We start from the raw sequence: 72,089 nt of genomic DNA on the forward strand, positions 1-72,089 counted from the left end.
CGACAGGTGCAGGAAAATTGTGTTATTGTAACTATTTACCGCTATCTCTCTTTCACGGCTCTCCATCAGTTGTGAACATCTATTGGTTTATCCCAAGTCACTAAGCATATGTTTATTAGGTACACCTGTTTTTCCTTATACAGCTGTTTCTGGAGTCTAGGGTCGCATGCTCATAAACCCAGTGTAACTCAGAAACGCATCTAATAGTCCAATAAACCCATCATAACGTTGAAAAATCATAAATCAAACCATCAAAAGTCACGGTTTGTCCATGGATATGGGCGTCATCAATTCCATTGTATTCAGTCATGCTGTACACCATTAACCACGGCGGACTGACTGGGAGTGGATATTGATACCATTATAAAAGTCAGTTATTAGAGGGATACTTCTTTAACCTGACTGAAGAACTGATCTAATGGCTTTAGTCGAGTGCATGATTATGTGAGATGTTTTGAGACAGAGTAGTACATTTGTGAATGAAATTTTATGGCTTTTTTTCACTTAGTAGGAACCATTGTGTGTGGAAAAGTGAGAAAATTGCTTTCTGCTGTAGAGTCTGGCATTCATTGTAGATTTAAGCTTATTTTTCTGGGAGCAAATCTTATTCAATAAAATACTACTCTTTATACTAAGAAACAAAAACAGTGGTGATGTGTGGTCATTATCCTCAGCAAACTAATCCAGGGAAAGAAAACCAAACGCCACATTCTCACTTATAATGGGAGCTGAAGAAGGAGATCACATGGACACAGGAAGGGGAACAACACACACTGGGGCCTTTCGGGGGGCAGAGCGTTAAGAAGAACAGCTACTGCATGCTGGGCTTAATGCCTAGGTGATGGGTTGACAGGTGCAGCAAACCACCATGGCACACGTTTACCTTAGTAACAAATCTGCACATCCTGCACATATACCCCAGAACTTAGAAACGAAACGAAACAAAAGAAAACGAAAAAGCAATAGCAAAACGCTAAAGGCAAACTAAAGTTTCAAACTCAGAACGTGACAGACCAATGTTTGGTTCAAATCATGGTTCTCAACCCAGGTGCCATAAGGTCAGGATAAAGAATTTGATTACATATTGTAAATAAGACATGCAGCAAATGACCAGAAAGATTATTCTCAACATATGTGTGTCTTCTAATTCAATGGTGACGCTACCTACCGGGACATAGCATTCGATTCCAAAGGGCCGGGTCCCGCCACACAGGCCTCCCACACTAATAACAATGGGAAGCCCTACGTGGTTTTACCTGTGCTTCTCAGCAACTGGCTATAAATCAGGTTGCCACCACTCCCAGATTTAGTTGCATTCATTTGCTGGAAGAGCTCACAGCACGCAGGGAAGCACTTACATTTGCCGTTGTATTTTAGCGGACATTGCAAAAAGTTCAGAAATTAATGTGGGGCCCGGCATGTGGGGAGGGGCGCACTACCTTCCAGGAAGTGTTATCCAGAAGCTCTCTGATCCCAGTCCTTTTGGGTTTTTATGGAGACCTCATTCTATAGGCATGATGGGTTAAACCATAGGCTATTGGTGATCAACTCCACCTGAGGCTCTCAACCCTCCCTGGAAATTGGGGTTGAGGCTTTGCCATTCTCAGTCTGACTAAAAGAATTTACCCAAACGGAATTTTGAAACAGATGAGCATAACTGGAATCTTAATTAGATGATTGGATTATCTGGAGCCACACCTTGATATTCCTAACCCGAGCACCCTCATCCAACGAATGCTCCACCCAACTGGCTCCCAAGTCTCTACGTGGTTCCAGAGCAAAAGAATGTTTATACAACGCATATCTCCACCTTTTCTTCAAAGTCTTTTCGCTTACACGGAAAGACTTCTTAAACTGCCATGCATCAGGGTCAGGGGGAGGTCTTGTTACAACGCAGATCTGTGGATCTCCGGGTTTTGATTGTGGCAAGGATGCTGCTGGTGTCAAAACCACAACGTGGGAACCACAGAACCACTAGTTGGTTTTCAGTGTTTCAGTGCATACAATTCCTAACATATCTGGCCAAGAAAACTTGTAAGTTCTTAGATTGTCCCAAAGGTGGCGCATGAAATCAAAGCAGGAGAACAGTTTCCCACGAGGTGTAGCCTGGGAAAGTTGGGGGTGACTGATGGAAAGGAGGAGTGAAGCTCCGCCCTTTCCGCTGCTAGGCTGCGCCCGAGGCTATTTAAACCCACCCTGGCTGGCCTGTACTCAGATCTTCGCGGAGCGGATCAGCGGCCGGAGCGTTTGGCGGACTCTGCGTGGACTTGGAGCTCACAGCGTCTTGCGACTTGGAAGCGGATTCAGAGGACAGGACAGAACACTTGGGCAAGTGAATCTCTGTCTGTCTGTCTGTCTGTCTGTCTGTCTGTCTCATTGGTTGGTTGATTTCCATTTTCTTAAGGGGCACATACCTCACACCGCACACACACACACACACACACACACACACGCACACACACGCACACACACTGCTTCTTTCTGCGAGTTAGAAAATTAGTAGGGGCCCCTGGGAGCTGCAGGTTTCCTAATCATGTCTGCACCTAAGAACAGTAGGGTCTTGTCTGGCTCTTCTTATGAACGGTCCCCCAGCCCGGACTCCCCAAGGTCCATGCGAGCTTCACCCAGCTTCTCCCTCTCCCCTATCAGAAACTCAGGCTTAAGGGGAAGCTCCTCACCAGGGATCCGGAGCTACCATTCACCATCCCCTAGGGCTTCACCACACTCACCTCTGTCATCACCAGAATCCCACAAGCTCCCATTTCCCTGTCCTCACCGTGATGGGCAATCAATGAAGCCATTGGGCTCTCCCGTGTCCTCCTCTGAGGATTCCTCAGAGTCCCCACGTTCATCAATAATATACCACATGTTCTTACTGCCATCACCCAGCAGCTCACCCCCAGCTCTCGGGGGGTCTCCTGTGTCTCCCAGCTACTCTCCAAACAACCCCAGATTTCAGCTGGAGTCAGCCCCCCACACCCAGGAATCACCTACAAACTCACGAGCCTCACGGTGCTCCACCCCTGTGTCTTTCATCTCTTCACCCCCAGGCCTCAGGGACTCTCCTGTGGCTCCCAGTTACTCTCCAGCCATCCCCAGGTTCCTGCGGGAGTCAGCCCCATGCACCCAGGAGTCCCCCAGAGACTTACACGTCTCGGGAGAATATGAGCCGTCCCCCAGCCCTGACTCCTCAAGATTCATGCCTGCCTCACCCAGCTTCTCCCTCTCCCCTCCCAGAAACTCAGACCCAAGGGGCAGCTCCTCACCAGGGATGTGGAAGTACTCTACATCACCCCGCAGGGCTTCACCACTCTCACATCCATCATCAACAGAACTCCACAACTTTACGTTTCCCTTTCCTAACCAAGCAGGACAGTCACTCATGTCATTGTGTTCTCCCGTGTCCTCCTCTGGAGATTCTCCACAGTCACCTCATTCATCAATAATATACCATATGTTCTTACTGCCATCATCCAGCAGCTCACCCCCAGCCACCCATGACTCGCCTGTCTGTCCCAGCTACTCTCCAACTACGCCCAGATTTCAGCGGCAGTCTCTACCCCACACCCCAGAAACACCTACAAACTCACAGACCTCAGTGGGATCCTCGCCAGTCTCTCTCACGTCTTCACCCCCAGCCCTTACGGACCCTCCAGTCTGTCCCAGCTACTCTCCAACCACGCCCACATTTCAGCGCGGGTCAGTTCCAGGAACCCAGGGATCACCACCAAGCCCACCACTTTCACTGAGTTACTCCCCAGTCTCCAGCACGTCTTTATCTCCAACCCTCAGGGACTCGCCTGTCTGTCCCAGCTACTCTCCAAACACGCCCACACTTCAGCGGGAGTTCGTTGCAGGCACCCAGAAATCACCACCAAACTCACCAATTTCACTGCGTTACTCCCCAGTCTCTCTCATGTCTTCACCATCCCTCAGGGACTCTCCCGTCTGTCCCAGCTACTCTCCAACCACGCCCACATTTCAGCTGGAGTCAGTTCCAGGCACCCCGGACTCACCACCAAACTCACCAGTTTCACTCAGTTACTCCTCAGTCTCTAGCACGTCTTTATCTCCAACCCTCAGGGACTCTCCTGTGTGTCCCAGCTACTCTCCAACCACGCCCACACTTCAGCGGGAGTCAGTTCCAGGCACCCAGGAATCACCATCAAACTCACCAATTTCACTGCGTTACTCCCCAGTCTCTCTCATGTCTTCACCATCCCTCAGGGACTCTCCCGTCTGTCCCAGCTACTCTCCAACCACGCCCACATTTCAGCTGGGGTCAGTTCCAGGCACCCCGGAGTCACCACCAAACTCACCAGTTTCACTGAGGTACTCCCCGGTCTCTCTCATGTCTTCACCCCCAGCCCTCAGGGACTCTCCTGTGTGTCCCAGCTACTCTCCATCCATGCCCAGATTTCAGCGGGAGTCCGTTCCAGGCACCCAGGTATCACCACCAAACTCAGCAGTTTCGCTGAGTTACTCCCCAGTCTCTCTCATGTCTTCACCCCCAGCCCCCTGGGACTCTCCTGTCTGTCCCAGCTACTCTCCCACCACGCCCAGATTTCAGCGGGAGTCAGCCTCCCACACTCCGGAATCACCTACAGACTCACAGACTTCACTGAGGTCCTCCCTGGTCTCTCTCAGGTCTTTGCCCTCAGCCCACAGGGACTCTTGTGTCTCTTTCAGCTACTCTCAAAACTTCTCTAGATTCCAGCTGGAGTCAGTTCCAGGCACCCACGATACACCACCGAACTCACGAATTTCACTGACTTACTCCCCAGTCTCCCTCATGTTCTCACCCCCAGCCCTCAGGGACTCTTCTGTCTCTCTCAGCTACTCTCCAACCATCTCCAGATTGCACCTGGAGTCAGCTTCCCGCACCCAGGAATCATCTACAAACTCACGGACCTTACTGCCACCCTCCCCCATTTCTTTCACCTCTTCACCCCCTGCCTTAAGGGACTCTCCTGGGCCTCCCAGCTTCTCTCCAGCCTTCCCCAGATTTCTGCCACAGTCAGCCCCAGGCACCCAGGGCAACCATAGACACTCACAGGCCTCACGAGACTATCTCCCTATGACCTGTACCTACACAGGGATGGCTCTCACGCATCCCTCAGTGACCCCAAACCCATCTCCACTTACACTCCGACACTCCCAGGGCCTGACAGCTACTCCCCGTTATTGTCCTTCAGTTCGAAGCCCTGGCCAATCTACTAGCCCACATGACGCAGTTACCTGGCCATTTCTCCACGGTTCCCGTGAGGGCCCCACGCCCAGCCGCACAAGAGCCCCTCCTGCATTCCGTCCTCACACGCAGGCCTGTCCATCTACTTGCTACTGTCACACTCTTGCCAGCAGAAGAGGCCCCTGTAATGGCCGATATCACCACCCAGTCTATCCTCACCCCACAGCTGTGCAGCGGGTCCCTCCTGCTGGCCCACGTGGCTGCCAGAGCCCATGCTGGCACGACGCTCCAGCAGGTCGGCGTCCCTGCGGGCCACACTACCGGTGACATGGCTAGCATGACACTCCTTCCTGGCAGTGACACTGTTGATGTGAACCCCAGTTTCACATCTCTCATTTCTAAATAGGACCATTTTCCCTTTTCGCTCTCCCTTCCTTTCACAGGGCTTTTCGTTCTCTCTGTTTCTGCCTCCGTTTCAGATATTTACTCACCTTTTTCTCTCTCACTATGTCTGCCGTGGTCTCCATGAGAGTGCGCCACTTAAGATTCCCCCATTAAAAGTCATGAATTGAGTGGCTTTTAGTATACCTGTGGTTGTGCACATTCAATTATAATTCGCAATCCATTGTAGAACGTCTTATCACCCCCGACCAGAGAAAAACCCTGTAGACATTAGTCACTCCTCATTCTGTCTCAAACCCTCTCCCTGACCCTCAGCCCTAGGTAGCAACTACCTAGTGCCATCAATCCCATGTGCATAGATTTCCATATTGTAGACATTTCCTATAAACGGAATTGCACAATAGGTGAGCTGTTATGACTGACATAACACGTAGCACAATATTTTCAAGATTCATCCACATTGTAGGCTTACCCACAGGGGAAAACATTTTTTTGGGGGGTTTTAGTAACACCGGGTGTTTTCTCCTTCCTTTCGTCCTTCTTTCCTTCCTTCCTTCCTTCCTTCTTTCCTTCCTTCCTTCCTTCCTTCCTTCCTTCCTCCTACTTCTCTCTTACTCCTTCTGCCCTCTCTCTTTCATATGCCTTAGGTGCATCCCACATTCTGCATTTTTTTGGGGAAATCCACGACAGGTGCAGGAAAATTGTGTTATTGTAACTATTTACCGCTATCTCTCTTTCACGGCTCTCCATCAGTTGTGAACATCTATTGGTTTATCCCAAGTCACTAAGCATATGTTTATTAGGTACACCTGTTTTTCCTTATACAGCTGTTTCTGGAGTCTAGGGTCGCATGCTCATAAACCCAGTGTAACTCAGAAACGCATCTAATAGTCCAATAAACCCATCATAACGTTGAAAAATCATAAATCAAACCATCAAAAGTCACGGTTTGTCCATGGATATGGGCGTCATCAATTCCATTGTATTCAGTCATGCTGTACACCATTAACCACGGCGGACTGACTGGGAGTGGATATTGATACCATTATAAAAGTCAGTTATTAGAGGGATACTTCTTTAACCTGACTGAAGAACTGATCTAATGGCTTTAGTCGAGTGCATGATTATGTGAGATGTTTTGAGACAGAGTAGTACATTTGTGAATGAAATTTTATGGCTTTTTTTCACTTAGTAGGAACCATTGTGTGTGGAAAAGTGAGAAAATTGCTTTCTGCTGTAGAGTCTGGCATTCATTGTAGATTTAAGCTTATTTTTCTGGGAGCAAATCTTATTCAATAAAATACTACTCTTTATACTAAGAAACAAAAACAGTGGTGATGTGTGGTCATTATCCTCAGCAAACTAATCCAGGGAAAGAAAACCAAACGCCACATTCTCACTTATAATGGGAGCTGAAGAAGGAGATCACATGGACACAGGAAGGGGAACAACACACACTGGGGCCTTTCGGGGGGCAGAGCGTTAAGAAGAACAGCTACTGCATGCTGGGCTTAATGCCTAGGTGATGGGTTGACAGGTGCAGCAAACCACCATGGCACACGTTTACCTTAGTAACAAATCTGCACATCCTGCACATATACCCCAGAACTTAGAAACGAAACGAAACAAAAGAAAACGAAAAAGCAATAGCAAAACGCTAAAGGCAAACTAAAGTTTCAAACTCAGAACGTGACAGACCAATGTTTGGTTCAAATCATGGTTCTCAACCCAGGTGCCATAAGGTCAGGATAAAGAATTTGATTACATATTGTAAATAAGACATGCAGCAAATGACCAGAAAGATTATTCTCAACATATGTGTGTCTTCTAATTCAATGGTGACGCTACCTACCGGGACATAGCATTCGATTCCAAAGGGCCGGGTCCCGCCACACAGGCCTCCCACACTAATAACAATGGGAAGCCCTACGTGGTTTTACCTGTGCTTCTCAGCAACTGGCTATAAATCAGGTTGCCACCACTCCCAGATTTAGTTGCATTCATTTGCTGGAAGAGCTCACAGCACGCAGGGAAGCACTTACATTTGCCGTTGTATTTTAGCGGACATTGCAAAAAGTTCAGAAATTAATGTGGGGCCCGGCATGTGGGGAGGGGCGCACTACCTTCCAGGAAGTGTTATCCAGAAGCTCTCTGATCCCAGTCCTTTTGGGTTTTTATGGAGACCTCATTCTATAGGCATGATGGGTTAAACCATAGGCTATTGGTGATCAACTCCACCTGAGACTCTCAACCCTCCCTGGAAATTGGGGTTGAGGCTTTGCCATTCTCAGTCTGACTAAAAGAATTTACCCAAACGGAATTTTGAAGCAGATGAGCATAACTGGAATCTTAATTAGATGATTGGATTATCTGGAGCCACACCTTGATATTCCTAACCCGAGCACCCTCATCCAACGAATGCTCCACCCAACTGGCTCCCAAGTCTCTACGTGGTTCCAGAGCAAAAGAATGTTTCTACAACGCATATCTCCACCTTTTCTTCAAAGTCTTTTCGCTTACACGGAAAGACTTCTTAAACTGCCATGCATCAGGGTCAGGGGGAGGTCTTGTTACAACGCAGATCTGTGGATCTCCGGGTTTTGATTGTGGCAAGGATGCTGCTGGTGTCAAAACCACAACGTGGGAACCACAGAACCACTAGTTGGTTTTCAGTGTTTCAGTGCATACAATTCCTAACATATCTGGCCAAGAAAACTTGTAAGTTCTTAGATTGTCCCAAAGGTGGCGCATGAAATCAAAGCAGGAGAACAGTTTCCCACGAGGTGTAGCCTGGGAAAGTTGGGGGTGACTGATGGAAAGGAGGAGTGAAGCTCCGCCCTTTCCGCTGCTAGGCTGCGCCCGAGGCTATTTAAACCCACCCTGGCTGGCCTGTACTCAGATCTTCGCGGAGCGGATCAGCGGCCGGAGCGTTTGGCGGACTCTGCGTGGACTTGGAGCTCACAGCGTCTTGCGACTTGGAAGCGGATTCAGAGGACAGGACAGAACACTTGGGCAAGTGAATCTCTGTCTGTCTGTCTGTCTGTCTGTCTGTCTGTCTCATTGGTTGGTTGATTTCCATTTTCTTAAGGGGCACATACCTCACACCGCACACACACACACACACACACACACACACGCACACACACGCACACACACTGCTTCTTTCTGCGAGTTAGAAAATTAGTAGGGGCCCCTGGGAGCTGCAGGTTTCCTAATCATGTCTGCACCTAAGAACAGTAGGGTCTTGTCTGGCTCTTCTTATGAACGGTCCCCCAGCCCGGACTCCCCAAGGTCCATGCGAGCTTCACCCAGCTTCTCCCTCTCCCCTATCAGAAACTCAGGCTTAAGGGGAAGCTCCTCACCAGGGATCCGGAGCTACCATTCACCATCCCCTAGGGCTTCACCACACTCACCTCTGTCATCACCAGAATCCCACAAGCTCCCATTTCCCTGTCCTCACCGTGATGGGCAATCAATGAAGCCATTGGGCTCTCCCGTGTCCTCCTCTGAGGATTCCTCAGAGTCCCCACGTTCATCAATAATATACCACATGTTCTTACTGCCATCACCCAGCAGCTCACCCCCAGCTCTCGGGGGGTCTCCTGTGTCTCCCAGCTACTCTCCAAACAACCCCAGATTTCAGCTGGAGTCAGCCCCCCACACCCAGGAATCACCTACAAACTCACGAGCCTCACGGTGCTCCACCCCTGTGTCTTTCATCTCTTCACCCCCAGGCCTCAGGGACTCTCCTGTGGCTCCCAGTTACTCTCCAGCCATCCCCAGGTTCCTGCGGGAGTCAGCCCCATGCACCCAGGAGTCCCCCAGAGACTCACACGTCTCGGGAGAATATGAGCGGTCCCCCAGCCCTGACTCCTCAAGATTCATGCCTGCCTCACCCAGCTTCTCCCTCTCCCCTCCCAGAAACTCAGACCCAAGGGGCAGCTCCTCACCAGGGATGTGGAAGTACACTACATCACCCCGCAGGGCTTCACCACTCTCACATCCATCATCAACAGAACTCCACAACTTTACGTTTCCCTTTCCTAACCAAGCAGGACAGTCACTCATGTCATTGTGTTCTCCCGTGTCCTCCTCTGGAGATTCTCCACAGTCACCTCATTCATCAATAATATACCATATGTTCTTACTGCCATCATCCAGCAGCTCACCCCCAGCCACCCATGACTCGCCTGTCTGTCCCAGCTACTCTCCAACTACGCCCAGATTTCAGCGGCAGTCTCTACCCCACACCCCAGAAACACCTACAAACTCACAGACCTCAGTGGGATCCTCGCCAGTCTCTCTCACGTCTTCACCCCCAGCCCTTACGGACCCTCCAGTCTGTCCCAGCTACTCTCCAACCACGCCCACATTTCAGTGCGAGTCAGTTCCAGGAACCCAGGGATCACCACCAAGCCCACCACTTTCACTGAGTTACTCCCCAGTCTCCAGCACGTCTTTATCTCCAACCCTCAGGGACTCGCCTGTCTGTCCCAGCTACTCTCCAAACACGCCCACACTTCAGCGGGAGTTCGTTGCAGGCACCCAGAAATCACCACCAAACTCACCAATTTCACTGCGTTACTCCCCAGTCTCTCTCATGTCTTCACCATCCCTCAGGGACTCTCCCGTCTGTCCCAGCTACTCTCCAACCACGCCCACATTTCAGCTGGAGTCAGTTCCAGGCACCCCGGACTCACCACCAAACTCACCAGTTTCACTCAGTTACTCCTCAGTCTCTAGCACGTCTTTATCTCCAACCCTCAGGGACTCTCCTGTGTGTCCCAGCTACTCTCCAACCACGCCCACACTTCAGCGGGAGTCAGTTCCAGGCACCCAGGAATCACCATCAAACTCACCAATTTCACTGCGTTACTCCCCAGTCTCTCTCATGTCTTCACCATCCCTCAGGGACTCTCCCGTCTGTCCCAGCTACTCTCCAACCACGCCCACATTTCAGCTGGGGTCAGTTCCAGGCACCCCGGAGTCACCACCAAACTCACCAGTTTCACTGAGGTACTCCCCGGTCTCTCTCATGTCTTCACCCCCAGCCCTCAGGGACTCTCCTGTGTGTCCCAGCTACTCTCCATCCATGCCCAGATTTCAGCGGGAGTCCGTTCCAGGCACCCAGGTATCACCACCAAACTCAGCAGTTTCGCTGAGTTACTCCCCAGTCTCTCTCATGTCTTCACCCCCAGCCCCCTGGGACTCTCCTGTCTGTCCCAGCTACTCTCCCACCACGCCCAGATTTCAGCGGGAGTCAGCCTCCCACACTCCGGAATCACCTACAGACTCACAGACTTCACTGAGGTCCTCCCTGGTCTCTCTCAGGTCTTTGCCCTCAGCCCACAGGGACTCTTGTGTCTCTTTCAGCTACTCTCAAAACTTCTCTAGATTCCAGCTGGAGTCAGTTCCAGGCACCCACGATACACCACCGAACTCACGAATTTCACTGACTTACTCCCCAGTCTCCCTCATGTTCTCACCCCCAGCCCTCAGGGACTCTTCTGTCTCTCTCAGCTACTCTCCAACCATCTCCAGATTGCACCTGGAGTCAGCTTCCCGCACCCAGGAATCATCTACAAACTCACGGACCTTACTGCCACCCTCCCCCATTTCTTTCACCTCTTCACCCCCTGCCTTAAGGGACTCTCCTGGGCCTCCCAGCTTCTCTCCAGCCTTCCCCAGATTTCTGCCACAGTCAGCCCCAGGCACCCAGGGCAACCATAGACACTCACAGGCCTCACGAGACTATCTCCCTATGACCTGTACCTACACAGGGATGGCTCTCACGCATCCCTCAGTGACCCCAAACCCATCTCCACTTACACTCCGACACTCCCAGGGCCTGACAGCTACTCCCCGTTATTGTCCTTCAGTTCGAAGCCCTGGCCAATCTACTAGCCCACATGACGCAGTTACCTGGCCATTTCTCCACGGTTCCCGTGAGGGCCCCACGCCCAGCCGCACAAGAGCCCCTCCTGCATTCCGTCCTCACACGCAGGCCTGTCCATCTACTTGCTACTGTCACACTCTTGCCAGCAGAAGAGGCCCCTGTAATGGCCGATATCACCACCCAGTCTATCCTCACCCCACAGCTGTGCAGCGGGTCCCTCCTGCTGGCCCACGTGGCTGCCAGAGCCCATGCTGGCACGACGCTCCAGCAGGTCGGCGTCCCTGCGGGCCACACTACCGGTGACATGGCTAGCATGACCCTCCTTCCTGGCAGTGACACTGTTGATGTGAACCCCAGTTTCACATCTGTCATTTCTAAATAGGACCATTTTCCCTTTTCGCTCTCCCTTCCTTTCACAGGGCTTTTCGTTCTCTCTGTTTCTGCCTCCGTTTCAGATATTTACTCACCTTTTTCTCTCTCACTATGTCTGCCGTGGTCTCCATGAGAGTGCGCCACTTAAGATTCCCCCATTAAAAGTCATGAATTGAGTGGCTTTTAGTATACCTGTGGTTGTGCACATTCAATTATAATTCGCAATCCATTGTAGAACGTCTTATCACCCCCGACCAGAGAAAAACCCTGTAGACATTAGTCACTCCTCATTCTGTCTCAAACCCTCTCCCTGACCCTCAGCCCTAGGTAGCAACTACCTAGTGCCATCAATCCCATATGCATAGATTTCCATATTGTAGACATTTCCTATAAACGGAATTGCACAATAGGTGAGCTGTTATGACTGACATAACACGTAGCACAATATTTTCAAGATTCATCCACATTGTAGGCTTACCCACAGGGGAAAACATTTTTTTGGGGGGTTTTAGTAACACCGGGTGTTTTCTCCTTCCTTTCGTCCTTCTTTCCTTCCTTCCTTCCTTCCTTCTTTCCTTCCTTCCTTCCTTCCTTCCTTCCTTCCTTCCTTCCTTCCTTCCTTCCTCCTACTTCTCTCTTACTCCTTCTGCCCTCTCTCTTTCATATGCCTTAGGTGCATCCCACATTCTGCATTTTTTTGGGGAAATCCACGACAGGTGCAGGAAAATTGTGTTATTGTTACTATTTACCGCTATCTCTCTTTCACGGCTCTCCATCAGTTGTGAACATCTATTGGTTTATCCCAAGTCACTAAGCATATGTTTATTAGGTACACCTGTTTTTCCTTATACAGCTGTTTCTGGAGTCTAGGGTCGCATGCTCATAAACCCAGTGTAACTCAGAAACGCATCTAATAGTCCAATAAACCCATCATAACGTTGAAAAATCATAAATCAAACCATCAAAAGTCACGGTTTGTCCATGGATATGGGCGTCATCAATTCCATTGTATTCAGTCATGCTGTACACCATTAACCACGGCGGAGTGACTGGGAGTGGATATTGATACCATTATAAAAGTCAGTTATTAGAGGGATACTTCTTTAACCTGACTGAAGAACTGATCTAATGGCTTTAGTCGAGTGCATGATTATGTGAGATGTTTTGAGACAGAGTAGTACATTTGTGAATGAAATTTTATGGCTTTTTTTCACTTAGTAGGAACCATTGTGTGTGGAAAAGTGAGAAAATTGCTTTCTGCTGTAGAGTCTGGCATTCATTGTAGATTGAAGCTTATTTTTCTGGGAGCAAATCTTATTCAATAAAATACTACTCTTTATACTAAGAAACAAAAACATTGGTGATGTGTGGTCATTATCCTCAGCAAACTAATCCAGGGAAAGAAAACCAAACGCCACATTCTCACTTATAATGGGAGCTGAAGAAGGAGATCACATGGACACAGGAAGGGGAACAACACACACTGGGGCCTTTCGGGGGGCAGAGCGTTAAGAAGAACAGCTACTGCATGCTGGGCTTAATGCCTAGGTGATGGGTTGACAGGTGCAGCAAACCACCATGGCACACGTTTACCTTAGTAACAAATCTGCACATCCTGCACATATACCCCAGAACTTAGAAACGAAAGGAAACAAAAGAAAACGAAAAAGCAATAGCAAAACGCTAAAGGCAAACTAAAGTTTCAAACTCAGAACGTGACAGACCAATGTTTGGTTCAAATCATGGTTCTCAACCCAGGTGCCATAAGGTCAGGATAAAGAATTTGATTACATATTGTAAATAAGACATGCAGCAAATGACCAGAAAGATTATTCTCAACATATGTGTGTCTTCTAATTCAATGGTGACGCTACCTACCGGGACATAGCATTAGATTCCAAAGGGCCGGGTCCCGCCACACAGTCCTCCCACACTAATAACAATGGGAAGCCCTACGTGGTTTTACCTGTGCTTCTCAGCAACTGGCTATAAATCAGGTTGCCACCACTCCCAGATTTAGTTGCATTCATTTGCTGGAAGAGCTCACAGCACGCAGGGAAGCACTTACATTTGCCGTTGTATTTTAGCGGACATTGCAAAAAGTTCAGAAATTAATGTGGGGCCCGGCATGTGGGGAGGGGCGCACTACCTTCCAGGAAGTGTTATCCAGAAGCTCTCTGATCCCAGTCCTTTTGGGTTTTTATGGAGACCTCATTCTATAGGCATGATGGGTTAAACCATAGGCTATTGGTGATCAACTCCACCTGAGACTCTCAACCCTCCCTGGAAATTGGGGTTGAGGCTTTGCCATTCTCAGTCTGACTAAAAGAATTTACCCAAACGGAATTTTGAAGCAGATGAGCATAACTGGAATCTTAATTAGATGATTGGATTATCTGGAGCCACACCTTGATATTCCTAACCCGAGCACCCTCATCCAACGAATGCTCCACCCAACTGGCTCCCAAGTCTCTACGTGGTTCCAGAGCAAAAGAATGTTTATACAACGCATATCTCCACCTTTTCTTCAAAGTCTTTTCGCTTACACGGAAAGACTTCTTAAACTGCCATGCATCAGGGTCAGGGGGAGGTCTTGTTACAACGCAGATCTGTGGATCTCCGGGTTTTGATTGTGGCAAGGATGCTGCTGGTGTCAAAACCACAACGTGGGAACCACAGAACCACTAGTTGGTTTTCAGTGTTTCAGTGCATACAATTCCTAACATATCTGGCCAAGAAAACTTGTAAGTTCTTAGATTGTCCCAAAGGTGGCGCATGAAATCAAAGCAGGAGAACAGTTTCCCACGAGGTGTAGCCTGGGAAAGTTGGGGGTGACTGATGGAAAGGAGGAGTGAAGCTCCGCCCTTTCCGCTGCTAGGCTGCGCCCGAGGCTATTTAAACCCACCCTGGCTGGCCTGTACTCAGATCTTCGCGGAGCGGATCAGCGGCCGGAGCGTTTGGCGGACTCTGCGTGGACTTGGAGCTCACAGCGTCTTGCGACTTGGAAGCGGATTCAGAGGACAGGACAGAACACTTGGGCAAGTGAATCTCTGTCTGTCTGTCTGTCTGTCTGTCTGTCTGTCTCATTGGTTGGTTGATTTCCATTTTCTTAAGGGGCACATACCTCACACCGCACACACACACACACACACACACACACACGCACACACACGCACACACACTGCTTCTTTCTGCGAGTTAGAAAATTAGTAGGGGCCCCTGGGAGCTGCAGGTTTCCTAATCATGTCTGCACCTAAGAACAGTAGGGTCTTGTCTGGCTCTTCTTATGAACGGTCCCCCAGCCCGGACTCCCCAAGGTCCATGCGAGCTTCACCCAGCTTCTCCCTCTCCCCTATCAGAAACTCAGGCTTAAGGGGAAGCTCCTCACCAGGGATCCGGAGCTACCATTCACCATCCCCTAGGGCTTCACCACACTCACCTCTGTCATCACCAGAATCCCACAAGCTCCCATTTCCCTGTCCTCACCGTGATGGGCAATCAATGAAGCCATTGGGCTCTCCCGTGTCCTCCTCTGAGGATTCCTCAGAGTCCCCACGTTCATCAATAATATACCACATGTTCTTACTGCCATCACCCAGCAGCTCACCCCCAGCTCTCGGGGGGTCTCCTGTGTCTCCCAGCTACTCTCCAAACAACCCCAGATTTCAGCTGGAGTCAGCCCCCCACACCCAGGAATCACCTACAAACTCACGAGCCTCACGGTGCTCCACCCCTGTGTCTTTCATCTCTTCACCCCCAGGCCTCAGGGACTCTCCTGTGGCTCCCAGTTACTCTCCAGCCATCCCCAGGTTCCTGCGGGAGTCAGCCCCATGCACCCAGGAGTCCCCCAGAGACTCACACGTCTCGGGAGAATATGAGCGGTCCCCCAGCCCTGACTCCTCAAGATTCATGCCTGCCTCACCCAGCTTCTCCCTCTCCCCTCCCAGAAACTCAGACCCAAGGGGCAGCTCCTCACCAGGGATGTGGAAGTACTCTACATCACCCCGCAGGGCTTCACCACTCTCACATCCATCATCAACAGAACTCCACAACTTTACGTTTCCCTTTCCTAACCAAGCAGGACAGTCACTCATGTCATTGTGTTCTCCCGTGTCCTCCTCTGGAGATTCTCCACAGTCACCTCATTCATCAATAATATACCATATGTTCTTACTGCCATCATCCAGCAGCTCACCCCCAGCCACCCATGACTCGCCTGTCTGTCCCAGCTACTCTCCAACTACGCCCAGATTTCAGCGGCAGTCTCTACCCCACACCCCAGAAACACCTACAAACTCACAGACCTCAGTGGGATCCTCGCCAGTCTCTCTCACGTCTTCACCCCCAGCCCTTACGGACCCTCCAGTCTGTCCCAGCTACTCTCCAACCACGCCCACATTTCAGTGCGGGTCAGTTCCAGGAACCCAGGGATCACCACCAAGCCCACCACTTTCACTGAGTTACTCCCCAGTCTCCAGCACGTCTTTATCTCCAACCCTCAGGGACTCGCCTGTCTGTCCCAGCTACTCTCCAAACACGCCCACACTTCAGCGGGAGTTCGTTGCAGGCACCCAGAAATCACCACCAAACTCACCAATTTCACTGCGTTACTCCCCAGTCTCTCTCATGTCTTCACCATCCCTCAGGGACTCTCCCGTCTGTCCCAGCTACTCTCCAACCACGCCCACATTTCAGCTGGAGTCAGTTCCAGGCACCCCGGACTCACCACCAAACTCACCAGTTTCACTCAGTTACTCCTCAGTCTCTAGCACGTCTTTATCTCCAACCCTCAGGGACTCTCCTGTGTGTCCCAGCTACTCTCCAACCACGCCCACACTTCAGCGGGAGTCAGTTCCAGGCACCCAGGAATCACCATCAAACTCACCAATTTCACTGCGTTACTCCCCAGTCTCTCTCATGTCTTCACCATCCCTCAGGGACTCTCCCGTCTGTCCCAGCTACTCTCCAACCACGCCCACATTTCAGCTGGGGTCAGTTCCAGGCACCCCGGAGTCACCACCAAACTCACCAGTTTCACTGAGGTACTCCCCGGTCTCTCTCATGTCTTCACCCCCAGCCCTCAGGGACTCTCCTGTGTGTCCCAGCTACTCTCCATCCATGCCCAGATTTCAGCGGGAGTCCGTTCCAGGCACCCAGGTATCACCACCAAACTCAGCAGTTTCGCTGAGTTACTCCCCAGTCTCTCTCATGTCTTCACCCCCAGCCCCCTGGGACTCTCCTGTCTGTCCCAGCTACTCTCCCACCACGCCCAGATTTCAGCGGGAGTCAGCCTCCCACACTCCGGAATCACCTACAGACTCACAGACTTCACTGAGGTCCTCCCTGGTCTCTCTCAGGTCTTTGCCCTCAGCCCACAGGGACTCTTGTGTCTCTTTCAGCTACTCTCAAAACTTCTCTAGATTCCAGCTGGAGTCAGTTCCAGGCACCCACGATACACCACCGAACTCACGAATTTCACTGACTTACTCCCCAGTCTCCCTCATGTTCTCACCCCCAGCCCTCAGGGACTCTTCTGTCTCTCTCAGCTACTCTCCAACCATCTCCAGATTGCACCTGGAGTCAGCTTCCCGCACCCAGGAATCATCTACAAACTCACGGACCTTACTGCCACCCTCCCCCATTTCTTTCACCTCTTCACCCCCTGCCTTAAGGGACTCTCCTGGGCCTCCCAGCTTCTCTCCAGCCTTCCCCAGATTTCTGCCACAGTCAGCCCCAGGCACCCAGGGCAACCATAGACACTCACAGGCCTCACGAGACTATCTCCCTATGACCTGTACCTACACAGGGATGGCTCTCACGCATCCCTCAGTGACCCCAAACCCATCTCCACTTACACTCCGACACTCCCAGGGCCTGACAGCTACTCCCCGTTATTGTCCTTCAGTTCGAAGCCCTGGCCAATCTACTAGCCCACATGACGCAGTTACCTGGCCATTTCTCCACGGTTCCCGTGAGGGCCCCACGCCCAGCCGCACAAGAGCCCCTCCTGCATTCCGTCCTCACACGCAGGCCTGTCCATCTACTTGCTACTGTCACACTCTTGCCAGCAGAAGAGGCCCCTGTAATGGCCGATATCACCACCCAGTCTATCCTCACCCCACAGCTGTGCAGCGGGTCCCTCCTGCTGGCCCACGTGGCTGCCAGAGCCCATGCTGGCACGACGCTCCAGCAGGTCGGCGTCCCTGCGGGCCACACTACCGGTGACATGGCTAGCATGACACTCCTTCCTGGCAGTGACACTGTTGATGTGAACCCCAGTTTCACATCTGTCATTTCTAAATAGGACCATTTTCCCTTTTCGCTCTCCCTTCCTTTCACAGGGCTTTTCGTTCTCTCTGTTTCTGCCTCCGTTTCAGATATTTACTCACCTTTTTCTCTCTCACTATGTCTGCCGTGGTCTCCATGAGAGTGCGCCACTTAAGATTCCCCCATTAAAAGTCATGAATTGAGTGGCTTTTAGTATACCTGTGGTTGTGCACATTCAATTATAATTCGCAATCCATTGTAGAACGTCTTATCACCCCCGACCAGAGAAAAACCCTGTAGACATTAGTCACTCCTCATTCTGTCTCAAACCCTCTCCCTGACCCTCAGCCCTAGGTAGCAACTACCTAGTGCCATCAATCCCATATGCATAGATTTCCATATTGTAGACATTTCCTATAAACGGAATTGCACAATAGGTGAGCTGTTATGACTGACATAACACGTAGCACAATATTTTCAAGATTCATCCACATTGTAGGCTTACCCACAGGGGAAAACATTTTTTTGGGGGGTTTTAGTAACACCGGGTGTTTTCTCCTTCCTTTCGTCCTTCTTTCCTTCCTTCCTTCCTTCCTTCTTTCCTTCCTTCCTTCCTTCCTTCCTTCCTTCCTTCCTTCCTTCCTTCCTTCCTCCTACTTCTCTCTTACTCCTTCTGCCCTCTCTCTTTCATATGCCTTAGGTGCATCCCACATTCTGCATTTTTTTGGGGAAATCCACGACAGGTGCAGGAAGATTGTGTTATTGTTACTATTTACCGCTATCTCTCTTTCACGGCTCTCCATCAGTTGTGAACATCTATTGGTTTATCCCAAGTCACTAAGCATATGTTTATTAGGTACACCTGTTTTTCCTTATACAGCTGTTTCTGGAGTCTAGGGTCGCATGCTCATAAACCCAGTGTAACTCAGAAACGCATCTAATAGTCCAATAAACCCATCATAACGTTGAAAAATCATAAATCAAACCATCAAAAGTCACGGTTTGTCCATGGATATGGGCGTCATCAATTCCATTGTATTCAGTCATGCTGTACACCATTAACCACGGCGGACTGACTGGGAGTGGATATTGATACCATTATAAAAGTCAGTTATTAGAGGGATACTTCTTTAACCTGACTGAAGAACTGATCTAATGGCTTTAGTCGAGTGCATGATTATGTGAGATGTTTTGAGACAGAGTAGTACATTTGTGAATGAAATTTTATGGCTTTTTTTCACTTAGTAGGAACCATTGTGTGTGGAAAAGTGAGAAAATTGCTTTCTGCTGTAGAGTCTGGCATTCATTGTAGATTGAAGCTTATTTTTCTGGGAGCAAATCTTATTCAATAAAATACTACTCTTTATACTAAGAAACAAAAACAGTGGTGATGTGTGGTCATTATCCTCAGCAAACTAATCCAGGGAAAGAAAACCAAACGCCACATTCTCACTTATAATGGGAGCTGAAGAAGGAGATCACATGGACACAGGAAGGGGAACAACACACACTGGGGCCTTTCGGGGGGCAGAGCGTTAAGAAGAACAGCTACTGCATGCTGGGCTTAATGCCTAGGTGATGGGTTGACAGGTGCAGCAAACCACCATGGCACACGTTTACCTTAGTAACAAATCTGCACATCCTGCACATATACCCCAGAACTTAGAAACGAAACGAAACAAAAGAAAACGAAAAAGCAATAGCAAAACGCTAAAGGCAAACTAAAGTTTCAAACTCAGAACGTGACAGACCAATGTTTGGTTCAAATCATGGTTCTCAACCCAGGTGCCATAAGGTCAGGATAAAGAATTTGATTACATATTGTAAATAAGACATGCAGCAAATGACCAGAAAGATTATTCTCAACATATGTGTGTCTTCTAATTCAATGGTGACGCTACCTACCGGGACATAGCATTCGATTCCAAAGGGCCGGGTCCCGCCACACAGGCCTCCCACACTAATAACAATGGGAAGCCCTACGTGGTTTTACCTGTGCTTCTCAGCAACTGGCTATAAATCAGGTTGCCACCACTCCCAGATTTAGTTGCATTCATTTGCTGGAAGAGCTCACAGCACGCAGGGAAGCACTTACATTTGCCGTTGTATTTTAGCGGACATTGCAAAAAGTTCAGAAATTAATGTGGGGCCCGGCATGTGGGGAGGGGCGCACTACCTTCCAGGAAGTGTTATCCAGAAGCTCTCTGATCCCAGTCCTTTTGGGTTTTTACGGAGACCTCATTCTATAGGCATGATGGGTTAAACCATAGGCTATTGGTGATCAACTCCACCTGAGGCTCTCAACCCTCCCTGGAAATTGGGGTTGAGGCTTTGCCATTCTCAGTCTGACTAAAAGAATTTACCCAAACGGAATTTTGAAACAGATGAGCATAACTGGAATCTTAATTAGATGATTGGATTATCTGGAGCCACACCTTGATATTCCTAACCCGAGCACCCTCATCCAACGAATGCTCCACCCAACTGGCTCCCAAGTCTCTACGTGGTTCCAGAGCAAAAGAATGTTTATACAACGCATATCTCCACCTTTTCTTCAAAGTCTTTTCGCTTACACGGAAAGACTTCTTAAACTGCCATGCATCAGGGTCAGGGGGAGGTCTTGTTACAACGCAGATCTGTGGATCTCCGGGTTTTGATTGTGGCAAGGATGCTGCTGGTGTCAAAACCACAACGTGGGAACCACAGAACCACTAGTTGGTTTTCAGTGTTTCAGTGCATACAATTCCTAACATATCTGGCCAAGAAAACTTGTAAGTTCTTAGATTGTCCCAAAGGTGGCGCATGAAATCAAAGCAGGAGAACAGTTTCCCACGAGGTGTAGCCTGGGAAAGTTGGGGGTGACTGATGGAAAGGAGGAGTGAAGCTCCGCCCTTTCCGCTGCTAGGCTGCGCCCGAGGCTATTTAAACCCACCCTGGCTGGCCTGTACTCAGATCTTCGCGGAGCGGATCAGCGGCCGGAGCGTTTGGCGGACTCTGCGTGGACTTGGAGCTCACAGCGTCTTGCGACTTGGAAGCGGATTCAGAGGACAGGACAGAACACTTGGGCAAGTGAATCTCTGTCTGTCTGTCTGTCTGTCTGTCTGTCTGTCTCATTGGTTGGTTGATTTCCATTTTCTTAAGGGGCACATACCTCACACCGCACACACACACACACACACACACGCACACACACGCACACACACTGCTTCTTTCTGCGAGTTAGAAAATTAGTAGGGGCCCCTGGGAGCTGCAGGTTTCCTAATCATGTCTGCACCTAAGAACAGTAGGGTCTTGTCTGGCTCTTCTTATGAACGGTCCCCCAGCCCGGACTCCCCAAGGTCCATGCGAGCTTCACCCAGCTTCTCCCTCTCCCCTATCAGAAACTCAGGCTTAAGGGGAAGCTCCTCACCAGGGATCCGGAGCTACCATTCACCATCCCCTAGGGCTTCACCACACTCACCTCTGTCATCACCAGAATCCCACAAGCTCCCATTTCCCTGTCCTCACCGTGATGGGCAATCAATGAAGCCATTGGGCTCTCCCGTGTCCTCCTCTGAGGATTCCTCAGAGTCCCCACGTTCATCAATAATATACCACATGTTCTTACTGCCATCACCCAGCAGCTCACCCCCAGCTCTCGGGGGGTCTCCTGTGTCTCCCAGCTACTCTCCAAACAACCCCAGATTTCAGCTGGAGTCAGCCCCCCACACCCAGGAATCACCTACAAACTCACGAGCCTCACGGTGCTCCACCCCTGTGTCTTTCATCTCTTCACCCCCAGGCCTCAGGGACTCTCCTGTGGCTCCCAGTTACTCTCCAGCCATCCCCAGGTTCCTGCGGGAGTCAGCCCCATGCACCCAGGAGTCCCCCAGAGACTCACACGTCTCGGGAGAATATGAGCGGTCCCCCAGCCCTGACTCCTCAAGATTCATGCCTGCCTCACCCAGCTTCTCCCTCTCCCCTCCCAGAAACTCAGACCCAAGGGGCAGCTCCTCACCAGGGATGTGGAAGTACTCTACATCACCCCGCAGGGCTTCACCACTCTCACATCCATCATCAACAGAACTCCACAACGTTACGTTTCCCTTTCCTAACCAAGCAGGACAGTCACTCATGTCATTGTGTTCTCCCGTGTCCTCCTCTGGAGATTCTCCACAGTCACCTCATTCATCAATAATATACCATATGTTCTTACTGCCATCATCCAGCAGCTCACCCCCAGCCACCCATGACTCGCCTGTCTGTCCCAGCTACTCTCCAACTACGCCCAGATTTCAGCGGCAGTCTCTACCCCACACCCCAGAAACACCTACAAACTCACAGACCTCAGTGGGATCCTCGCCAGTCTCTCTCACGTCTTCACCCCCAGCCCTTACGGACCCTCCAGTCTGTCCCAGCTACTCTCCAACCACGCCCACATTTCAGTGCGGGTCAGTTCCAGGAACCCAGGGATCACCACCAAGCCCACCACTTTCACTGAGTTACTCCCCAGTCTCCAGCACGTCTTTATCTCCAACCCTCAGGGACTCGCCTGTCTGTCCCAGCTACTCTCCAAACACGCCCACACTTCAGCGGGAGTTCGTTGCAGGCACCCAGAAATCACCACCAAACTCACCAATTTCACTGCGTTACTCCCCAGTCTCTCTCATGTCTTCACCATCCCTCAGGGACTCTCCCGTCTGTCCCAGCTACTCTCCAACCACGCCCACATTTCAGCTGGAGTCAGTTCCAGGCACCCCGGACTCACCACCAAACTCACCAGTTTCACTCAGTTACTCCTCAGTCTCTAGCACGTCTTTATCTCCAACCCTCAGGGACTCTCCTGTGTGTCCCAGCTACTCTCCAACCACGCCCACACTTCAGCGGGAGTCAGCTCCAGGCACCCAGGAATCACCATCAAACTCACCAATTTCACTGCGTTACTCCCCAGTCTCTCTCATGTCTTCACCATCCCTCAGGGACTCTCCCGTCTGTCCCAGCTACTCTCCAACCACGCCCACATTTCAGCTGGGGTCAGTTCCAGGCACCCCGGAGTCACCACCAAACTCACCAGTTTCACTGAGGTACTCCCCGGTCTCTCTCATGTCTTCACCCCCAGCCCTCAGGGACTCTCCTGTGTGTCCCAGCTACTCTCCATCCATGCCCAGATTTCAGCGGGAGTCCGTTCCAGGCACCCAGGTATCACCACCAAACTCAGCAGTTTCGCTGAGTTACTCCCCAGTCTCTCTCATGTCTTCACCCCCAGCCCCCTGGGACTCTCCTGTCTGTCCCAGCTACTCTCCCACCACGCCCAGATTTCAGCGGGAGTCAGCCTCCCACACTCCGGAATCACCTACAGACTCACAGACTTCACTGAGGTCCTCCCTGGTCTCTCTCAGGTCTTTGCCCTCAGCCCACAGGGACTCTTGTGTCTCTTTCAGCTACTCTCAAAACTTCTCTAGATTCCACCTGGAGTCAGTTCCAGGCACCCACGATACACCACCGAACTCACGAATTTCACTGACTTACTCCCCAGTCTCCCTCATGTTCTCACCCCCAGCCCTCAGGGACTCTTCTGTCTCTCTCAGCTACTCTCCAACCATCTCCAGATTGCACCTGGAGTCAGCTTCCCGCACCCAGGAATCATCTACAAACTCACGGACCTTACTGCCACCCTCCCCCATTTCTTTCACCTCTTCACCCCCTGCCTTAAGGGACTCTCCTGGGCCTCCCAGCTTCTCTCCAGCCTTCCCCAGATTTCTGCCACAGTCAGCCCCAGGCACCCAGGGCAACCATAGACACTCACAGGCCTCACGAGACTATCTCCCTATGACCTGTACCTACACAGGGATGGCTCTCACGCATCCCTCAGTGACCCCAAACCCATCTCCACTTACACTCCGACACTCCCAGGGCCTGACAGCTACTCCCCGTTATTGTCCTTCAGTTCGAAGCCCTGGCCAATCTACTAGCCCACATGACGCAGTTACCTGGCCATTTCTCCACGGTTCCCGTGAGGGCCCCACGCCCAGCCGCACAAGAGCCCCTCCTGCATTCCGTCCTCACACGCAGGCCTGTCCATCTACTTGCTACTGTCACACTCTTGCCAGCAGAAGAGGCCCCTGTAATGGCCGATATCACCACCCAGTCTATCCTCACCCCACAGCTGTGCAGCGGGTCCCTCCTGCTGGCCCACGTGGCTGCCAGAGCCCATGCTGGCACGACGCTCCAGCAGGTCGGCGTCCCTGCGGGCCACACTACCGGTGACATGGCTAGCATGACACTCCTTCCTGGCAGTGACACTGTTGATGTGAACCCCAGTTTCACATCTCTCATTTCTAAATAGGACCATTTTCCCTTTTCGCTCTCCCTTCCTTTCACAGGGCTTTTCGTTCTCTCTGTTTCTGCCTCCGTTTCAGATATTTACTCACCTTTTTCTCTCTCACTATGTCTGCCGTGGTCTCCATGAGAGTGCGCCACTTAAGATTCCCCCATTAAAAGTCATGAATTGAGTGGCTTTTAGTATACCTGTGGTTGTGCACATTCAATTATAATTCGCAATCCATTGTAGAACGTCTTATCACCCCCGACCAGAGAAAAACCCTGTAGACATTAGTCACTCCTCATTCTGTCTCAAACCCTCTCCCTGACCCTCAGCCCTAGGTAGCAACTACCTAGTGCCATCAATCCCATATGCATAGATTTCCATATTGTAGACATTTCCTATAAACGGAATTGCACAATAGGTGAGCTGTTATGACTGACATAACACGTAGCACAATATTTTCAAGATTCATCCACATTGTAGGCTTACCCACAGGGGAAAACATTTTTTTGGGGGGTTTTAGTAACACCGGGTGTTTTCTCCTTCCTTTCGTCCTTCTTTCCTTCCTTCCTTCCTTCCTTCTTTCCTTCCTTCCTTCCTTCCTTCCTTCCTTCCTTCCTTCCTTCCTTCCTCCTACTTCTCTCTTACTCCTTCTGCCCTCTCTCTTTCATATGCCTTAGGTGCATCCCACATTCTGCATTTTTTTGGGGAAATCCACTACAGGTGCAGGAAAATTGTGTTATTGTAACTATTTACCGCTATCTCTCTTTCACGGCTCTCCATCAGTTGTGAACATCTATTGGTTTATCCCAAGTCACTAAGCATATGTTTATTAGGTACACCTGTTTTTCCTTATACAGCTGTTTCTGGAGTCTAGGGTCGCATGCTCATAAACCCAGTGTAACTCAGAAACGCATCTAATAGTCCAATAAACCCATCATAACGTTGAAAAATCATAAATCAAACCATCAAAAGTCACGGTTTGTCCATGGATATGGGCGTCATCAATTCCATTGTATTCAGTCATGCTGTACACCATTAACCACGGCGGACTGACTGGGAGTGGATATTGATACCATTATAAAAGTCAGTTATTAGAGGGATACTTCTTTAACCTGACTGAAGAACTGATCTAATGGCTTTAGTCGAGTGCATGATTATGTGAGATGTTTTGAGACAGAGTAGTACATTTGTGAATGAAATTTTATGGCTTTTTTTCACTTAGTAGGAACCATTGTGTGTGGAAAAGTGAGAAAATTGCTTTCTGCTGTAGAGTCTGGCATTCATTGTAGATTGAAGCTTATTTTTCTGGGAGCAAATCTTATTCAATAAAATACTACTCTTTATACTAAGAAACAAAAACAGTGGTGATGTGTGGTCATTATCCTCAGCAAACTAATCCAGGGAAAGAAAACCAAACGCCACATTCTCACTTAAAATGGGAGCTGAAGAAGGAGATCACATGGACACAGGAAGGGGAACAACACACACTGGGGCCTTTCGGGGGGCAGAGCGTTAAGAAGAACAGCTACTGCATGCTGGGCTTAATGCCTAGGTGATGGGTTGACAGGTGCAGCAAACCACCATGGCACACGTTTACCTTAGTAACAAATCTGCACATCCTGCACATATACCCCAGAACTTAGAAACGAAACGAAACAAAAGAAAACGAAAAAGCAATAGCAAAACGCTAAAGGCAAACTAAAGTTTCAAACTCAGAACGTGACAGACCAATGTTTGGTTCAAATCATGGTTCTCAACCCAGGTGCCATAAGGTCAGGATAAAGAATTTGATTACATATTGTAAATAAGACATGCAGCAAATGACCAGAAAGATTATTCTCAACATATGTGTGTCTTCTAATTCAATGGTGACGCTACCTACCGGGACATAGCATTAGATTCCAAAGGGCCGGGTCCCGCCACACAGGCCTCCCACACTAATAACAATGGGAAGCCCTACGTGGTTTTACCTGTGCTTCTCAGCAACTGGCTATAAATCAGGTTGCCACCACTCCCAGATTTAGTTGCATTCATTTGCTGGAAGAGCTCACAGCACGCAGGGAAGCACTTACATTTGCCGTTGTATTTTAGCGGACATTGCAAAAAGTTCAGAAATTAATGTGGGGCCCGGCATGTGGGGAGGGGCGCACTACCTTCCAGGAAGTGTTATCCAGAAGCTCTCTGATCCCAGTCCTTTTGGGTTTTTATGGAGACCTCATTCTATAGGCATGATGGGTTAAACCATAGGCTATTGGTGATCAACTCCACCTGAGGCTCTCAACCCTCCCTGGAAATTGGGGTTGAGGCTTTGCCATTCTCAGTCTGACTAAAAGAATTTACCCAAACGGAATTTTGAAACAGATGAGCATAACTGGAATCTTAATTAGATGATTGGATTATCTGGAGCCACACCTTGATATTCCTAACCCGAGCACCCTCATCCAACGAATGCTCCACCCAACTGGCTCCCAAGTCTCTACGTGGTTCCAGAGCAAAAGAATGTTTATACAACGCATATCTCCACCTTTTCTTCAAAGTCTTTTCGCTTACACGGAAAGACTTCTTAAACTGCCATGCATCAGGGTCAGGGGGAGGTCTTGTTACAACGCGGATCTGTGGATCTCCGGGTTTTGATTGTGGCAAGGATGCTGCTGGTGTCAAAACCACAACGTGGGAACCACAGAACCACTAGTTGGTTTTCAGTGTTTCAGTGCATACAATTCCTAACATATCTGGCCAAGAAAACTTGTAAGTTCTTAGATTGTCCCAAAGGTGGCGCATGAAATCAAAGCAGGAGAACAGTTTCCCACGAGGTGTAGCCTGGGAAAGTTGGGGGTGACTGATGGAAAGGAGGAGTGAAGCTCCGCCCTTTCCGCTGCTAGGCTGCGCCCGAGGCTATTTAAACCCACCCTGGCTGGCCTGTACTCAGATCTTCGCGGAGCGGATCAGCGGCCGGAGCGTTTGGCGGACTCTGCGTGGACTTGGAGCTCACAGCGTCTTGCGACTTGGAAGCGGATTCAGAGGACAGGACAGAACACTTGGGCAAGTGAATCTCTGTCTGTCTGTCTGTCTGTCTGTCTGTCTGTCTGTCTCATTGGTTGGTTGATTTCCATTTTCTTAAGGGGCACATACCTCACACCGCACACACACACACACACACACACACGCACACACACGCACACACACTCCTTCTTTCTGCGAGTTAGAAAATTAGTAGGGGCCCCTGGGAGCTGCAGGTTTCCTAATCATGTCTGCACCTAAGAACAGTAGGGTCTTGTCTGGCTCTTCTTATGAACGGTCCCCCAGCCCGGACTCCCCAAGGTCCATGCGAGCTTCACCCAGCTTCTCCCTCTCCCCTATCAGAAACTCAGGCTTAAGGGGAAGCTCCTCACCAGGGATCCGGAGCTACCATTCACCATCCCCTAGGGCTTCACCACACTCACCTCTGTCATCACCAGAATCCCACAAGCTCCCATTTCCCTGTCCTCACCGTGATGGGCAATCAATGAAGCCATTGGGCTCTCCCGTGTCCTCCTCTGAGGATTCCTCAGAGTCCCCACGTTCATCAATAATATACCACATGTTCTTACTGCCATCACCCAGCAGCTCACCCCCAGCTCTCGGGGGGTCTCCTGTGTCTCCCAGCTACTCTCCAAACAACCCCAGATTTCAGCTGGAGTCAGCCCCCCACACCCAGGAATCACCTACAAACTCACGAGCCTCACGGTGCTCCACCCCTGTGTCTTTCATCTCTTCACCCCCAGGCCTCAGGGACTCTCCTGTGGCTCCCAGTTACTCTCCAGCCATCCCCAGGTTCCTGCGGGAGTCAGCCCCATGCACCCAGGAGTCCCCCAGAGACTCACACGTCTCGGGAGAATATGAGCGGTCCCCCAGCCCTGACTCCTCAAGATTCATGCCTGCCTCACCCAGCTTCTCCCTCTCCCCTCCCAGAAACTCAGACCCAAGGGGCAGCTCCTCACCAGGGATGTGGAAGTACTCTACATCACCCCGCAGGGCTTCACCACTCTCACATCCATCATCAACAGAACTCCACAACTTTACGTTTCCCTTTCCTAACCAAGCAGGACAGTCACTCATGTCATTGTGTTCTCCCGTGTCCTCCTCTGGAGATTCTCCACAGTCACCTCATTCATCAATAATATACCATATGTTCTTACTGCCATCATCCAGCAGCTCACCCCCAGCCACCCATGACTCGCCTGTCTGTCCCAGCTACTCTCCAACTACGCCCAGATTTCAGCGGCAGTCTCTACCCCACACCCCAGAAACACCTACAAACTCACAGACCTCAGTGGGATCCTCGCCAGTCTCTCTCACGTCTTCACCCCCAGCCCTTACGGACCCTCCAGTCTGTCCCAGCTACTCTCCAACCACGCCCACATTTCAGCGCGGGTCAGTTCCAGGAACCCAGGGATCACCACCAAGCCCACCACTTTCACTCAGTTACTCCTCAGTCTCTAGCACGTCTTTATCTCCAACCCTCAGGGACTCTCCTGTGTGTCCCAGCTACTCTCCAACCACGCCCACACTTCAGCGGGAGTCAGTTCCAGGCACCCAGGAATCACCATCAAACTCACCAATTTCACTGCGTTACTCCCCAGTCTCTCTCATGTCTTCACCATCCCTCAGGGACTCTCCCGTCTGTCCCAGCTACTCTCCAACCACGCCCACATTTCAGCTGGGGTCAGTTCCAGGCACCCCGGAGTCACCACCAAACTCACCAGTTTCACTGAGGTACTCCCCGGTCTCTCTCATGTCTTCACCCCCAGCCCTCAGGGACTCTCCTGTGTGTCCCAGCTACTCTCCATCCATGCCCAGATTTCAGCGGGAGTCCGTTCCAGGCACCCAGGTATCACCACCAAACTCAGCAGTTTCGCTGAGTTACTCCCCAGTCTCTCTCATGTCTTCACCCCCAGCCCCCTGGGACTCTCCTGTCTGTCCCAGCTACTCTCCCACCACGCCCAGATTTCAGCGGGAGTCAGCCTCCCACACTCCGGAATCACCTACAGACTCACAGACTTCACTGAGGTCCTCCCTGGTCTCTCTCAGGTCTTTGCCCTCAGCCCACAGGGACTCTTGTGTCTCTTTCAGCTACTCTCAAAACTTCTCTAGATTCCAGCTGGAGTCAGTTCCAGGCACCCACGATACACCACCGAACTCACGAATTTCACTGACTTACTCCCCAGTCTCCCCATGTTCTCACCCCCAGCCCTCAGGGACTCTTCTGTCTCTCTCAGCTACTCTCCAACCATCTCCAGATTGCACCTGGAGTCAGCTTCCCGCACCCAGGAATCATCTACAAACTCACGGACCTTACTGCCACCCTCCCCCATTTCTTTCACCTCTTCACCCCCTGCCTTAAGGGACTCTCCTGGGCCTCCCAGCTTCTCTCCAGCCTTCCCCAGATTTCTGCCACAGTCAGCCCCAGGCACCCAGGGCAACCATAGACACTCACAGGCCTCACGAGACTATCTCCCTATGACCTGTACCTACACAGGGATGGCTCTCACGCATCCCTCAGTGACCCCAAACCCATCTCCACTTACACTCAGACACTCCCAGGGCCTGACAGCTACTCCCCGTTATTGTCCTTCAGTTCGAAGCCCTGGCCAATCTACTAGCCCACATGACGCAGTTACCTGGCCATTTCTCCACGGTTCCCGTGAGGGCCCCACGCCCAGTCGCACAAGAGCCCCTCCTGCATTCCGTCCTCACACGCAGGCCTGTCCATCTACTTGCTACTGTCACACCCTTGCCAGCAGAAGAGGCCCCTGTAATGGCCGATATCACCACCCAGTCTATCCTCACCCCACAGCTGTGCAGCGGGTCCCTCCTGCTGGCCCACGTGGCTGCCAGAGCCCATGCTGGCACGACGCTCCAGCAGGTCGGCGTCCCTGCGGGCCACACTACCGGTGACATGGCTAGCATGACCCTCCTTCCTGGCAGTGACACTGTAGATGTGAACCCTAGTTTCACATCTGTCATTTCTAAATAGGACCATTTTCCCTTTTCGCTCTCCCTTCCTTTCACAGGGCTTTTCGTTCTCTCTGTTTCTGCCTCCGTTTCAGATATTTACTCACCTTTTTCTCTCTCACTATGTCTGCCGTGGTCTCCATGAGAGTGCGCCACTTAAGATTCCCCCATTAAAAGTCATGAATTGAGTGGCTTTTAGTATACCTGTGGTTGTGCACATTCAATTATAATTCGCAATCCATTGTAGAACGTCTTATCACCCCCGACCAGAGAAAAACCCTGTAGACATTAGTCACTCCTCATTCTGTCTCAAACCCTCTCCCTGACCCTCAGCCCTAGGTAGCAACTACCTAGTGCCATCAATCCCATATGCATAGATTTCCATATTGTAGACATTTCCTATAAACGGAATTGCACAATAGGTGAGCTGTTATGACTGACATAACACGTAGCACAATATTTTCAAGATTCATCCACATTGTAGGCTTACCCACAGGGAGAAAACATTTTTTTGGGGGGTTTTAGTAACACCGGGTGTTTTCTCCTTCCTTTCGTCCTTCTTTCCTTCTTTCCTTCCTTCCTTCCTTCCTTCCTTCCTTCTTTCCTGCCTTCCTTCCTTCCTTCCTTCCTTCCTTCCTTCCTCCTACTTCTCTCTTACTCCTTCTGCCCTCTCTCTTTCATATGCCTTAGGTGCATCCCACATTCTGCATTTTTTTGGGGAAATCCACGACAGGTGCAGGAAAATTGTGTTATTGTAACTATTTACCGCTATCTCTCTTTCACGGCTCTCCATCAGTTGTGAACATCTATTGGTTTATCCCAAGTCACTAAGCATATGTTTGTTAGGTACACCTGTTTTTCCTTATACAGCTGTTTCTGGAGTCTAGGGTCGCATGCTCATAAACCCAGTGTAACTCAGAAACGCAGCTAATAGTCCAATAAACCCATCATAACGTTGAAAAATCATAAATCAAACCATCATAAGTCACGGTTTGTCCGTGGATATGGGCGTCATCAATTCCATTGTATTCAGTCATGCTGTACACCATTAACCACGGCAGACTGACTGGGAGTGGATATTGATACCATTATAAAAGTCAGTTATCAGAGGGATACTTCTTTAACCTGACTGAAGAACTGATCTAATGGCTTTAGTCGAGTGCATGATTATGTGAGATGTTTTGAGACAGAGTAGTACATTTGTGAATGAAATTTTATGGCTTTTTTTCACTTAGTAGGAACCATTGTGTGTGGAAAAGTGAGAAAGTTGCTTTCTGCTGTAGAGTCTGGCATTCATTGTAGATTTAAGCTTATTTTTCTGGGAGCAAATCTTATTCAATAAAATACTACTCTTTATACTAAGAAACAAAAACAGTGGTGATGTGTGGTCATTATCCTCAGCAAACTAATCCAGGGAAAGAAAACCAAACGCCACATTCTCACTTATAATGGGAGCTGAAAAAGGAGATCACATGGACACAGGAAGGGGAACAACACACACTGGGGCCTTTCGGGGGGCAGAGCGTTAAGAAGAACAGCTACTGCATGCTGGGCTTAATGCCTAGGTGATGGGTTGACAGGTGCAGCAAACCACCATGGCACACGTTTACCTTAGTAACAAATCTGCACATCCTGCACATATACCCCAGAACTTAGAAACGAAACGAAACAAAAGAAAACGAAAAAGCAATAGCAAAACGCTAAAGGCAAACTAAAGTTTCAAACTCAGAACGTGACAGACCAATGTTTGGTTCAAATCATGGTTCTCAACCCAGGTGCCATAAGGTCAGGATAAAGAATTTGATTACATATTGTAAATAAGACATGCAGCAAATGACCAGAAAGGTTATTCTCAACATATGTGTGTCTTCTAATTCAATGGTGACGCTACCTACCGGGACATAGCATTAGATTCCAAAGGGCCGGGTCCCGCCACACAGGCCTCCCACACTAATAACAATGGGAAGCCCTACGTGGTTTTACCTGTGCTTCTCAGCAACTGGCTATAAATCAGGTTGCCACCACTCCCAGATTTAGTTGCATTCATTTGCTGGAAGAGCTCACAGCACGCAGGGAAGCACTTACATTTGCCGTTGTATTTTAGCGGACATTGCAAAAAGTTCAGAAATTAATGTGGGGCCCGGCATGTGGGGAGGGGCGCACTACCTTCCAGGAAGTGTTATCCAGAAGCTCTCTGATCCCAGTCCTTTTGGGTTTTTATGGAGACCTCATTCTATAGGCATGATGGGTTAAACCATAGGCTATTGGTGATCAACTCCACCTGAGGCTCTCAACCCTCCCTGGAAATTGGGGTTGAGGCTTTGCCATTCTCAGTCTGACTAAAAGAATTTACCCAAACGGAATTTTGAAACAGATGAGCATAACTGGAATCTTAATTAGATGATTGGATTATCTGGAGCCACACCTTGATATTCCTAACCCGAGCACCCTCATCCAACGAATGCTCCACCCAACTGGCTCCCAAGTCTCTACGTGGTTCCAGAGCAAAAGAATGTTTATACAACGCATATCTCCACCTTTTCTTCAAAGTCTTTTCGCTTACACGGAAAGACTTCTTAAACTGCCATGCATCAGGGTCAGGGGGAGGTCTTGTTACAACGCAGATCTGTGGATCTCCGGGTTTTGATTGTGGCAAGGATGCTGCTGGTGTCAGAACCACAACGTGGGAACCACAGAACCACTAGTTGGTGTTCAGTGTTTCAGTGCATACAATTCCTAACATATCTGGCCAAGAAAACTTGAAAGTTCTTAGATTGTCCCAAAGGTGGCGCATGAAATCAAAGCAGGAGAACAGTTTCCCACGAGGTGTAGCCTGGGAAAGTTGGGGGTGACTGATGGAAAGGAGGAGTGAAGCTCCGCCCTTTCCGCTGCTAGGCTGCGCCCGAGGCTATTTAAACCCACCCTGGCTGGCCTGTACTCAGATCTTCGCGGAGCGGATCAGCGGCCGGAGCGTTTGGCGGACTCTGCGTGGACTTGGAGCTCACAGCGTCTTGCGACTTGGAAGCGGATTCAGAGGACAGGGCAGAACACTTGGGCAAGTGAATCTCTGTCTGTCTGTCTGTCTGTCTGTCTGTCTCATTGGTTGGTTGATTTCCATTTTCTTAAGGGGCACATACCTCACACCGCACACACACACACACACACACACACACGCACACACACGCACACACACTCCTTCTTTCTGCGAGTTAGAAAATTAGTAGGGGCCCCTGGGAGCTGCAGGTTTCCTAATCATGTCTGCACCTAAGAACAGTAGGGTCTTGTCTGGCTCTTCTTATGAACGGTCCCCCAGCCCGGACTCCCCAAGGTCCATGCGAGCTTCACCCAGCTTCTCCCTCTCCCCTATCAGAAACTCAGGCTTAAGGGGAAGCTCCTCACCAGGGATCCGGAGCTACCATTCACCATCCCCTAGGGCTTCACCACACTCACCTCTGTCATCACCAGAATCCCACAAGCTCCCATTTCCCTGTCCTCACCGTGATGGGCAATCAATGAAGCCATTGGGCTCTCCCGTGTCCTCCTCTGAGGATTCCTCAGAGCCCCCACGTTCATCAATAATATACCACATGTTCTTACTGCCATCACCCAGCAGCTCACCCCCAGCTCTCGGGGGGTCTCCTGTGTCTCCCAGCTACTCTCCAAACAACCCCAGATTTCAGCTGGAGTCAGCCCCCCACACCCAGGAATCACCTACAAACTCACGAGCCTCACGGTGCTCCACCCCTGTGTCTTTCATCTCTTCACCCCCAGGCCTCAGGGACTCTCCTGTGGCTCCCAGTTACTCTCCAGCCATCCCCAGGTTCCTGCGGGAGTCAGCCCCATGCACCCAGGAGTCCCCCAGAGACTCACACGTCTCGGGAGAATATGAGCGGTCCCCCAGCCCTGACTCCTCAAGATTCATGCCTGCCTCACCCAGCTTCTCCCTCTCCCCTCCCAGAAACTCAGACCCAAGGGGCAGCTCCTCACCAGGGATGTGGAAGTACTCTACATCACCCCGCAGGGCTTCACCACTCTCACATCCATCATCAACAGAACTCCACAACTTTACGTTTCCCTTTCCTAACCAAGCAGGACAGTCACTCATGTCATTGTGTTCTCCCGTGTCCTCCTCTGGAGATTCTCCACAGTCACCTCATTCATCAATAATATACCATATGTTCTTACTGCCATCATCCAGCAGCTCACCCCCAGCCACCCATGACTCGCCTGTCTGTCCCAGCTACTCTCCAACTACGCCCAGATTTCAGCGGCAGTCTCTACCCCACACCCCAGAAACACCTACAAACTCACAGACCTCAGTGGGATCCTCGCCAGTCTCTCTCACGTCTTCACCCCCAGCCCTTACGGACCCTCCAGTCTGTCCCAGCTACTCTCCAACCACGCCCACATTTCAGCGCGGGTCAGTTCCAGGAACCCAGGGATCACCACCAAGCCCACCACTTTCACTGAGTTACTCCCCAGTCTCCAGCACGTCTTTATCTCCAACCCTCAGGGACTCGCCTGTCTGTCCCAGCTACTCTCCAAACACGCCCACACTTCAGCGGGAGTTCGTTGCAGGCACCCAGAAATCACCACCAAACTCACCAATTTCACGGCGTTACTCCCCAGTCTCTCTCATGTCTTCACCATCCCTCAGGGACTCTCCCGTCTGTCCCAGCTACTCTCCAACCACGCCCACATTTCAGCTGGGGTCAGTTCCAGGCACCCCGGACTCACCACCAAACTCACCAGTTTCACTCAGTTACTCCTCAGGCTCTAGCACGTCTTTATCTCCAACCCTCAGGGACTCTCCTGTGTGTCCCAGCTACTCTCCAACCACGCCCACACTTCAGCGGGAGTCAGTTCCAGGCACCCAGGAATCACCATCAAACTCACCAATTTCACTGCGTTACTCCCCAGTCTCTCTCATGTCTTCACCATCCCTCAGGGACTCTCCCGTCTGTCCCAGCTACTCTCCAACCACGCCCACATTTCAGCTGGGGTCAGTTCCAGGCACCCCGGAGTCACCACCAAACTCACCAGTTTCACTGAGGTACTCCCCGGTCTCTCTCATGTCTTCACCCCCAGCCCTCAGGGACTCTCCTGTGTGTCCCAGCTACTCTCCATCCATGCCCAGATTTCAGCGGGAGTCCGTTCCAGGCACCCAGGTATCACCACCAAACTCAGCAGTTTCGCTGAGTTACTCCCCAGTCTCTCTCATGTCTTCACCCCCAGCCCCCTGGGACTCTCCTGTCTGTCCCAGCTACTCTCCCACCACGCCCAGATTTCAGCGGGAGTCAGCCTCCCACACTCCGGAATCACCTACAGACTCACAGACTTCACTGAGGTCCTCCCTGGTCTCTCTCAGGTCTTTGCCCTCAGCCCACAGGGACTCTTGTGTCTCTTTCAGCTACTCTCAAAACTTCTCTAGATTCCAGCTGGAGTCAGTTCCAGGCACCCACGATACACCACCGAACTCACGAATTTCACTGACTTACTCCCCAGTCTCCCCATGTTCTCACCCCCAGCCCTCAGGGACTCTTCTGTCTCTCTCAGCTACTCTCCAACCATCTCCAGATTGCACCTGGAGTCAGCTTCCCGCACCCAGGAATCATCTACAAACTCACGGACCTTACTGCCACCCTCCCCCATTTCTTTCACCTCTTCACCCCCTGCCTTAAGGGACTCTCCTGGGCCTCCCAGCTTCTCTCCAGCCTTCCCCAGATTTCTGCCACAGTCAGCCCCAGGCACCCAGGGCAACCATAGACACTCACAGGCCTCACGAGACTATCTCCCTATGACCTGTACCTACACAGGGATGGCTCTCACGCATCCCTCAGTGACCCCAAACCCATCTCCACTTACACTCAGACACTCCCAGGGCCTGACAGCTACTCCCCGTTATTGTCCTTCAGTTCGAAGCCCTGGCCAATCTACTAGCCCACATGACGCAGTTACCTGGCCATTTCTCCACGGTTCCCGTGAGGGCCCCACGCCCAGTCGCACAAGAGCCCCTCCTGCATTCCGTCCTCACACGCAGGCCTGTCCATCTACTTGCTACTGTCACACCCTTGCCAGCAGAAGAGGCCCCTGTAATGGCCGATATCACCACCCAGTCTATCCTCACCCCACAGCTGTGCAGCGGGTCCCTCCTGCTGGCCCACGTGGCTGCCAGAGCCCATGCTGGCACGACGCTCCAGCAGGTCGGCGTCCCTGCGGGCCACACTACCGGTGACATGGCTAGCATGACCCTCCTTCCTGGCAGTGACACTGTAGATGTGAACCCTAGTTTCACATCTGTCATTTCTAAATAGGACCATTTTCCCTTTTCGCTCTCCCTTCCTTTCACAGGGCTTTTCGTTCTCTCTGTTTCTGCCTCCGTTTCAGATATTTACTCACCTTTTTCTCTCTCACTATGTCTGCCGTGGTCTCCATGAGAGTGCGCCACTTAAGATTCCCCCATTAAAAGTCATGAATTGAGTGGCTTTTAGTATACCTGTGGTTGTGCACATTCAATTATAATTCGCAATCCATTGTACAACGTCTTATCACCCCCGACCAGAGAAAAACCCTGTAGACATTAGTCACTCCTCATTCTGTCTCAAACCCTCTCCCTGACCCTCAGCCCCAGGTAGCAACTACCTAGTGCCATCAATCCCATATGCATAGATTTCCATATTGTAGACATTTCCTATAAACGGAATTGCACAATAGGTGAGCTGTTATGACTGACATAACACGTAGCACAATATTTTCAAGATTCATCCACATTGTAGGCTTACCCACAGGGAGAAAACATTTTTTTGGGGGGTTTTAGTAACACCGGGTGTTTTCTCCTTCCTTTCGTCCTTCTTTCCTTCTTTCCTTCCTTCTTTCCTTCCTTCCTTCCTTCTTTCCTGCCTTCCTTCCTTCCTTCCTTCCTTCCTTCCTTCCTTCCTTCCTTCCTCCTACTTCTCTCTTACTCCTTCTGCCCTCTCTCTTTCATATGCCTTAGGTGCATCCCACATTCTGCATTTTTTTGGGGAAATCCACGACAGGTGCAGGAAAATTGTGTTATTGTAACTATTTACCGCTATCTCTCTTTCACGGCTCTCCATCAGTTGTGAACATCTATTGGTTTATCCCAAGTCACTAAGCATATGTTTATTAGGTACACCTGTTTTTCCTTATACAGCTGTTTCTGGAGTCTAGGGTCGCATGCTCATAAACCCAGTGTAACTCAGAAACGCATCTAATAGTCCAATAAACCCATCATAACGTTGAAAAATCATAAATCAAACCATCATAAGTCACGGTTTGTCCGTGGATATGGGCGTCATCAATTCCATTGTATTCAGTCATGCTGTACACCATTAACCACGGCAGACTGACTGGGAGTGGATATTGATACCATTATAAAAGTCAGTTATCAGAGGGATACTTCTTTAACCTGACTGAAGAACTGATCTAATGGCTTTAGTCGAGTGCATGATTATGTGAGATGTTTTGAGACAGAGTAGTACATTTGTGAATGAAATTTTATGGCTTTTTTTCACTTAGTAGGAACCATTGTGTGTGGAAAAGTGAGAAAGTTGCTTTCTGCTGTAGAGTCTGGCATTCATTGTAGATTTAAGCTTATTTTTCTGGGAGCAAATCTTATTCAATAAAATACTACTCTTTATACTAAGAAACAAAAACAGTGGTGATGTGTGGTCATTATCCTCAGCAAACTAATCCAGGGAAAGAAAACCAAACGCCACATTCTCACTTATAATGGGAGCTGAAAAAGGAGATCACATGGACACAGGAAGGGGAACAACACACACTGGGGCCTTTCGGGGGGCAGAGCGTTAAGAAGAACAGCTACTGCATGCTGGGCTTAATGCCTAGGTGATGGGTTGACAGGTGCAGCAAACCACCATGGCACACGTTTACCTTAGTAACAAATCTGCACATCCTGCACATATACCCCAGAACTTAGAAACGAAACGAAACAAAAGAAAACGAAAAAGCAATAGCAAAACGCTAAAGGCAAACTAAAGTTTCAAACTCAGAACGTGACAGACCCATGTTTGGTTCAAATCATGGTTCTCAACCCAGGTGCCATAAGGTCAGGATAAAGAATTTGATTACATATTTTAAATAAGACATGCAGCAAATGACCAGAAAGGTTATTCTCAACATATGTGTGTCTTCTAATTCAATGGTGACGCTACCTACCGGGACATAGCATTAGATTCCAAAGGGCCGGGTCCCGCCACACAGGCCTCCCACACTAATAACAATGGGAAGCCCTACGTGGTTTTACCTGTGCTTCTCAGCAACTGGCTATAAATCAGGTTGCCACCACTCCCAGATTTAGTTGCATTCATTTGCTGGAAGAGCTCACAGCACGCAGGGAAGCACTTACATTTGCCGTTGTATTTTAGCGGACATTGCAAAAAGTTCAGAAATTAATGTGGGGCCCGGCATGTGGGGAGGGGCGCACTACCTTCCAGGAAGTGTTATCCAGAAGCTCTCTGATCCCAGTCCTTTTGGGTTTTTATGGAGACCTCATTCTATAGGCATGATGGGTTAAACCATAGGCTATTGGTGATCAACTCCACCTGAGGCTCTCAACCCTCCCTGGAAATTGGGGTTGAGGCTTTGCCATTCTCAGTCTGACTAAAAGAATTTACCCAAACGGAATTTTGAAACAGATGAGCATAACTGGAAACTTAATTAGATGATTGGATTATCTGGAGCCACACCTTGATATTCCTAACCCGAGCACCCTCATCCAACGAATGCTCCACCCAACTGGCTCCCAAGTCTCTACGTGGTTCCAGAGCAAAAGAATGTTTATACAACGCATATCTCCACCTTTTCTTCAAAGTCTTTTCGCTTACACGGAAAGACTTCTTAAACTGCCATGCATCAGGGTCAGGGGGAGGTCTTGTTACAACGCAGATCTGTGGATCTCCGGGTTTTGATTGTGGCAAGGATGCTGCTGGTGTCAAAACCACAACGTGGGAACCACAGAACCACTAGTTGGTTTTCAGTGTTTCAGTGCATACAATTCCTAACATATCTGGCCAAGAAAACTTGTAAGTTCTTAGATTGTCCCAAAGGTGGCGCATGAAATCAAAGCAGGAGAACAGTTTCCCACGAGGTGTAGCCTGGGAAAGTTGGGGGTGACTGATGGAAAGGAGGAGTGAAGCTCCGCCCTTTCCGCTGCTAGGCTGCGCCCGAGGCTATTTAAACCCACCCTGGCTGGCCTGTACTCAGATCTTCGCGGAGCGGATCAGCGGCCGGAGCGTTTGGCGGACTCTGCGTGGACTTGGAGCTCACAGCGTCTTGCGACTTGGAAGCGGATTCAGAGGACAGGACAGAACACTTGGGCAAGTGAATCTCTGTCTGTCTGTCTGTCTGTCTGTCTGTCTGTCTCATTGGTTGGTTGATTTCCATTTTCTTAAGGGGCACATACCTCACACCGCACACACACACACACACACACACACGCACACACACGCACACACACTCCTTCTTTCTGCGAGTTAGAAAATTAGTAGGGGCCCCTGGGAGCTGCAGGTTTCCTAATCATGTCTGCACCTAAGAACAGTAGGGTCTTGTCTGGCTCTTCTTATGAACGGTCCCCCAGCCCGGACTCCCCAAGGTCCATGCGAGCTTCACCCAGCTTCTCCCTCTCCCCTATCAGAAACTCAGGCTTAAGGGGAAGCTCCTCACCAGGGATCCGGAGCTACCATTCACCATCCCCTAGGGCTTCACCACACTCACCTCTGTCATCACCAGAATCCCACAAGCTCCCATTTCCCTGTCCTCACCGTGATGGGCAATCAATGAAGCCATTGGGCTCTCCCGTGTCCTCCTCTGAGGATTCCTCAGAGTCCCCACGTTCATCAATAATATACCACATGTTCTTACTGCCATCACCCAGCAGCTCACCCCCAGCTCTCGGGGGGTCTCCTGTGTCTCCCAGCTACTCTCCAAACAACCCCAGATTTCAGCTGGAGTCAGCCCCCCACACCCAGGAATCACCTACAAACTCACGAGCCTCACGGTGCTCCACCCCTGTGTCTTTCATCTCTTCACCCCCAGGCCTCAGGGACTCTCCTGTGGCTCCCAGTTACTCTCCAGCCATCCCCAGGTTCCTGCGGGAGTCAGCCCCATGCACCCAGGAGTCCCCCAGAGACTCACACGTCTCGGGAGAATATGAGCGGTCCCCCAGCCCTGACTCCTCAAGATTCATGCCTGCCTCACCCAGCTTCTCCCTCTCCCCTCCCAGAAACTCAGACCCAAGGGGCAGCTCCTCACCAGGGATGTGGAAGTACTCTACATCACCCCGCAGGGCTTCACCACTCTCACATCCATCATCAACAGAACTCCACAACGTTACGTTTCCCTTTCCTAACCAAGCAGGACAGTCACTCATGTCATTGTGTTCTCCCGTGTCCTCCTCTGGAGATTCTCCACAGTCACCTCATTCATCAATAATATACCATATGTTCTTACTGCCATCATCCAGCAGCTCACCCCCAGCCACCCATGACTCGCCTGTCTGTCCCAGCTACTCTCCAACTACGCCCAGATTTCAGCGGCAGTCTCTACCCCACACCCCAGAAACACCTACAAACTCACAGACCTCAGTGGGATCCTCGCCAGTCTCTCTCACGTCTTCCCCCCAGCCCTTACGGACCCTCCAGTCTGTCCCAGCTACTCTCCAACCACGCCCACATTTCAGCGCGGGTCAGTTCCAGGAACCCAGGGATCACCACCAAGCCCACCACTTTCACTCAGTTACTCCTCAGTCTCTAGCACGTCTTTATCTCCAACCCTCAGGGACTCTCCTGTGTGTCCCAGCTACTCTCCAACCACGCCCACACTTCAGCGGGAGTCAGTTCCAGGCACCCAGGAATCACCATCAAACTCACCAATTTCACTGCGTTACTCCCCAGTCTCTCTCATGTCTTCACCATCCCTCAGGGACTCTCCCGTCTGTCCCAGCTACTCTCCAACCACGCCCACATTTCAGCTGGGGTCAGTTCCAGGCACCCCGGAGTCACCACCAAACTCACCAGTTTCACTGAGGTACTCCCCGGTCTCTCTCATGTCTTCACCCCCAGCCCTCAGGGACTCTCCTGTGTGTCCCAGCTACTCTCCATCCATGCCCAGATTTCAGCGGGAGTCCGTTCCAGGCACCCAGGTATCACCACCAAACTCAGCAGTTTCGCTGAGTTACTCCCCAGTCTCTCTCATGTCTTCACCCCCAGCCCCCTGGGACTCTCCTGTCTGTCCCAGCTACTCTCCCACCACGCCCAGATTTCAGCGGGAGTCAGCCTCCCACACTCCGGAATCACCTACAGACTCACAGACTTCACTGAGGTCCTCCCTGGTCTCTCTCAGGTCTTTGCCCTCAGCCCACAGGGACTCTTGTGTCTCTTTCAGCTACTCTCAAAACTTCTCTAGATTCCAGCTGGAGTCAGTTCCAGGCACCCACGATACACCACCGAACTCACGAATTTCACTGACTTACTCCCCAGTCTCCCTCATGTTCTCACCCCCAGCCCTCAGGGACTCTTCTGTCTCTCTCAGCTACTCTCCAACCATCTCCAGATTGCACCTGGAGTCAGCTTCCCGCACCCAGGAATCATCTACAAACTCACGGACCTTACTGCCACCCTCCCCCATTTCTTTCACCTCTTCACCCCCTGCCTTAAGGGACTCTCCTGGGCCTCCCAGCTTCTCTCCAGCCTTCCCCAGATTTCTGCCACAGTCAGCCCCAGGCACCCAGGGCAACCATAGACACTCACAGGCCTCACGAGACTATCTCCCTATGACCTGTACCTACACAGGGATGGCTCTCACGCATCCCTCAGTGACCCCAAACCCATCTCCACTTACACTCAGACACTCCCAGGGCCTGACAGCTACTCCCCGTTATTGTCCTTCAGTTCGAAGCCCTGGCCAATCTACTAGCCCACATGACGCAGTTACCTGGCCATTTCTCCATGGTTCCCGTGAGGGCCCCACGCCCAGCCGCACAAGAGCCCCTCCTGCATTCCGTCCTCACACGCAGGCCTGTCCATCTACTTGCTACTGTCACACCCTTGCCAGCAGAAGAGGCCCCTGTAATGGCCGATATCACCACCCAGTCTATCCTCACCCCACAGCTGTGCAGCGGGTCCCTCCTGCTGGCCCACGTGGCTGCCAGAGCCCATGCTGGCACGACGCTCCAGCAGGTCGGCGTCCCTGCGGGCCACACTACCGGTGACATGGCTAGCATGACACTCCTTCCTGGCAGTGACACTGTAGATGTGAACCCTAGTTTCACATCTGTCATTTCTAAATAGGACCATTTTCCCTTTTCGCTCTCCCTTCCTTTCACAGGGCTTTTCGTTCTCTCTGTTTCTGCCTCCGTTTCAGATATTTACTCACCTTTTTCTCTCTCACTATGTCTGCCGTGGTCTCCATGAGAGTGCGCCACTTAAGATTCCCCCATTAAAAGTCATGAATTGAGTGGCTTTTAGTATACCTGTGGTTGTGCACATTCAATTATAATTCGCAATCCATTGTACAACGTCTTATCACCCCCGACCAGAGAAAAACCCTGTAGACATTAGTCACACCTCATTCTGTCTCAAACCCTCTCCCTGAACCTCAGCCCTAGGTAGCAACTACCTAGTGCCATCAATCCCATATGCATAGATTTCCATATTGTTGACATTTCCTATAAACGGAATTGCACAATAGGTGAGCTGTTATGACTGACATAACACGTAGCACAATATTTTCAAGATTCATCCACATTGTAGGCTTACCCACAGGGGGAAAACATTTTTTGGGGGGGTTTTAGTTACACCGGGTGTTTTCTCCTTCCTTTCGTCCTTCTTTCCTTCCTTCCTTCCTTCCTTCCTTCCTTCCTTCCTTCCTTCTTTCCTTCCTTCCTTCCTTCCTTCCTTCCTTCCTTCCTTCCTTCCTTCCTTCCTCCTGCTTCTCTCTTACTCCTTCTGCCCTCTCTCTTTCATATGCCTTAGGTGCATCCCACATTCTGCATTTTTTTGGGGAAATCCACGACAGGTGCAGGAAGATTGTGTTATTGTAACTATTTACCGCTATCTCTCTTTCACGGCTCTCCATCAGTTGTGAACATCTATTGGTTTATCCCAAATCACTAAGCATATGTTTATTAGGTACACCTGTTTTTCCTTATACAGCTGTTTCTGGAGTCTAGGGTCGCATGCTCATAAACCCAGTGTAACTCAGAAACGCATCTAATAGTCCAATAAACCCATCATAACGTTGAAAAATCATAAATCAAACCATCATAAGTCACGGTTTGTCCGTGGATATGGGCGTCATCAATTCCATTGTATTCAGTCATGCTGTACACCATTAACCACGGCAGACTGACTGGGAGTGGATATTGATACCATTATAAAAGTCAGTTATCAGAGGGATACTTCTTTAACCTGACTGAAGAACTGATCTAATGGCTTTAGTCGAGTGCATGATTATGTGAGATGTTTTGAGACAGAGTAGTACATTTGTGAATGAAATTTTCTGGCTTTTTTTCACTTAGTAGGAACCATTGTGTGTGGAAAAGTGAGAAAATTGCTTTCTGCTGTAGAGTCTGGCATTCATTGTAGATTTAAGCTTATTTATCTGGGAGCAAATCTTATTCAATAAAATACTACTCTTTATACTAAGAAACAAAAACAGTGGTGATGTGTGGTCATTATCCTCAGCAAACTAATCCAGGGAAAGAAAACCAAACGCCACATTCTCACTTATAATGGGAGCTGAAAAAGGAGATCACATGGACACAGGAAGGGGAACAACACACACTGGGGCCTTTCGGGGGGCAGAGCGTTAAGAAGAACAGCTACTGCATGCTGGGCTTAATGCCTAGGTGATGGGTTGACAGGTGCAGCAAACCACCATGGCACACGTTTACCTTAGTAACAAATCTGCACATCCTGCACATATACCCCAGAACTTAGAAACGAAACGAAACAAAAGAAAACGAAAAAGCAATAGCAAAACGCTAAAGGCAAACTAAAGTTTCAAACTCAGAACGTGACAGACCCATGTTTGGTTCAAATCATGGTTCTCAACCCAGGTGCCATAAGGTCAGGATAAAGAATTTGATTACATATTGTAAATAAGACATGCAGCAAATGACCAGAAAGATTATTCTCAACATATGTGTGTCTTCTAATTCAATGGTGACGCTACCTACCGGGACATAGCATTAGATTCCAAAGGGCCGGGTCCCGCCACACAGGCCTCCCACACTAATAACAATGGGAAGCCCTACGTGGTTTTACCTGTGCTTCTCAGCAACTGGCTATAAATCAGGTTGCCACCACTCCCAGATTTAGTTGCATTCATTTGCTGGAAGAGCTCACAGCACGCAGGGAAGCACTTACATTTGCCGTTGTATTTTAGCGGACATTGCAAAAAGTTCAGAAATTAATGTGGGGCCCGGCATGTGGGGAGGGGCGCACTACCTTCCAGGAAGTGTTATCCAGAAGCTCTCTGATCCCAGTCCTTTTGGGTTTTTATGGAGACCTCATTCTATAGGCATGATGGGTTAAACCATAGGCTATTGGTGATCAACTCCACCTGAGGCTCTCAACTCTCCCTGGAAATTGGGGTTGAGGCTTTGCCATTCTCAGTCTGACTAAAAGAATTTACCCAAACGGAATTTTGAAACAGATGAGCATAACTGGAATCTTAATTAGATGATTGGATTATCTGGAGCCACACCTTGATATTCCTAACCCGAGCACCCTCATCCAACGAATGCTCCACCCAACTGGCTCCCAAGTCTCTACGTGGTTCCAGAGCAAAAGAATGTTTATACAACGCATATCTCCACCTTTTCTTCAAAGTCTTTTCGCTTACACGGAAAGACTTCTTAAACTGCCATGCATCAGGTTCAGGGGGAGGTCTTGTTACAATGCAGATCTGTGGATGTCCGGGTTTTGATTGTGGCAAGGATGCTGCTGGTGTCAAAACCACAACGTGGGAACCACAGAACCACTAGTTGGTTTTCAGTGTTTCAGTGCATACAATTCCTAACATATCTGGCCAAGAAAACTTGAAAGTTCTTAGATTGTCCCCAAGGTGGCGCATGAAATCAAAGCAGGAGAACAGTTTCCCACGAGGTGTAGCCTGGGAAAGTTGGGGGTGACTGATGGAAAGGAGGAGTGAAGCTCCGCCCTTTCCGCTGCTAGGCTGCGCCCGAGGCTATTTAAACCCACCCTGGCTGGCCTGTACTCAGATCTTCGCGGAGCGGATCAGCGGCCGGAGCGTTTGGAGGACTCTGCGTGGACTTGGAGCTCACAGCGTCTTGCGACTTGGAAGGGGATTCAGAGGACAGGACAGAACACTTGGGCAAGTGAATCTCTGTCTGTCTGTCTGTCTGTCTGTCTGTCTCATTGGTTGGTTGATTTCCATTTTCTTAAGGGGCACATACCTCACACCGCACACACACACACACACACACACGCACACACACGCACACACACTCCTTCTTTCTGCGAGTTAGAAAATTAGTAGGGGCCCCTGGGAGCTGCAGGTTTCCTAATCATGTCTGCACCTAAGAACAGTAGGGTCTTGTCTGGCTCTTCTTATGAACGGTCCCCCAGCCCGGACTCCCCAAGGTCCATGCGAGCTTCACCCAGCTTCTCCCTCTCCCCTATCAGAAACTCAGGCTTAAGGGGAAGCTCCTCACCAGGGATCCGGAGCTACCATTCACCATCCGCTAGGGCTTCACCACACTCACCTCTGTCATCACCAGAATCCCACAAGCTCCCATTTCCCTGTCCTCACCGTGATGGGCAATCAATGAAGCCATTGGGCTCTCCCGTGTCCTCCTCTGAGGATTCCTCAGAGTCCCCACGTTCATCAATAATATACCACATGTTCTTACTGCTATCACCCAGCATCTCACCCCCAGCTCTCGGGGGGTCTCCTGTGTCTCCCAGCTACTCTCCAAACAACCCCAGATTTCAGCTGGAGTCAGCCCCCCACACCCAGGAATCACCTACAAACTCACGAGCCTCACGGTGCTCCACCCCTGTGTCTTTCATCTCTTCACCCCCAGGCCTCAGGGACTCTCCTGTGGCTCCCAGTTACTCTCCAGCCATCCCCAGGTTCCTGCGGGAGTCAGCCCCATGCATCCAGGAGTCCCCCAGAGACTCACACGTCTCGGGAGAATATGAGCGGTCCCCCAGCCCTGACTCCTCAAGATTCATGCCTGCCTCACCCAGCTTCTCCCTCTCCCCTCCCAGAAACTCAGACCCAAGGGGCAGCTCCTCACCAGGGATGTGGAAGTACTCTACATCACCCCGCAGGGCTTCACCACTCTCACATCCATCATCAACAGAACTCCACAACTTTACGTTTCCCTTTCCTAACCAAGCAGGACAGTCACTCATGTCATTGTGTTCTCCCGTGTCCTCCTCTGGAGATTCTCCACAGTCACCTCATTCATCAATAATATACCATATGTTCTTACTGCCATCATCCAGCAGCTCACCCCCAGCCACCCATGACTCGCCTGTCTGTCCCAGCTACTCTCCAACTACGCCCAGATTTCAGCGGCAGTCTCTACCCCACACCCCAGAAACACCTACAAACTCACAGACCTCAGTGGGATCCTCGCCAGTCTCTCTCACGTCTTCACCCCCAGCCCTTACGGACCCTCCAGTCTGTCCCAGCTACTCTCCAACCACGCCCACATTTCAGCGCGGGTCAGTTCCAGGAACCCAGGGATCACCACCAAGCCCACCACTTTCACTGAGTTACTCCCCAGTCTCCAGCACGTCTTTATCTCCAACCCTCAGGGACTCGCCTGTCTGTCCCAGCTACTCTCCAAACACGCCCACACTTCAGCGGGAGTTCGTTGCAGGCACCCAGAAATCACCACCAAACTCACCAATTTCACGGCGTTACTCCCCAGTCTCTCTCATGTCTTCACCATCCCTCAGGGACTCTCCCGTCTGTCCCAGCTACTCTCCAACCACGCCCACATTTCAGCTGGGGTCAGTTCCAGGCACCCCGGACTCACCACCAAACTCACCAGTTTCACTCAGTTACTCCTCAGGCTCTAGCACGTCTTTATCTCCAACCCTCAGGGACTCTCCTGTGTGTCCCAGCTACTCTCCAACCACGCCCACACTTCAGCGGGAGTCAGTTCCAGGCACCCAGGAATCACCATCAAACTCACCAATTTCACTGCGTTACTCCCCAGTCTCTCTCATGTCTTCACCATCCCTCAGGGACTCTCCCGTCTGTCCCAGCTACTCTCCAACCACGCCCACATTTCAGCTGGGGTCAGTTCCAGGCACCCCGGAGTCACCACCAAACTCACCAGTTTCACTGAGGTACTCCCCGGTCTCTCTCATGTCTTCACCCCCAGCCCTCAGGGACTCTCCTGTGTGTCCCAGCTACTCTCCATCCATGCCCAGATTTCAGCGGGAGTCCGTTCCAGGCACCCAGGTATCACAACCAAACTCAGCAGTTTCGCTGAGTTACTCCCCAGTCTCTCTCATGTCTTCACCCCCAGCCCCCTGGGACTCTCCTGTCTGTCCCAGCTACTCTCCCACCACGCCCAGATTTCAGCGGGAGTCAGCCTCCCACACTCCGGAATCACCTACAGACTCACAGACTTCACTGAGGTCCTCCCTGGTCTCTCTCAGGTCTTTGCCCTCAGCCCACAGGGACTCTTGTGTCTCTTTCAGCTACTCTCAAAACTTCTCTAGATTCCAGCTGGAGTCAGTTCCAGGCACCCACGATACACCACCGAACTCACGAATTTCACTGCCTTACTCCCCAGTCTCCCTCATGTTCTCACCCCCAGCCCTCAGGGACTCTTCTGTCTCTCTCAGCTACTCTCCAACCATCTCCAGATTGCACCTGGAGTCAGCTTCCCGCACCCAGGAATCATCTACAAACTCACGGACCTTACTGCCACCCTCCCCCATTTCTTTCACCTCTTCACCCCCTGCCTTAAGGGACTCTCCTGGGCCTCCCAGCTTCTCTCCAGCCTTCCCCAGATTTCTGCCACAGTCAGCCCCAGGCACCCAGGGCAACCATAGACACTCACAGGCCTCACGAGACTATCTCCCTATGACCTGTACCTACACAGGGATGGCTCTCACGCATCCCTCAGTGACCCCAAACCCATCTCCACTTACACTCAGACACTCCCAGGGCCTGACAGCTACTCCCCGTTATTGTCCTTCAGTTCGAAGCCCTGGCCAATCTACTAGCCCACATGACGCAGTTACCTGGCCATTTCTCCACGGTTCCCGTGAGGGCCCCACGCCCAGCCGCACAAGAGCCCCTCCTGCATTCCGTCCTCACACGCAGGCCTGTCCATCTACTTGCTACTGTCACACTCTTGCCAGCAGAAGAGGCCCCTGTAATGGCCGATATCACCACCCAGTCTATCCTCACCCCACAGCTGTGCAGCGGGTCCCTCCTGCTGGCCCACGTGGCTGCCAGAGCCCATGCTGGCACGACGCTCCAGCAGGTCGGCGTCCCTGCGGGCCACACTACCGGTGACATGGCTAGCATGACACTCCTTCCTGGCAGTGACACTGTTGATGTGAACCCCAGTTTCACATCTCTCATTTCTAAATAGGACCATTTTCCCTTTTCGCTCTCCCTTCCTTTCACAGGGCTTTTCGTTCTCTCTGTTTCTGCCTCCGTTTCAGATATTTACTCACCTTTTTCTCTCTCACTATGTCTGCCGTGGTCTCCATGAGAGTGCGCCACTTAAGATTCCCCCATTAAAAGTCATGAATTGAGTGGCTTTTAGTATACCTGTGGTTGTGCACATTCAATTATAATTCGCAATCCATTGTACAACGTCTTATCACCCCCGACCAGAGAAAAACCCTGTAGACATTAGTCACTCCTCATTCTGTCTCAAACCCTCTCCATGACCCTCAGCCCTAGGTAGCAACTACCTAGTGCCATCAATCCCATATGCATAGATTTCCATATTGTAGACATTTCCTATAAACGGAATTGCACAATAGGTGAGCTGTTATGACTGACATAACACGTAGCACAATATTTTCAAGATTCATCCACATTGTAGGCTTACCCACAGGGGGAAAACATTTTTTTGGGGGATTTTAGTAACACCGGGTGTTTTCTCCTTCCTTTCATCCTTCTTTCCTTCCTTCCGTCCTTCCTTCCTTCCTTCCTTCCTTCTTTCCCTCCTGCCTGCCTTCCTTCCTTCCTTCCTTCCTTCCTTCCTTCCTTCCTTCCTTCCTCCTACTTCTCTCTTACTCCTTCTGCCCTCTCTCTTTCATATGCCTTAGGTGCATCCCACATTCTGCATTTTTTTGGGGAAATCCACGACAGGTGCAGGAAAATTGTGTTATTGCAACTATTTACCGCTATCTCTCTTTCACGGCTCTCCATCAGTTGTGAACATCTATTGGTTTATCCCAAGTCACTAAGCATATGTTTATTAGGTACACCTGTTTTTCCTTATACAGCTGTTTCTGGAGTCTAGGGTCGCATGCTCATAAACCCAGTGTAACTCAGAAACGCATCTAATAGTCCAATAAACCCATCATAACGTTGAAAAATCATAAATCAAACCATCATAAGTCACGGTTTGTCCGTGGATATGGGCGTCATCAATTCCATTGTATTCAGTCATGCTGTACACCATTAAGCACGGCAGACTGACTGGGAGTGGATATTGATCCCATTATAAAAGTCAGTTATCAGAGGGATACTTCTTTAACCTGACTGAAGAACTGATCTAATGGCTTTAGTCGAGTGCATGATTATGTGAGATGTTTTGAGACAGAGTAGTACATTTGTGAATGAAATTTTATGGCTTTTTTTCACTTAGTAGGAACCATTGTGTGTGGAAAAGTGAGAAAATTGCTTTCTGCTGTAGAGTCTGGCATTCATTGTAGATTTAAGCTTATTTATCTGGGAGCAAATCTTATTCAATAAAATACTACTCTTTATACTAAGAAACAAAAACAGTGGTGATGTGTGGTCATTATCCTCAGCAAACTAATCCAGGGAAAGAAAACCAAACGCCACATTCTCACTTATAATGGGAGCTGAAAAAGGAGATCACATGGACACAGGAAGGGGAACAACACACACTGGGGCCTTTCGGGGGGCAGAGCGTTAAGAAGAACAGCTACTGCATGCTGGGCTTAATGCCTAGGTGATGGGTTGACAGGTGCAGCAAACCACCATGGCACACGTTTACCTTAGTAACAAATCTGCACATCCTGCACATATACCCCAGAACTTAGAAACGAAACGAAACAAAAGAAAACGAAAAAGCAATAGCAAAACGCTAAAGGCAAACTAAAGTTTCAAACTCAGAACGTGACAGACCAATGTTTGGTTCAAATCATGGTTCTCAACCCAGGTGCCATAAGGTCAGGATAAAGAATTTGATTACATATTGTAAATAAGACATGCAGCAAATGACCAGAAAGATTATTCTCAACATATGTGTGTCTTCTAATTCAATGGTGACGCTACCTACCGGGACATAGCATTAGATTCCAAAGGGCCGGGTCCCGCCACACAGGCCTCCCACACTAATAACAATGGGAAGCCCTACGTGGTTTTACCTGTGCTTCTCAGCAACTGGCTATAAATCAGGTTGCCACCACTCCCAGATTTAGTTGCATTCATTTGCTGGAAGAGCTCACAGCACGCAGGGAAGCACTTACATTTGCCGTTGTATTTTAGCGGACATTGCAAAAAGTTCAGAAATTAATGTGGGGCCCGGCATGTGGGGAGGGGCGCACTACCTTCCAGGAAGTGTTATCCAGAAGCTCTCTGATCCCAGTCCTTTTGGGTTTTTATGGAGACCTCATTCTATAGGCATGATGGGTTAAACCATAGGCTATTGGTGATCAACTCCACCTGAGGCTCTCAACCCTCCCTGGAAATTGGGGTTGAGGCTTTGCCATTCTCAGTCTGACTAAAAGAATTTACCCAAACGGAATTTTGAAACAGATGAGCATAACTGGAATCTTAATTAGATGATTGGATTATCTGGAGCCACACCTTGATATTCCTAACCCGAGCACCCTCATCCAACGAATGCTCCACCCAACTGGCTCCCAAGTCTCTACGTGGTTCCAGAGCAAAAGAATGTTTATACAACGCATATCTCCACCTTTTCTTCAAAGTCTTTTCGCTTACACGGAAAGACTTCTTAAACTGCCATGCATCAGGGTCAGGGGGAGGTCTTGTTACAACGCAGATCTGTGGATCTCCGGGTTTTGATTGTGGCAAGGATGCTGCTGGTGTCAAAACCACAACGTGGGAACCACAGAACCACTAGTTGGTTTTCAGTGTTTCAGTGCATACAATTCCTAACATATCTGGCCAAGAAAACTTGAAAGTTCTTAGATTGTCCCAAAGGTGGCGCATGAAATCAAAGCAGGAGAACAGTTTCCCACGAGGTGTAGCCTGGGAAAGTTGGGGGTGACTGATGGAAAGGAGGAGTGAAGCTCCGCCCTTTCCGCTGCTAGGCTGCGCCCGAGGCTATTTAAACCCACCCTGGCTGGCCTGTACTCAGATCTTCGCGGAGCGGATCAGCGGCCGGAGCGTTTGGCGGACTCTGCGTGGACTTGGAGCTCACAGCGTCTTGCGACTTGGAAGCGGATTCAGAGGACAGGACAGAACACTTGGGCAAGTGAATCTCTGTCTGTCTGTCTGTCTGTCTGTCTGTCTGTCTGATTGGTTGGTTGATTTCCATTTTCTTAAGGGGCACATACCTCACACCGCACACACACACACACACACACACACACACACGCACACACACGCACACACACTCCTTCTTTCTGCGAGTTAGAAAATTAGTAGGGGCCCCTGGGAGCTGCAGGTTTCCTAATCATGTCTGCACCTAAGAACAGTAGGGTCTTGTCTGGCTCTTCTTATGAACGGTCCCCCAGCCCGGACTCCCCAAGGTCCATGCGAGCTTCACCCAGCTTCTCCCTCTCCCCTATCAGAAACTCAGGCTTAAGGGGAAGCTCCTCACCAGGGATCCGGAGCTACCATTCACCATCCCCTAGGGCTTCACCACACTCACCTCTGTCATCACCAGAATCCCACAAGCTCCCATTTCCCTGTCCTCACCGTGATGGGCAATCAATGAAGCCATTGGGCTCTCCCGTGTCCTCCTCTGAGGATTCCTCAGAGTCCCCACGTTCATCAATAATATACCACATGTTCTTACTGCCATCACCCAGCAGCTCACCCCCAGCTCTCGGGGGGTCTCCTGTGTCTCCCAGCTACTCTCCAAACAACCCCAGATTTCAGCTGGAGTCAGCCCCCCACACCCAGGAATCACCTACAAACTCACGAGCCTCACGGTGCTCCACCCCTGTGTCTTTCATCTCTTCACCCCCAGGCCTCAGGGACTCTCCTGTGGCTCCCAGTTACTCTCCAGCCATCCCCAGGTTCCTGCGGGAGTCAGCCCCATGCACCCAGGAGTCCCCCAGAGACTCACACGTCTCGGGAGAATATGAGCGGTCCCCCAGCCCTGACTCCTCAAGATTCATGCCTGCCTCACCCAGCTTCTCCCTCTCCCCTCCCAGAAACTCAGACCCAAGGGGCAGCTCCTCACCAGGGATGTGGCAGTACTCTACATCACCCCGCAGGGCTTCACCACTCTCACATCCATCATCAACAGAACTCCACAACTTTACGTTTCCCTTTCCTAACCAAGCAGGACAGTCACTCATGTCATTGTGTTCTCCCGTGTCCTCCTCTGGAGATTCTCCACAGTCACCTCATTCATCAATAATATACCATATGTTCTTACTGCCATCATCCAGCAGCTCACCCCCAGCCACCCATGACTCGCCTGTCTGTCCCAGCTACTCTCCAACTACGCCCAGATTTCAGCGGCAGTCTCTACCCCACACCCCAGAAACACCTACAAACTCACAGACCTCAGTGGGATCCTCGCCAGTCTCTCTCACGTCTTCACCCCCAGCCCTTACGGACCCTCCAGTCTGTCCCAGCTACTCTCCAACCACGCCCACATTTCAGCGCGGGTCAGTTCCAGGAACCCAGGGATCACCACCAAGCCCACCACTTTCACTCAGTTACTCCTCAGTCTCTAGCACGTCTTTATCTCCAACCCTCAGGGACTCTCCTGTGTGTCCCAGCTACTCTCCAACCACGCCCACACTTCAGCGGGAGTCAGTTCCAGGCACCCAGGAATCACCATCAAACTCACCAATTTCACTGCGTTACTCCCCAGTCTCTCTCATGTCTTCACCATCCCTCAGGGACTCTCCCGTCTGTCCCAGCTACTCTCCAACCACGCCCACATTTCAGCTGGAGTCAGTTCCAGGCACCCCGGACTCACCACCAAACTCACCAGTTTCACTCAGTTACTCCTCAGTCTCTAGCACGTCTTTATCTCCAACCCTCAGGGACTCTCCTGTGTGTCCCAGCTACTCTCCAACCACGCCCACACTTCAGCGGGAGTCAGTTCCAGGCACCCAGGAATCACCATCAAACTCACCAATTTCACTGCGTTACTCCCCAGTCTCTCTCATGTCTTCACCATCCCTCAGGGAATCTCCCGTCTGTCCCAGCTACTCTCCAACCACGCCCACATTTCAGCTGGGGTCAGTTCCAGGCACCCCGGAGTCACCACCAAACTCACCAGTTTCACTGAGGTACTCCCCGGTCTCTCTCATGTCTTCACCCCCAGCCCTCAGGGACTCTCCTGTGTGTCCCAGCTACTCTCCATCCATGCCCAGATTTCAGCGGGAGTCCGTTCCAGGCACCCAGGTATCACCACCAAACTCAGCAGTTTCGCTGAGTTACTCCCCAGTCTCTCTCATGTCTTCACCCCCAGCCCCCTGGGACTCTCCTGTCTGTCCCAGCTACTCTCCCACCACGCCCAGATTTCAGCGGGAGTCAGCCTCCCACACTCCGGAATCACCTACAGACTCACAGACTTCACTGAGGTCCTCCCTGGTCTCTCTCAGGTCTTTGCCCTCAGCCCACAGGGACTCTTGTGTCTCTTTCAGCTACTCTCAAAACTTCTCTAGATTCCAGCTGGAGTCAGTTCCAGGCACCCACGATACACCACCGAACTCACGAATTTCACTGACTTACTCCCCAGTCTCCCTCATGTTCTCACCCCCAGCCCTCAGGGACTCTTCTGTCTCTCTCAGCTACTCTCCAACCATCTCCAGATTGCACCTGGAGTCAGCTTCCCGCACCCAGGAATCATCTACAAACTCACGGACCTTACTGCCACCCTCCCCCATTTCTTTCACCTCTTCACCCCCTGCCTTAAGGGACTCTCCTGGGCCTCCCAGCTTCTCTCCAGCCTTCCCCAGATTTCTGCCACAGTCAGCCCCAGGCACCCAGGGCAACCATAGACACTCACAGGCCTCACGAGACTATCTCCCTATGACCTGTACCTACACAGGGATGGCTCTCACGCATCCCTCAGTGACCCCAAACCCATCTCCACTTACACTCAGACACTCCCAGGGCCTGACAGCTACTCCCCGTTATTGTCCTTCAGTTCGAAGCCCTGGCCAATCTACTAGCCCACATGACGCAGTTACCTGGCCATTTCTCCACGGTTCCCGTGAGGGCCCCACGCCCAGCCGCACAAGAGCCCCTCCTGCATTCCGTCCTCACACGCAGGCCTGTCCATCTACTTGCTACTGTCACACCCTTGCCAGCAGAAGAGGCCCCTGTAATGGCCGATATCACCACCCAGTCTATCCTCACCCCACAGCTGTGCAGCGGGTCCCTCCTGCTGGCCCACGTGGCTGCCAGAGCCCATGCTGGCACGACGCTCCAGCAGGTCGGCGTCCCTGCGGGCCACACTACCGGTGACATGGCTAGCATGACACTCCTTCCTGGCAGTGACACTGTAGATGTGAACCCTAGTTTCACATCTGTCATTTCTAAATAGGACCATTTTCCCTTTTCGCTCTCCCTTCCTTTCACAGGGCTTTTCGTTCTCTCTGTTTCTGCCTCCGTTTCAGATATTTACTCACCTTTTTCTCTCTCACTATGTCTGCCGTGGTCTCCATGAGAGTGCGCCACTTAAGATTCCCCCATTAAAAGTCATGAATTGAGTGGCTTTTAGTATACCTGTGGTTGTGCACATTCAATTATAATTCGCAATCCATTGTACAACGTCTTATCACCCCCGACCAGAGAAAAACCCTGTAGACATTAGTCACACCTCATTCTGTCTCAAACCCTCTCCCTGAACCTCAGCCCTAGGTAGCAACTACCTAGTGCCATCAATCCCATATGCATAGATTTCCATATTGTTGACATTTCCTATAAACGGAATTGCACAATAGGTGAGCTGTTATGACTGACATAACACGTAGCACAATATTTTCAAGATTCATCCACATTGTAGGCTTACCCACAGGGGGAAAACATTTTTTGGGGGGGTTTTAGTAACACCGGGTTTTTTCTCCTTCCTTTCGTCCTTCTTTCCTTCCTTCCTTCCTTCCTTCCTTCCTTCCTTCCTTCCTTCCTCCTGCTTCTCTCTTACTCCTTCTGCCCTCTCTCTTTCATATGCCTTAGGTGCATCCCACATTCTGCATTTTTTTGGGGAAATCCACGACAGGTGCAGGAAGATTGTGTTATTGTAACTATTTACCGCTATCTCTCTTTCACGGCTCTCCATCAGTTGTGAACATCTATTGGTTTATCCCAAGTCACTAAGCATATGTTTATTAGGTACACCTGTTTTTCCTTATACAGCTGTTTCTGGAGTCTAGGGTCGCATGCTCATAAACCCAGTGTAACTCAGAAACGCATCTAATAGTCCAATAAACCCATCATAACGTTGAAAAATCATAAATCAAACCATCATAAGTCACGGTTTGTCCGTGGATATGGGCGTCATCAATTCCATTGTATTCAGTCATGCTGTACACCATTAACCACGGCAGACTGACTGGGAGTGGATATTGATACCATTATAAAAGTCAGTTATCAGAGGGATACTTCTTTAACCTGACTGAAGAACTGATCTAATGGCTTTAGTCGAGTGCATGATTATGTGAGATGTTTTGAGACAGAGTAGTACATTTGTGAATGAAATTTTCTGGCTTTTTTTCACTTAGTAGGAACCATTGTGTGTGGAAAAGTGAGAAAATTGCTTTCTGCTGTAGAGTCTGGCATTCATTGTAGATTTAAGCTTATTTATCTGGGAGCAAATCTTATTCAATAAAATACTACTCTTTATACTAAGAAACAAAAACAGTGGTGATGTGTGGTCATTATCCTCAGCAAACTAATCCAGGGAAAGAAAACCAAACGCCACATTCTCACTTATAATGGGAGCTGAAAAAGGAGATCACATGGACACAGGAAGGGGAACAACACACACTGGGGCCTTTCGGGGGGCAGAGCGTTAAGAAGAACAGCTACTGCATGCTGGGCTTAATGCCTAGGTGATGGGTTGACAGGTGCAGCAAACCACCATGGCACACGTTTACCTTAGTAACAAATCTGCACATCCTGCACATATACCCCAGAACTTAGAAACGAAACGAAACAAAAGAAAACGAAAAAGCAATAGCAAAACGCTAAAGGCAAACTAAAGTTTCAAACTCAGAACGTGACAGACCCATGTTTGGTTCAAATCATGGTTCTCAACCCAGGTGCCATAAGGTCAGGATAAAGAATTTGATTACATATTGTAAATAAGACATGCAGCAAATGACCAGAAAGATTATTCTCAACATATGTGTGTCTTCTAATTCAATGGTGACGCTACCTACCGGGACATAGCATTAGATTCCAAAGGGCCGGGTCCCGCCACACAGGCCTCCCACACTAATAACAATGGGAAGCCCTACGTGGTTTTACCTGTGCTTCTCAGCAACTGGCTATAAATCAGGTTGCCACCACTCCCAGATTTAGTTGCATTCATTTGCTGGAAGAGCTCACAGCACGCAGGGAAGCACTTACATTTGCCGTTGTATTTTAGCGGACATTGCAAAAAGTTCAGAAATTAATGTGGGGCCCGGCATGTGGGGAGGGGCGCACTACCTTCCAGGAAGTGTTATCCAGAAGCTCTCTGATCCCAGTCCTTTTGGGTTTTTATGGAGACCTCATTCTATAGGCATGATGGGTTAAACCATAGGCTATTGGTGATCAACTCCACCTGAGGCTCTCAACTCTCCCTGGAAATTGGGGTTGAGGCTTTGCCATTCTCAGTCTGACTAAAAGAATTTACCCAAACGGAATTTTGAAACAGATGAGCATAACTGGAATCTTAATTAGATGATTGGATTATCTGGAGCCACACCTTGATATTCCTAACCCGAGCACCCTCATCCAACGAATGCTCCACCCAACTGGCTCCCAAGTCTCTACGTGGTTCCAGAGCAAAAGAATGTTTATACAACGCATATCTCCACCTTTTCTTCAAAGTCTTTTCGCTTACACGGAAAGACTTCTTAAACTGCCATGCATCAGGTTCAGGGGGAGGTCTTGTTACAATGCAGATCTGTGGATGTCCGGGTTTTGATTGTGGCAAGGATGCTGCTGGTGTCAAAACCACAACGTGGGAACCACAGAACCACTAGTTGGTTTTCAGTGTTTCAGTGCATACAATTCCTAACATATCTGGCCAAGAAAACTTGAAAGTTCTTAGATTGTCCCCAAGGTGGCGCATGAAATCAAAGCAGGAGAACAGTTTCCCACGAGGTGTAGCCTGGGAAAGTTGGGGGTGACTGATGGAAAGGAGGAGTGAAGCTCCGCCCTTTCCGCTGCTAGGCTGCGCCCGAGGCTATTTAAACCCACCCTGGCTGGCCTGTACTCAGATCTTCGCGGAGCGGATCAGCGGCCGGAGCGTTTGGCGGACTCTGCGTGGACTTGGAGCTCACAGCGTCTTGCGACTTGGAAGGGGATTCAGAGGACAGGACAGAACACTTGGGCAAGTGAATCTCTGTCTGTCTGTCTGTCTGTCTGTCTGTCTGTCTCATTGGTTGGTTGATTTCCATTTTCTTAAGGGGCACATACCTCACACCGCACACACACACACACACACACACACACACGCACACACACGCACACACACTCCTTCTTTCTGCGAGTTAGAAAATTAGTAGGGGCCCCTGGGAGCTGCAGGTTTCCTAATCATGTCTGCACCTAAGAACAGTAGGGTCTTGTCTGGCTCTTCTTATGAACGGTCCCCCAGCCCGGACTCCCCAAGGTCCATGCGAGCTTCACCCAGCTTCTCCCTCTCCCCTATCAGAAACTCAGGCTTAAGGGGAAGCTCCTCACCAGGGATCCGGAGCTACCATTCACCATCCCCTAGGGCTTCACCACACTCACCTCTGTCATCACCAGAATCCCACAAGCTCCCATTTCCCTGTCCTCACCGTGATGGGCAATCAATGAAGCCATTGGGCTCTCCCGTGTCCTCCTCTGAGGATTCCTCAGAGTCCCCACGTTCATCAATAATATACCACATGTTCTTACTGCCATCACCCAGCAGCTCACCCCCAGCTCTCGGGGGGTCTCCTGTGTCTCCCAGCTACTCTCCAAACAACCCCAGATTTCAGCTGGAGTCAGCCCCCCACACCCAGGAATCACCTACAAACTCACGAGCCTCACGGTGCTCCACCCCTGTGTCTTTCATCTCTTCACCCCCAGGCCTCAGGGACTCTCCTGTGGCTCCCAGTTACTCTCCAGCCATCCCCAGGTTCCTGCGGGAGTCAGCCCCATGCACCCAGGAGTCCCCCAGAGACTCACACGTCTCGGGAGAATATGAGCGGTCCCCCAGCCCTGACTCCTCAAGATTCATGCCTGCCTCACCCAGCTTCTCCCTCTCCCCTCCCAGAAACTCAGACCCAAGGGGCAGCTCCTCACCAGGGATGTGGAAGTACTCTACATCACCCCGCAGGGCTTCACCACTCTCACATCCATCATCAACAGAACTCCACAACTTTACGTTTCCCTTTCCTAACCAAGCAGGACAGTCACTCATGTCATTGTGTTCTCCCGTGTCCTCCTCTGGAGATTCTCCACAGTCACCTCATTCATCAATAATATACCATATGTTCTTACTGCCATCATCCAGCAGCTCACCCCCAGCCACCCATGACTCGCCTGTCTGTCCCAGCTACTCTCCAACTACGCCCAGATTTCAGCGGCAGTCTCTACCCCACACCCCAGAAACACCTACAAACTCACAGACCTCAGTGGGATCCTCGCCAGTCTCTCTCACGTCTTCACCCCCAGCCCTTACGGACCCTCCAGTCTGTCCCAGCTACTCTCCAACCACGCCCACATTTCAGCGCGGGTCAGTTCCAGGAACCCAGGGATCACCACCAAGCCCACCACTTTCACTGAGTTACTCCCCAGTCTCCAGCACGTCTTTATCTCCAACCCTCAGGGACTCGCCTGTCTGTCCCAGCTACTCTCCAAACACGCCCACACTTCAGCGGGAGTTCGTTGCAGGCACCCAGAAATCACCACCAAACTCATCAATTTCACTGCGTTACTCCCCAGTCCCTCTCATGTCTTCACCATCCCTCAGGGACTCTCCCGTCTGTCCCAGCTACTCTCCAACCACGCCCACATTTCAGCTGGAGTCAGTTCCAGGCACCCCGGACTCACCACCAAACTCACCAGTTTCACTCAGTTACTCCTCAGTCTCTAGCACGTCTTTATCTCCAACCCTCAGGGACTCTCCTGTGTGTCCCAGCTACTCTCCAACCACGCCCACACTTCAGCGGGAGTCAGTTCCAGGCACCCAGGAATCACCATCAAACTCACCAATTTCACTGCGTTACTCCCCAGTCTCTCTCATGTCTTCACCATCCCTCAGGGACTCTCCCGTCTGTCCCAGCTACTCTCCAACCACGCCCACATTTCAGCTGGGGTCAGTTCCAGGCACCCCGGAGTCACCACCAAACTCACCAGTTTCACTGAGGTACTCCCCGGTCTCTCTCATGTCTTCACCCCCAGCCCTCAGGGACTCTCCTGTGTGTCCCAGCTACTCTCCATCCATGCCCAGATTTCAGCGGGAGTCCGTTCCAGGCACCCAGGTATCACCACCAAACTCAGCAGTTTCGCTGAGTTACTCCCCAGTCTCTCTCATGTCTTCACCCCCAGCCCCCTGGGACTCTCCTGTCTGTCCCAGCTACTCTCCCACCACGCCCAGATTTCAGCGGGAGTCAGCCTCCCACACTCCGGAATCACCTACAGACTCACAGACTTCACTGAGGTCCTCCCTGGTCTCTCTCAGGTCTTTGCCCTCAGCCCACAGGGACTCTTGTGTCTCTTTCAGCTACTCTCAAAACTTCTCTAGATTCCAGCTGGAGTCAGTTCCAGGCACCCACGATACACCACCGAACTCACGAATTTCACTGACTTACTCCCCAGTCTCCCTCATGTTCTCACCCCCAGCCCTCAGGGACTCTTCTGTCTCTCTCAGCTACTCTCCAACCATCTCCAGATTGCACCTGGAGTCAGCTTCCCGCACCCAGGAATCATCTACAAACTCACGGACCTTACTGCCACCCTCCCCCATTTCTTTCACCTCTTCACCCCCTGCCTTAAGGGACTCTCCTGGGCCTCCCAGCTTCTCTCCAGCCTTCCCCAGATTTCTGCCACAGTCAGCCCCAGGCACCCAGGGCAACCATAGACACTCACAGGCCTCACGAGACTATCTCCCTATGACCTGTACCTACACAGGGATGGCTCTCACGCATCCCTCAGTGACCCCAAACCCATCTCCACTTACACTCAGACACTCCCAGGGCCTGACAGCTACTCCCCGTTATTGTCCTTCAGTTCGAAGCCCTGGCCAATCTACTAGCCCACATGACGCAGTTACCTGGCCATTTCTCCACGGTTCCCGTGAGGGCCCCACGCCCAGCCGCACAAGAGCCCCTCCTGCATTCCGTCCTCACACGCAGGCCTGTCCATCTACTTGCTACTGTCACACTCTTGCCAGCAGAAGAGGCCCCTGTAATGGCCGATATCACCACCCAGTCTATCCTCACCCCACAGCTGTGCAGCGGGTCCCTCCTGCTGGCCCACGTGGCTGCCAGAGCCCATGCTGGCACGACGCTCCAGCAGGTCGGCGTCCCTGCGGGCCACACTACCGGTGACATGGCTAGCATGACACTCCTTCCTGGCAGTGACACTGTTGATGTGAACCCCAGTTTCACATCTCTCATTTCTAAATAGGACCATTTTCCCTTTTCGCTCTCCCTTCCTTTCACAGGGCTTTTCGTTCTCTCTGTTTCTGCCTCCGTTTCAGATATTTACTCACCTTTTTCTCTCTCACTATGTCTGCCGTGGTCTCCATGAGAGTGCGCCACTTAAGATTCCCCCATTAAAAGTCATGAATTGAGTGGCTTTTAGTATACCTGTGGTTGTGCACATTCAATTATAATTCGCAATCCATTGTACAACGTCTTATCACCCCCGACCAGAGAAAAACCCTGTAGACATTAGTCACTCCTCATTCTGTCTCAAACCCTCTCCATGACCCTCAGCCCTAGGTAGCAACTACCTAGTGCAATCAATCCCATATGCATAGATTTCCATATTGTAGACATTTCCTATAAACGGAATTGCACAATAGGTGAGCTGTTATGACTGACATAACACGTAGCACAATATTTTCAAGATTCATCCACATTGTAGGCTTACCCACAGGGGGAAAACATTTTTTTGGGGGATTTTAGTAACACCGGGTGTTTTCTCCTTCCTTTCATCCTTCTTTCCTTCCTTCCTTCCTTCCTTCCTTCCTTCCTTCCTTCCTTCCTTCTTTCCTGCCTTCCTTCCTTCCTTCCTTCCTTCCTTCCTTCCTTCCTTCCTCCTACTTCTCTCTTACTCCTTCTGCCCTCTCTCTTTCATATGCCTTAGGTGCATCCCACATTCTGCATTTTTTTGGGGAAATCCACGACAGGTGCAGGAAAATTGTGTTATTGCAACTATTTACCGCTATCTCTCTTTCACGGCTCTCCATCAGTTGTGAACATCTATTGGTTTATCCCAAGTCACTAAGCATATGTTTATTAGGTACACCTGTTTTTCCTTATACAGCTGTTTCTGGAGTCTAGGGTCGCATGCTCATAAACCCAGTGTAACTCAGAAACGCATCTAATAGTCCAATAAACCCATCATAACGTTGAAAAATCATAAATCAAACCATCATAAGTCACGGTTTGTCCGTGGATATGGGCGTCATCAATTCCATTGTATTCAGTCATGCTGTACACCATTAAGCACGGCAGACTGACTGGGAGTGGATATTGATCCCATTATAAAAGTCAGTTATCAGAGGGATACTTCTTTAACCTGACTGAAGAACTGATCTAATGGCTTTAGTCGAGTGCATGATTATGTGAGATGTTTTGAGACAGAGTAGTACATTTGTGAATGAAATTTTATGGCTTTTTTTCACTTAGTAGGAACCATTGTGTGTGGAAAAGTGAGAAAATTGCTTTCTGCTGTAGAGTCTGGCATTCATTGTAGATTTAAGCTTATTTTTCTGGGAGCAAATCTTATTCAATAAAATACTACTCTTTATACTAAGAAACAAAAACAGTGGTGATGTGTGGTCATTATCCTCAGCAAACTAATCCAGGGAAAGAAAACCAAACGCCACATTCTCACTTATAATGGGAGCTGAAAAAGGAGATCACATGGACACAGGAAGGGGAACAACACACACTGGGGCCTTTCGGGGGGCAGAGCGTTAAGAAGAACAGCTACTGCATGCTGGGCTTAATGCCTAGGTGATGGGTTGACAGGTGCAGCAAACCACCATGGCACACGTTTACCTTAGTAACAAATCTGCACATCCTGCACATATACCCCAGAACTTAGAAACGAAACGAAACAAAAGAAAACGAAAAAGCAATAGCAAAACGCTAAAGGCAAACTAAAGTTTCAAACTCAGAACGTGACAGACCCATGTTTGGTTCAAATCATGGTTCTCAACCCAGGTGCCATAGGGTCAGGATAAAGAATTTGATTACATATTGTAAATAAGACATGCAGCAAATGACCAGAAAGATTATTCTCAACATATGTGTGTCTTCTAATTCAATGGTGACGCTACCTACCGGGACATAGCATTAGATTCCAAAGGGCCGGGTCCCGCCACACAGGCCTCCCACACTAATAACAATGGGAAGCCCTACGTGGTTTTACCTGTGCTTCTCAGCAACTGGCTATAAATCAGGTTGCCACCACTCCCAGATTTAGTTGCATTCATTTGCTGGAAGAGCTCACAGCACGCAGGGAAGCACTTACATTTGCCGTTGTATTTTAGCGGACATTGCAAAAAGTTCAGAAATTAATGTGGGGCCCGGCATGTGGGGAGGGGCGCACTACCTTCCAGGAAGTGTTATCCAGAAGCTCTCTGATCCCAGTCCTTTTGGGTTTTTATGGAGACCTCATTCTATAGGCATGATGGGTTAAACCATAGGCTATTGGTGATCAACTCCACCTGAGGCTCTCAACCCTCCCTGGAAATTGGGGTTGAGGCTTTGCCATTCTCAGTCTGACTAAAAGAATTTACCCAAACGGAATTTTGAAACAGATGAGCATAACTGGAATCTTAATTAGATGATTGGATTATCTGGAGCCACACCTTGATATTCCTAACCCGAGCACCCTCATCCAACGAATGCTCCACCCAACTGGCTCCCAAGTCTCTACGTGGTTCCAGAGCAAAAGAATGTTTCTACAACGCATATCTCCACCTTTTCTTCAAAGTCTTTTCGCTTACACGGAAAGACTTCTTAAACTGCCATGCATCAGGGTCAGGGGGAGGTCTTGTTACAACGCAGATCTGTGGATCTCCGGGTTTTGATTGTGGCAAGGATGCTGCTGGTGTCAAAACCACAACGTGGGAACCACAGAACCACTAGTTGGTTTTCAGTGTTTCAGTGCATACAATTCCTAACATATCTGGCCAAGAAAACTTGAAAGTTCTTAGATTGTCCCAAAGGTGGCGCATGAAATCAAAGCAGGAGAACAGTTTCCCACGAGGTGTAGCCTGGGAAAGTTGGGGGTGACTGATGGAAAGGAGGAGTGAGGCTCCGCCCTTTCCGCTGCTAGGCTGCGCCCGAGGCTATTTAAACCCACCCTGGCTGGCCTGTACTCAGATCTTCGCGGAGCGGATCAGCGGCCGGAGCGTTTGGCGGACTCTGCGTGGACTTGGAGCTCACAGCGTCTTGCGACTTGGAAGCGGATTCAGAGGACAGGACAGAACACTTGGGCAAGTGAATCTCTGTCTGTCTGTCTGTCTGTCTGTCAGTCTGTCTCATTGGTTGGTTGATTTCCATTTTCTTAAGGGGCACATACCTCACACCGCACACACACACACACACACACACACACGCACACACACGCACACACACTCCTTCTTTCTGCGAGTTAGAAAATTAGTAGGGGCCCCTGGGAGCTGCAGGTTTCCTAATCATGTCTGCACCTAAGAACAGTAGGGTCTTGTCTGGCTCTTCTTATGAACGGTCCCCCAGCCCGGACTCCCCAAGGTCCATGCGAGCTTCACCCAGCTTCTCCCTCTCCCCTATCAGAAACTCAGGCTTAAGGGGAAGCTCCTCACCAGGGATCCGGAGCTACCATTCACCATCCCCTAGGGCTTCACCACACTCACCTCTGTCATCACCAGAATCCCACAAGCTCCCATTTCCCTGTCCTCACCGTGATGGGCAATCAATGAAGCCATTGGGCTCTCCCGTGTCCTCCTCTGAGGATTCCTCAGAGTCCCCACGTTCATCAATAATATACCACATGTTCTTACTGCCATCACCCAGCAGCTCACCCCCAGCTCTCGGGGGGTCTCCTGTGTCTCCCAGCTACTCTCCAAACAACCCCAGATTTCAGCTGGAGTCAGCCCCCCACACCCAGGAATCACCTACAAACTCACGAGCCTCACGGTGCTCCACCCCTGTGTCTTTCATCTCTTCACCCCCAGGCCTCAGGGACTCTCCTGTGGCTCCCAGTTACTCTCCAGCCATCCCCAGGTTCCTGCGGGAGTCAGCCCCATGCACCCAGGAGTCCCCCAGAGACTCACACGTCTCGGGAGAATATGAGCGGTCCCCCAGCCCTGACTCCTCAAGATTCATGCCTGCCTCACCCAGCTTCTCCCTCTCCCCTCCCAGAAACTCAGACCCAAGGGGCAGCTCCTCACCAGGGATGTGGAAGTACTCTACATCACCCCGCAGGGCTTCACCACTCTCACATCCATCATCAACAGAACTCCACAACTTTACGTTTCCCTTTCCTAACCAAGCAGGACAGTCACTCATGTCATTGTGTTCTCCCGTGTCCTCCTCTGGAGATTCTCCACAGTCACCTCATTCATCAATAATATACCATATGTTCTTACTGCCATCATCCAGCAGCTCACCCCCAGCCACCCATGACTCGCCTGTCTGTCCCAGCTACTCTCCAACTACGCCCAGATTTCAGCGGCAGTCTCTACCCCACACCCCAGAAACACCTACAAACTCACAGACCTCAGTGGGATCCTCGCCAGTCTCTCTCACGTCTTCACCCCCAGCCCTTACGGACCCTCCAGTCTGTCCCAGCTACTCTCCAACCACGCCCACATTTCAGCGCGGGTCAGTTCCAGGAACCCAGGGATCACCACCAAGCCCACCACTTTCACTGAGTTACTCCCCAGTCTCCAGCACGTCTTTATCTCCAACCCTCAGGGACTCGCCTGTCTGTCCCAGCTACTCTCCAAACACGCCCACACTTCAGCGGGAGTTCGTTGCAGGCACCCAGAAATCACCACCAAACTCATCAATTTCACTGCGTTACTCCCCAGTCCCTCTCATGTCTTCACCATCCCTCAGCGACTCTCCCGTCTGTCCCAGCTACTCTCCAACCACGCCCACATTTCAGCTGGAGTCAGTTCCAGGCACCCCGGACTCACCACCAAACTCACCAGTTTCACTCAGTTACTCCTCAGTCTCTAGCACGTCTTTATCTCCAACCCTCAGGGACTCTCCTGTGTGTCCCAGCTACTCTCCAACCACGCCCACACTTCAGCGGGAGTCAGTTCCAGGCACCCAGGAATCACCATCAAACTCACCAATTTCACTGCGTTACTCCCCAGTCTCTCTCATGTCTTCACCATCCCTCAGGGACTCTCCCGTCTGTCCCAGCTGCTCTCCAACCACGCCCACATTTCAGCTGGGGTCAGTTCCAGGCACCCCGGAGTCACCACCAAACTCACCAGTTTCACTGAGGTACTCCCCGGTCTCTCTCATGTCTTCACCCCCAGCCCTCAGGGACTCTCCTGTGTGTCCCAGCTACTCTCCATCCATGCCCAGATTTCAGCGGGAGTCCGTTCCAGGCACCCAGGTATCACCACCAAACTCAGCAGTTTCGCTGAGTTACTCCCCAGTCTCTCTCATGTCTTCACCCCCAGCCCCCTGGGACTCTCCTGTCTGTCCCAGCTACTCTCCCACCACGCCCAGATTTCAGCGGGAGTCAGCCTCCCACACTCCGGAATCACCTACAGACTCACAGACTTCACTGAGGTCCTCCCTGGTCTCTCTCAGGTCTTTGCCCTCAGCCCACAGGGACTCTTGTGTCTCTTTCAGCTACTCTCAAAACTTCTCTAGATTCCAGCTGGAGTCAGTTCCAGGCACCCACGATACACCACCGAACTCACGAATTTCACTGACTTACTCCCCAGTCTCCCCATGTTCTCACCCCCAGCCCTCAGGGACTCTTCTGTCTCTCTCAGCTACTCTCCAACCATCTCCAGATTGCACCTGGAGTCAGCTTCCCGCACCCAGGAATCATCTACAAACTCACGGACCTTACTGCCACCCTCCCCCATTTCTTTCACCTCTTCACCCCCTGCCTTAAGGGACTCTCCTGGGCCTCCCAGCTTCTCTCCAGCCTTCCCCAGATTTCTGCCACAGTCAGCCCCAGGCACCCAGGGCAACCATAGACACTCACAGGCCTCACGAGACTATCTCCCTATGACCTGTACCTACACAGGGATGGCTCTCACGCATCCCTCAGTGACCCCAAACCCATCTCCACTTACACTCCGACACTCCCAGGGACTGAAAGCTACTCCCCGTTATTGTCCTTCAGTTCGAAGCCTTGGCCAATCTACTAGCCCACATGACGCAGTTACCTGGCCATTTCTCCACGGTTCCCGTGAGGGCCCCACGCCCAGCCGCACAAGAGCCCCTCCTGCATTCCGTCCTCACACGCAGGCCTGTCCATCTACTTGCTACTGTCACACTCTTGCCAGCAGAAGAGGCCCCTGTAATGGCCGATATCACCACCCAGTCTATCCTCACCCCACAGCTGTGCAGCGGGTCCCTCCTGCTGGCCCACGTGGCTGCCAGAGCCCATGCTGGCACGACGCTCCAGCAGGTCGGCGTCCCTGCGGGCCACACTACCGGTGACATGGCTAGCATGACACTCCTTCCTGGCAGTGACACTGTTGATGTGAACCCCAGTTTCACATCTCTCATTTCTAAATAGGACCATTTTCCCTTTTCGCTCTCCCTTCCTTTCACAGGGCTTTTCGTTCTCTCTGTTTCTGCCTCCGTTTCAGATATTTACTCACCTTTTTCTCTCTCACTATGTCTGCCGTGGTCTCCATGAGAGTGCGCCACTTAAGATTCCCCCATTAAAAGTCATGAATTGAGTGGCTTTTAGTATACCTGTGGTTGTGCACATTCAATTATAATTCGCAATCCATTGTAGAACGTCTTATCACCCCCGACCAGAGAAAAACCCTGTAGACATTAGTCACTCCTCATTCTGTCTCAAACCCTCTCCATGACCCTCAGCCCTAGGTAGCAACTACCTAGTGCAATCAATCCCATATGCATAGATTTCCATATTGTAGACATTTCCTATAAACGGAATTGCACAATAGGTGAGCTGTTATGACTGACATAACACGTAGCACAATATTTTCAAGATTCATCCACATTGTAGGCTTACCCACAGGGGGAAAACATTTTTTTGGGGGATTTTAGTAACACCGGGTGTTTTCTCCTTCCTTTCATCCTTCTTTCCTTCCTTCCTTCCTTCCTTCCTTCCTTCCTTCCTTCTTTCCTGCCTTCCTTCCTTCCTTCCTTCCTTCCTTCCTTCCTTCCTTCCTTCCTCCTACTTCTCTCTTACTCCTTCTGCCCTCTCTCTTTCATATGCCTTAGGTGCATCCCACATTCTGCATTTTTTTGGGGAAATCCACGACAGGTGCAGGAAAATTGTGTTATTGCAACTATTTACCGCTATCTCTCTTTCACGGCTCTCCATCAGTTGTGAACATCTATTGGTTTATCCCAAGTCACTAAGCATATGTTTATTAGGTACACCTGTTTTTCCTTATACAGCTGTTTCTGGAGTCTAGGGTCGCATGCTCATAAACCCAGTGTAACTCAGAAACGCATCTAATAGTCCAATAAACCCATCATAACGTTGAAAAATCATAAATCAAACCATCATAAGTCACGGTTTGTCCGTGGATATGGGCGTCATCAATTCCATTGTATTCAGTCATGCTGTACACCATTAAGCACGGCAGACTGACTGGGAGTGGATATTGATCCCATTATAAAAGTCAGTTATCAGAGGGATACTTCTTTAACCTGACTGAAGAACTGATCTAATGGCTTTAGTCGAGTGCATGATTATGTGAGATGTTTTGAGACAGAGTAGTACATTTGTGAATGAAATTTTATGGCTTTTTTTCACTTAGTAGGAACCATTGTGTGTGGAAAAGTGAGAAAATTGCTTTCTGCTGTAGAGTCTGGCATTCATTGTAGATTTAAGCTTATTTTTCTGGGAGCAAATCTTATTCAATAAAATACTACTCTTTATACTAAGAAACAAAAACAGTGGTGATGTGTGGTCATTATCCTCAGCAAACTAATCCAGGGAAAGAAAACCAAACGCCACATTCTCACTTATAATGGGAGCTGAAAAAGGAGATCACATGGACACAGGAAGGGGAACAACACACACTGGGGCCTTTCGGGGGGCAGAGCGTTAAGAAGAACAGCTACTGCATGCTGGGCTTAATGCCTAGGTGATGGGTTGACAGGTGCAGCAAACCACCATGGCACACGTTTACCTTAGTAACAAATCTGCACATCCTGCACATATACCCCAGAACTTAGAAACGAAACGAAACAAAAGAAAACGAAAAAGCAATAGCAAAACGCTAAAGGCAAACTAAAGTTTCAAACTCAGAACGTGACAGACCCATGTTTGGTTCAAATCATGGTTCTCAACCCAGGTGCCATAGGGTCAGGATAAAGAATTTGATTACATATTGTAAATAAGACATGCAGCAAATGACCAGAAAGATTATTCTCAACATATGTGTGTCTTCTAATTCAATGGTGACGCTACCTACCGGGACATAGCATTAGATTCCAAAGGGCCGGGTCCCGCCACACAGGCCTCCCACACTAATAACAATGGGAAGCCCTACGTGGTTTTACCTGTGCTTCTCAGCAACTGGCTATAAATCAGGTTGCCACCACTCCCAGATTTAGTTGCATTCATTTGCTGGAAGAGCTCACAGCACGCAGGGAAGCACTTACATTTGCCGTTGTATTTTAGCGGACATTGCAAAAAGTTCAGAAATTAATGTGGGGCCCGGCATGTGGGGAGGGGCGCACTACCTTCCAGGAAGTGTTATCCAGAAGCTCTCTGATCCCAGTCCTTTTGGGTTTTTATGGAGACCTCATTCTATAGGCATGATGGGTTAAACCATAGGCTATTGGTGATCAACTCCACCTGAGGCTCTCAACCCTCCCTGGAAATTGGGGTTGAGGCTTTGCCATTCTCAGTCTGACTAAAAGAATTTACCCAAACGGAATTTTGAAACAGATGAGCATAACTGGAATCTTAATTAGATGATTGGATTATCTGGAGCCACACCTTGATATTCCTAACCCGAGCACCCTCATCCAACGAATGCTCCACCCAACTGGCTCCCAAGTCTCTACGTGGTTCCAGAGCAAAAGAATGTTTCTACAACGCATATCTCCACCTTTTCTTCAAAGTCTTTTCGCTTACACGGAAAGACTTCTTAAACTGCCATGCATCAGGGTCAGGGGGAGGTCTTGTTACAACGCAGATCTGTGGATCTCCGGGTTTTGATTGTGGCAAGGATGCTGCTGGTGTCAAAACCACAACGTGGGAACCACAGAACCACTAGTTGGTTTTCAGTGTTTCAGTGCATACAATTCCTAACATATCTGGCCAAGAAAACTTGAAAGTTCTTAGATTGTCCCAAAGGTGGCGCATGAAATCAAAGCAGGAGAACAGTTTCCCACGAGGTGTAGCCTGGGAAAGTTGGGGGTGACTGATGGAAAGGAGGAGTGAGGCTCCGCCCTTTCCGCTGCTAGGCTGCGCCCGAGGCTATTTAAACCCACCCTGGCTGGCCTGTACTCAGATCTTCGCGGAGCGGATCAGCGGCCGGAGCGTTTGGCGGACTCTGCGTGGACTTGGAGCTCACAGCGTCTTGCGACTTGGAAGCGGATTCAGAGGACAGGACAGAACACTTGGGCAAGTGAATCTCTGTCTGTCTGTCTGTCTGTCTGTCAGTCTGTCTCATTGGTTGGTTGATTTCCATTTTCTTAAGGGGCACATACCTCACACCGCACACACACACACACACACACACACACGCACACACACGCACACACACTCCTTCTTTCTGCGAGTTAGAAAATTAGTAGGGGCCCCTGGGAGCTGCAGGTTTCCTAATCATGTCTGCACCTAAGAACAGTAGGGTCTTGTCTGGCTCTTCTTATGAACGGTCCCCCAGCCCGGACTCCCCAAGGTCCATGCGAGCTTCACCCAGCTTCTCCCTCTCCCCTATCAGAAACTCAGGCTTAAGGGGAAGCTCCTCACCAGGGATCCGGAGCTACCATTCACCATCCCCTAGGGCTTCACCACACTCACCTCTGTCATCACCAGAATCCCACAAGCTCCCATTTCCCTGTCCTCACCGTGATGGGCAATCAATGAAGCCATTGGGCTCTCCCGTGTCCTCCTCTGAGGATTCCTCAGAGTCCCCACGTTCATCAATAATATACCACATGTTCTTACTGCCATCACCCAGCAGCTCACCCCCAGCTCTCGGGGGGTCTCCTGTGTCTCCCAGCTACTCTCCAAACAACCCCAGATTTCAGCTGGAGTCAGCCCCCCACACCCAGGAATCACCTACAAACTCACGAGCCTCACGGTGCTCCACCCCTGTGTCTTTCATCTCTTCACCCCCAGGCCTCAGGGACTCTCCTGTGGCTCCCAGTTACTCTCCAGCCATCCCCAGGTTCCTGCGGGAGTCAGCCCCATGCACCCAGGAGTCCCCCAGAGACTCACACGTCTCGGGAGAATATGAGCGGTCCCCCAGCCCTGACTCCTCAAGATTCATGCCTGCCTCACCCAGCTTCTCCCTCTCCCCTCCCAGAAACTCAGACCCAAGGGGCAGCTCCTCACCAGGGATGTGGAAGTACTCTACATCACCCCGCAGGGCTTCACCACTCTCACATCCATCATCAACAGAACTCCACAACTTTACGTTTCCCTTTCCTAACCAAGCAGGACAGTCACTCATGTCATTGTGTTCTCCCGTGTCCTCCTCTGGAGAT

The sequence above is a fragment of the Pan troglodytes genome, chromosome 15, assembly GCF_028858775.2.
Source record: "Pan troglodytes isolate AG18354 chromosome 15, NHGRI_mPanTro3-v2.0_pri, whole genome shotgun sequence".
NCBI classification, from domain to species: domain Eukaryota; kingdom Metazoa; phylum Chordata; class Mammalia; order Primates; family Hominidae; genus Pan; species Pan troglodytes.